At 39.5% G+C, this 72,089-nt stretch overlaps 1 long non-coding RNA gene across 1 annotated transcript; it reads right to left on the minus strand.

Annotated features, from left to right (window-relative positions):
• Nucleotides 1-19,608: 19,608 nt before the first annotated feature.
• LOC114047649 lies at nucleotides 19,609-56,339 on the minus strand. The gene is made up of 4 exons (XR_003569641.1): nucleotides 56,103-56,339; nucleotides 40,913-41,031; nucleotides 31,200-31,365; nucleotides 19,609-19,806 (listed from the first exon to the last, which is right to left on the minus strand). It is a non-coding gene; the product is annotated as an uncharacterized LOC114047649 (long non-coding RNA).
• Between the last annotated feature and the right edge of the window lie 15,750 nt (nucleotides 56,340-72,089).

Genomic DNA, 72,089 nt, shown 5'->3' on the forward strand with positions numbered 1-72,089 from the left:
CAGCAAAGATCCTGGAGATCAGATAATGAAATAGACTTCCTTCCAAGTGTCAGTAAGGTGGGGGACTACTGAGACAGAATATTACATCCATTGTCAGATACAGTCACTGTCATTTGTTTTTTGTTAAATTGTTTTTATGTATGTTAATGGAGGATTTAATCTGAAAGGGGGTTAAATTACTGATTTAAAAATAAAAGGCATCAACAAAATGCATACTAAACATAATTTTAAAGAAAAATAAGCCATTGCATTTCTGATAAAAAAAATATGAATGCATTAAGTGGTGTTTTGAACATTCTTTGCTGATATTTTTTTCTCATGCCTTTCATTTCCCAAAAAAAAAAAAAAAAATTCCTCCCAGAGCTATCCCTTGTAACAAAGAACAAAAAAGGAGGGGAAAGAAGTTCAGCAAAACCAACCAACACATTAACTGTATCTGACTGTAAAGTTAAATAAAAATGACAAGCATTCATTAAGTGCTTACCACGTGCCAGGCACCATACTAAGCTCTAGAGATAAAAACCCAAGCAAAAAGAAAAATTTCCCCTGCCTTCAAGAAGGTTACATTTTATTGGGAGAAAACAAAGTGCAAAAAAAAAAGGGGGGGATGGGGGACCGGAGCTAAAAAGGGACAAACAGAGATGAAGATTGACCTGTATGGGATCATGGTGGTAAAGTCTAGAGAATAAAGAATGACTGGTTTAGGTGCTTCCTCAAAATGGAGGTTCTAAGAGGACCTTACCAATGGGAGAAAGGGGCTGGAAGGGCAGCAGCTGAAAGTAGTTGAAGCATAGTGGAGAGAGAAAGTATAATAATTTACATAATGTTCCAAACTCATATTCCCTACCCCTGCAAATAAGGAAAACACACTTTCTCCTTTCTTCTTCAGGGTCAAACTTTATCATTTACAATTCTCTTGAGAACTATTTTCCACCTTATTTTTTGATCCCTCATCCATTAAGGGAATGATTCCTGATCTTATATGTTATTAATTATTTATATCTTAGATATTAGGTCTTTATCAGAAATATTTTCTCTGAAGATTTTCTATCCAATGAACAGTTTCCTAAAGTGGCATTTTCAAGGTCCATTTCAAGGATACGCTAGCTATATGACCTTGACTAAGTCACTTGACTTCTCAGTGTCCCAGGAAACCCTAGAGCTAAGACAATTAATTGCAGAACAGTTGACCATCTCTGTATAAGTAAAGGGAGTTCATTTACCAGGGAGTTCCCTACACCCCTGGAATCACACAGCTTTGACAAAAAAAAAATTAGTTCCAAGAAGGTGTTGATGTGGTTTTTTAAAACTGTCTTTAAAAGATAGTTCCTAAAATGTTCATTCTTCCAAAGCGCTACTTCCCAGCAATGTCAAAGCAGGGCAGAATTCCTTATTGTCTCTCCTGGCAGCTCTAACCAGAGTATCAGATCTTGGAGTGAAGGTTCTATGTCCAAGGAACCCTTGATCTTTGGGGCCAGTGGCTGCTAAGCTGGGAACAAGTTCACTGCGCATGAGTTAGATCTCACCACTGAGATCACTGAATAAGGCATTGGGCTGCAACATGAAGGATTAGTTATTTCATTGAGTAGATCATTATTTGAGGATCCCAAATGATTTGAGATGAAAAGGTGAGAAAGGAGGAGGAATGTTATAGGAATTGCAGTAAGATTACAGATTTGGAGTTGAAAGGTACTGAAGAGGTCATCTTGTCTGGCCTGCTCATGTTATAATTAGGAAACTGAAGCCCAGAGTAACAAGTATTTAACTTGCCCAAGGCAACACAGGTAGCAAGTAATGGAGAGGTACAGAAGAAAGAAAGAGACAGAGATAGAAATAGCAGAAAAGTACTTGGCCCTATTATCTCAGAGCTTCTTGCAGACTCTATTCTTTCCTTGGAAAACCATAAAAATGGCAGGTTCTCTGCAGGAGGTATTTTAAAACTTTGTCCTGTTGATAAAACGCTGGAATTGAACTGAAAGGCCAAATTTCCTTTTTCTTATCATGGATATTCCAAGAGGACAAACCTAGAAATACTGTTCTGACTTGAAAGTCTGGCTTTTGCCCCACACTCTACACTCTCACACACCTGAGCAAACCTCAGAGAGGTTAAGTGGGGGTAGAAAAATCATACCCAACATGCACTTTCCAAGAGGCCATGTCCAAAAGGACAAGGGATAGTCAGCAATGGTTTCCTCAGAAGGGTAATAAACAGTCTAAAAATGGGAGTTAAAGGGAGTTTCAAAGCAGATTCTTGTGGGGTCAAGTGATATGTTCCTTGGAAATTTATTTTCCATACACAGAAATTTAACAGAACCCTTCTGCAGAAAACATACTTCTGCATTCTTTTCCTACACACACACACACACACACACACACACACACACACACACACACACACACCATTTTCCAGATTCAAACTTGTAACAGAACTGATAGCTACATACATGACTACACTTGACAGATTATGGTCCTTTCTCACTTGAACAACAAGTATTTATTAAACTATTACTGGGTGCTAGACTGTGTCACAGACAAGTGGAAAACCAGTGTTCTCACTTCTTTTCTAAAAGAAATTAGAAGACACCTAAAGAAAATTGGACTATAGCCTTGGCGTGATTTCAACTAAGAGATTTTTGTTCTCATCACATAACAACACAGAGACAAAAAGTTTGTCATGGTCTAGTGGTTTACTCCACCTCCCAAATCTAAGGGCTACCATATGCACAGTGCACCTGACTCTAAGCCCATCTGGACTTTTGTGAAGAAGCCCCTCCTCCCAATAATATTCCAGTAGAAGAAAGTGGAATATTGTCCTTTGGGCTCATTACTGTTATGGCAGTGCAATCAGGAACTGGCAGAATGCATCATCACACAGAAGAGGTCAGGGAACCTGCTTCCAGAAGAGTTATGACGATATTTGATAGAAGTGCCTTTGGAGCATACATTGACATCCTATAACTGGTTCTGGCTGGCCAACCGTAGAGTGAATAGGAGGCTTTTTGATTGGTTTCAGAGACATTCAAAAGGGCAGTAGTGCATACTACTAATAACTATGTATAGCCTTTGACCCAGAAATACCACTATTAGGTCTATTTCCCAAGGTGATCAGGGAAAAGGAAAAGAGCCTATAAGTTCTAAAATATTTAAGGCAGCTTTCCTTGTGATGGCAAAGAACTGGAAATTGAGGAAATGTCCATCATTTGCAGAATGGCTAAACAAGTAGTGGTCTATAACTGTAATGGAATATGATTGTGTTGTAAGAAATAATTAGCAGATTGATATTAGAAAAACATGGAAAGACTTGCATAAAATAATGGAGTGAAATGAGCACAATCAAGAGAATGTTGAATACAGTAACAACAATATTGTTTAAAGAATAACTATGAATGACTAACTATTCTAAGTATTCAAATATTCCAATCAACTACAAAAGATCTATAAAGGAAGATGCTGTCTATCTCCAGAGAAAGAACTAATAAATAGAAGTATGCATAATGTGATTTTACTGACATACATACACACACTTGTGTGTGTTCATATATATATATATATATATATATATATATATATGTATCTGTGTCAAATAACGACCTTCTCTAGTTCAGAGTGGGGAAGGAAGGAGGGTGACAGCTTGGAACTTAAAGTGTAACAAAAAATTAATTTAATTTTCAAAAAAGAAAGAATGGGCATTAGTCAGCCTCTGCTCTCTCTGGTTGTACCACTTTTCTTGGTTTAACTCCTTTGCTAATGATGATTCCTAGTAAGAAATAATGCTCTAAAAGGAATTTGGGCCCTTTCTCTGTCTGAGGCCAGGAGGTGACCCCTTGAGAATGACACTCAGTTCTGTACCTCAGCATTTGTTCTTTAGTTTTAGGTGGAGATTAATATGGAGGCCATGATCTTCTCACTTCTGAAAGGTCAAAGAAGTGAACAATCTAAGAGTCAAGAGTCAAATCCACTCTGGGTTTTGTGGTCAGCCCAATATTGATTCCTCAAGGATTGAGGAATAAGGATCATCCATTAGTACCCAACCCAGTGGTAACTGAGACTAGAACTCCTCCAACATTCAAGTGACATTTGGACATGAACTTGATGGGAGCAATGCTTTGCAGAAATTGTGTTAAGTCTAAACCTACTCTCCTCAAAGACTGAGGTGATATAGGAAAGAGTGTGCATCCTCAATGTTGGATGGGATAAATGTTTATATGTCTGCTCTAGCTATAACTTTGAAGTAAATAGCCTTTTGTAAAAGGTAATTGATGTTAAGTAGATAAATGGAACTGGGGGTGTTAGTCACTGGCTGCTAAAAGGAGGGTGGAAACATATATGGAATGAGAGTTTGTGCCAATGGCTGTATAGAGGAGATACCTTGTATTAAAATTGTATCTTGTTCTGGTTCCCCTGACCACTCCCTCTCCTCCTGAATCAGTATGGTAAGCATGTTTAAGTAACTATATAAAGTACCAGTAGAAGGAAGTAAGATTGCAAAAGAAGTCATGTACAAACCATCCCAAAGATCAAAGGGGCATAATTTACAAATTGTATTACATATTAACCAAAAATCACATCCTGAGACTATGTGCTGAATTGGGGAAGCCATCCAGGCTTTTCTTTCTAGACCTTTTGGTCCTGTGATAAGTAAATCTCTGCTAAGTTCCAGGCATCCATAGTAAGACCAGCAGTACAACAAATGGTGCCAATAACTTTGAGATAACATGGACATATTAACTTTAAAGTTTTACTGACAACTTAGAGGTGATTTGAATATGTTAACAACCCTAATAGTTTATAGGCACAGATAATAGTTTATTCCCTCAAAAAAACCTATAAAAATGAGATCCCAAACTCCTGAGTCCCCTCCCCCAGCACTCTTTCATCTCCTAAGGGTGCACGCTGCTTGAGTGCTCTCAGTTCAAAACTTGAGTCAATGATTCATCCCCTTCCCATCCTCCTCTCCATACTACTTGCCTTCCTTCACCACACCACCCCCCATTCTTATACCAGCTACCTCCATCACCCTTCCCCCTTTTTAACCACTTATCCATACTTTCTGTGCTGTTTCCCTCTGTGACCTCTGTGCCATTTAAAAGTGTAATTGCAGCCTCATTTCCCACTGTCATCATGGTTTTTCCTGGTGAGTACCCAAAGAACTGGCCATGCCTGCCCCATTTCATAATTTGATACATTAACTAGCAATTTACACCTCAACCCCCTCAAGAGATCAAGCTCCAGTTAGAACCCTTTTAAGCAGAAGATGTAACCAGCCCATTCTGAAAGAATGAAGTCAGAGAGTCCTCATTATAGTAGCCAAGGGGTTAATTTATATGTAGTAACAATAATTTAAAGTTAATATGTCCATGTTATCTCAAAGTTATTGGCACCATTTGGTGTCCTACTGGTCATACTATGGATCTCTGGAACTTATCAGAGATTTACGTATCACAGGACCAAAAGGTCCAGAGAGAAAAGTCCAATAAAGGGTTCTAGGTCATAGTACCAACAAGGTGGAAGACTGGTTATTTTCTTCAATCCCCATTGCCCTAGAGAGAGAAAGGGAGAGAGAAGGAGAAGAAAGAGAGAAAAAAAAAATTATGCACCAGCAGTAATAGAAATTATGCACTAGCAGCTATCCTTAAATAGCCTATCTTGTATATTAGACCTTTATCAGAAATATTTAATACAAAGATTTCCCCCACAAGTGAGTTTCCTGAATGAATAGGACAAGAAATCAAGAAGCCTGACAAGGCAATAATAACCTTATAAATTAATACTGAGGAACACTAATCCTTAAGATGCTCACTATATATGCTCTCCCCCACCAGCCTCTCCACTACAATGGGGAACAGAAACCTACCCACATAAGGATTCCCCTTTTCTATCAGAGATGTTGCTGGTATAATTCAACCTTTACTCATCCTTTATCCTCTGCAACAAGAGCCTGGCCATGTGAGGGGTAGGGAACATTAGGCTTCCTTCTGCTTGAGGTGGCCATAGGTTGAGGAATGGCTGCAGAGACTGCCTAGAATATTCACTCTTCTCTCCTCCAACTCTGAATAAATCAGCAGAAGACAATTCAGCCCAGCAAGAGAAGGAAAGAATGAAAGGTAGGGAAGGAAACCAGGCAGAGGCCCAGTGTAAGTAGTTTCACAGGTCCTAAAAGAAAGAAAATGGAAAAACAGCTGATATTAACCATGTGCTCCAAGAATCTACTTATTTCAGGGACCAAGGCCAGTGAAAATCAAATTTCCCAATGAAAGAGAAGACTAAAGCACCTTTCCAATTCGACTCCTAGGGTACCCAGCATCAAAGAGGGGAGGAGTCAGAAAATGAACAACAGCTGAATATAAGTTTTAAAAAGGGCTAAAACCTCCAAAGATTTAAAGACAAAGAGAATTCAGTTAAAGAAGTAGAGCAGAAGCAAATAAAACTGTGGATAGTAAGCTAAAATTAAAAGGAAATATGCCTAAAGGGCTATACCCTTTGACTCAGCAATACCATTAATAGGTCTGTATCACAAAGAGAGCAAAGTTCTATATGTACAAAAATATTTATAGCAACTCTTTTTGTGGTGACAAATAATTGGAAATTGAAGGGATGCTCATAAATCAAGGAATGACTGGACAAGCTGTGGTATATGATTGTGATGGAATATTAACATTCTATAAGAAATAATAAATAAGATGGTTTCAGAAAAACCTAGAAACACTTATATAAACTGATACAAAGTGAGGTGAACAGAGCCAGGAGATTATTGTACACAATAATAGCAATATTGTGTGATGGTCAACTGTGAATGACTTAGCTATTTTCAGCAAAACGATGCAAGATAATTCCAAAAGACTTATGTTGGAAAATGCTATCTACCTCCATTGTTTTAAGGCAATTGGGGTTAAGTGACTTGCACAGGGTCACACAGCTAGTAAGTGTCAAGTGTTTGGTCTGAAGCTGGATTTGAACTTAGGTCCTCCTGACTTTAGGGCCAGGGCTCTATCCACTGTGCCACCTAGCTGCCCCGCCATCTACCTCCAGTAAAAGAATAGATGGAGTCTGAATGCAGATCAAAGCATACTTTTTTACTTTTTTTTTCTTGTTGTCTTGTGGGGGGGGGGTCTATGTTCTCTTTTGCAACATGGGTTATATGGAAATATGTTTTGGATGACTGCACATATATAATCTATATCAAAGTGCTTGCCTTCTCAAGTAAGGGGTTGGGGAGGGAGGTAATATGGAATTTAAAAATTATTTTAAAATGAATATTAAAAATTGTTTTTACAAGTAAATAAAAATAAAATAAAAACATTCTTAAAAATAAAATTAGAAGGGAGTATGAGTACTGAAACCTCAAAGAGATCATAAAGCTCTTTAAACAAATATTATAAGATAAAAGAAATTAAACCAATACTTGATGAAATATAGAATCCCATGAGAGTATGATACAACAGTATATTTCAGAATGGTACAAAGTAATGATTTTACCTCAAGAGAAGCAAAAGAACACAAGTAAAGGTAAAAGAGAACAAATATCACAATTATAACTCATACAGAAGAAATAATTCACAGAGAAGTAAGACTGGAGAACATGATATCAAGTTTCTCCAAAGAATCAAAAGAAAAAACAAAATATATGGAATATAAACATACTAAAATGAAGGCCTATCTGGAAGAAGAAAAGGAAAAGTCTTCATGCAAGCAAAAAAAATCTGGACACAAATGAAAGATATTAATCTGAAATACAGGATGTACTGAAACAACTTAAGTTTCATAGATTTCCCAGATATATGCGTCAATGAGATTTCAGCTAAGCTGAAAGGTTGAGAGGGGATAGAAAACAGAGATATTTAAACATAAAGGAGAAAGTCTTCATATAAAAAAATAAACATTGAGGCTCAATTGTATATGAAGAAGCTGGCAAAGTCTATGGACTTGCCTCTAGTACACAAACTACATTCCTACTTTTACCTTTGCCCACTTACCTGCATAGGACCCCAATAGAAATATGAGAAGTATAACAAATTGAATTTGGGCTAACCACTATAAACTAAGGTAAAGTCTCTAACTGAAGGAGCTGGCATTGAAGCAGAAAGGAGAGCCTAGACCTCTCTCATCTCCTGCCTGGAGGTGACTCCAAGGCTCTGAGGGAGTCAGAGGAGAGGCTTCTGCCAATCCTGGGCAACAGTTGTTGCCTTCCTTGAAAGAGGATAGATATATTCAAACTGTGATGCTCCAGATAAAGAGAGTGCAGACCATCCAAATGAGCCAATAGCTAAAGGTGGCAAAAGACTGCCAAAGGCCATCAAAGATGACCACAAATGCCTATGAAATCCAGGAGAATGACCCACACAGCACAGAGGCTAAACCCTGAGAAGAAGCTAATGGCTCAGTGATCTGCCAAACCCAGTGCACAAGGGTGAACATGGATTGCCCGGCATGTCTCACAGTAACAGCCCAATAGCAGAGTGGTCTGCCTGGCTTCCTTGCTAACTACTGTTTTTGCTATGCCTTTTTAGCCAGTGCCTTTGCTAAAGAACCAACTGAGTCTACCTACTGATTGGGAAAGGGAGATCACACCAATGGGAACCTGTTAGTTACTATTAGATGTATAACTACTGGCAGGCTTCACCTTTGACCCCTGAGAGTAGTAGTAGCTTCCCATGGAAACCCAACCTACCAGTTGCAGCTGGGGAAGCAAGCCCAAAGCAGTTATACATCTTGGAAAAGGCAAAATATAAGAGCAATTTTTAAAATGGGAGAAGGTGTTAGGCAGCAAGTGGCTGAGACCCAAGATGGGCCTTTATAATTTGAGAAAAAGATTTGTTAGATGTAGTCTATTTCTAGGATTATCTACTTTTAATTTTGTCTACTGATTGTCTACTGTTAATTTTTAAACCATTTTTTAATGGTTTAAACCATTTTAAACCAATCTAAAGAAATTAAGATTAGGTTTAAAAAAAAAAAGGAATTCATGGAGCAAAGACATAGACAAGACCTGCTGGATGTCAGCAGTATAAGAACCATCTCTTGGAATGCCACAGGGATGCTCAAACAGAGACAGTTCAGTCAGGATGACCCAGTGGCAAATTAAGGCACCCAACATGCAAGCAGAGGGAGACCGTTATCAGAACAGTAGAGAAATGTTCTCTCTAAAGCTTGGACTGGGTGTTCGATTCAATAAAATTGAACAAGCATTTATCAAGTGCCTACGATATACAAGGCACTGTTCAAGGTACTGAGTGTACAAAATTCAAAACAAGACTATGACAGCATAAGCAATGATGTCATAGGAGGGTGAACAATAACAGAGGACACACTGGACAAATGGATAACATTTGGGGTGCATAGAGCAAATGGTGGAGTCAGGGAGAGAAGCCTGCAAGCATAATGGGAGGGAGGAGGAACATGCCTTAGTGAAGGTGAAGTTCTGTGGCACAGTGTGTCACATTAGCTGTGTAGCACTGGACAAGACAGCTTCTTTCAGCCTCAGTTTTCTCATCTGTAAAATGGAGATAGTGACAGCACCTATCTCATAGGATTGTAGTGAGAATCAAATGAGATAACATACATAGAAGCACTTTGCAAAACTTAGAGCAAGGGTGGGGAACCTGTGGCCTTGAGGCCACATGTGGCCCTCTAGGTCCTCAAGTGAAGCTCTTTGACTGAATTCAAGCTTCATAAAACAAATCCTCTTAATAAAAGGATTTGTTCTATAAAACTTGGACTTAGTCAAAAGGCCACACCCAAGGACCTAGAAGGTTGCAGAGTGTTATATAAATACTATTTTCATTATCATCATTATTTCTGATGGAAACTGAAATTTTACATACAATATATCCTGCATGCTTGTTCCCTCATGGCTTCTGAACAGAGTTATGTGGGACCATAAAATACTTAAATGTAAATTTCCCCTGCATTTCCCTGGCATCATGACAGATGGGGGATCAGGAACAATTATTGTGCCCACAGTATGTATTTCTCTGACTCACCTGTAGGGAAAAGGGTTGTCTCTTTCTCCTGTCCTCATCTGGGACTATTCAGGCAAGAGTCAAGGAAAATGGTCGTTCAACTTCTGCTTGGTTCTGAGACTTCTGAGCTGCCAAGTGGCTGAAGCGGAAAGCACCTTTCCAACCAGACTCCATGGGAAAAAGGAAAGTTGGGTAAGAGGGGAGCACAGAAAGAGAAGAAAGGGTGGAGAATAAGGTTTATTATATGACTTATTATATGACTCCTACTGTCAGGAACCTGGATCAGGAAAATACTTTCCATTCATGATTTTGGGCAGGACCAAATAACAAAGCATTTGTCCATCCTGCTTCAGGGGAAGTAAGAAGCTGTCTTGCCAGCTAAAAGGCAGAGGAACAAATGTGATCTCCTCTTTGTGTAGTCTTTATGCTCCAGTAACAGGCAGAGTGTGCTCACGACAGATGGATGAATGTGGACCAAGCTCTGTGGTCAGGAAGAACAAGAATCGGTTCAATTCTTGCGGCACAGAAAGGCATTCCTAGAAGTCACCATCTGGCTGCCTTGGCATCTTCTGGACATAACAGAGTGCACAAGCAGAAATACTTTGCTTGGACTCAGCATGCAGAGCTTTCAGACAAGGACATCTAGTTCTAGACTTATTATTAGATGGATAGTTGTAAGGCAGGCACTTCAACTCACTGTTTGGGGATCAGCAGCAGTACAGTGGCCATTAGGATAAATAACAAATTCCTAAAATAATTAGAAAATACTGTGCCATCTCAAATTTCTAAATATAGTAGAAACTCGTTGTGATGTTGGGGTCATGGATCAAGGATGGCATCTGTTTTATCGATAATGTTACAGGGAAAGAGAAGCACATAGAGTAAGCGAAGACTTGCTTGGGATGTCAATGGGTAGGGAGAGGAGGATAGCAGTCCTATTTGAGGAGCTGTCATGTGGAAGAGGGACTGGATTTGTCCTGTTTAGCACCAGGGGGAAGAAATAGGAGCAAACAGTGGAGGTTGCAGAAAGAAATTTCAGCTCAATATAAGGATGAACTTCCCAGAAATTAGGGCTAAAGTGCACTAGGCTTCCTGGTAGTGAGATCCCTCTCACTAAGTTCTTAAGTCTTCAAGCAGAAGCTGGATGTGCACTTGCCAAGGGTATTTATTGTAAAGGGTATTTTATTAGGTATGAGTTGAATTAGATCAGTGGCTCCCGCCATTTTTGTTTTTTCAACAGCAAAATGTGTTGTGAACTCACAGGGTAATTTAACATTCTAAGTATAATATTTTGCAATTATTTACTACTTAAGACACCATTAAATGTTTTTTAGTGCGAATCCTTGGACCATCATCACAAAACTCCCAAGGGATTCAAGAACCACCAAATGTGAACTTCTGAACCAAATATTGCCAGAGGTCCCTTCTGATTCAGATTCTGAGGCATGATTTGACCTGTGAAATATCAGGATCTGGAAGTATTTTAGCTGGTAGTTTTGCCACTAGTTTTAGAAGGGACACATATCTGAGTAGAAAAGTTGACTCGGGGTGATATGAATTTAAAACCAGGTTAGTAACATCTATTCTGATGTCCTGAGGATTACAAGTTCTGAGAACTCTCAGCAGGAGTGACCTTGAATGAGCCATAAGAAGGAAGCCAGAGCTGAAGCTTAAATCAGTGAGGACACTGACCTGCCACGTGTCCAGGACACAGAGACCAGAAAGGAATCTTTCAGCCTCAGTGAGAAGGGGTCATGAGGCCCAATCCTCACAAAGGTGCTTTGGAATTTAGGTTGGGACCATCATGTGTACTGGCATCCAACTCCAACTCTTACAAAGTCACTGGCCTGATTTTAATGTACGATAATTAACACACTTGTCATCATTGAAAAGATGTTCTTCAACTTGTCATGTTTTAGACTTGTACAATGTCCCTATTCATTCAATAAGCATATATAGGGTTCCTACTATGTGCAGAGCAAAGTGTTATGCTAAGATATTTTGGGAAGAGAGAAGTCTACCTATCAGAGCCCTGGGGTTCCAGCCATACTGACTAGTTTAAGCTATAATCTATTTCCAATCAGAGTGGAAAGACATTAACTGCTAAAATAATAGGCTTTGGAAAATTTCATTTTTCCTAATATATCTGTGTCATGAGCCAGCAATGTCTTTTGCTATTTCAGCTGGTTCAAAACCCAAGCTAAAAGATAAAGTTCAGAAACCATATTTCTCTGGGATAATGGCATTGCTCTATGAATGAATGAATGAAGCATTTATTAAGTGATTACTATGTGTAAAACACTGTGCTAAGTACTGAGAATACAAATAGAAAACTAAGCTAGCCTTTCTTATAGAATCTATAAATGCAGAGAATACTGCAATTTCATCACACTATAGAAGAGAGTTTTCTTCCCTAATATGGCTATGAACTGTACCCATTCCAGCAAATTACTGTCTCTTTAAGCTGAACACTTTTTTTTCTTTATAAAGTTTTACAAAACTCAGAGGCTACGTTCCTTCCCATGCCTGGAATGTTCTCCTTTCTCACCTTCACCTCTGAGAAGCTCTTGCTTCTTTCAAGGCTCAGCTCATGTGCCACCTTCCATAGGAAGCTTTTTATGATGCTCCTACTTTCATCTTGTGTACAATTCCCTGTGTACATGCTATCTGTCCCTGCTTGAGTATAAATTCCTTGAGAATGTAGACTACTTTTTGTTTTGTCTTTGTATCTCCCATTCTAATCCCATTGCCTTTCATGCCTTCTCACCTCTAAACTGAATTATTGCAATAGACTTCTAACTGTTCTCCGTGCCTTATGTCTCTGCACTTCAATCCATCATCCCCTCAATGGCCAACATATGTTTTCTAAAGTGTACGTCACCCCTCTCCAATCCCAACGAGTTCCAGTGATTGTCTACTACCTGTAGGATCAAATAGAAAGTTTTCTTTTTGGCTTTTAAAGCCCTTCAGAACCTGACCCCTTCCTGCCTTGCCAGCTTTCCTTCCTCCCCTCCATGTCCTCTACAATCTTTGTAGGTCACCCATCTCTGTACCTTGCCATTGACTGTTGCCCATGTTTGGACTGCTCTGGTCCTCATCTCCAACTTTGGGTTTCTCTGGTTTCCTCCAAGACTCAGTCCAAGTGCCCCCTTCTGTGTGAGATCTCTCCAGCTGCTACTGTCTTCCGTTTGCTCTGTATATACCCTGTACATACCTAGTTACTTTATATGTTATATCCCCCATTGAACTATAAGCTCTTTGAGGGCAGAGGCTATTTTTGCCTTTCTTTGTATCCCCAGTACTTTACAACTAGTAAGTACTTAATGAATGTTTGGTCACTGACTTGACTTAGCAGGTACTTAATAATACATGCTTGTTGGGTTCTATTAGATCCCAAACCATGTTGGGGATCTAAGTTTGAAAAGCTGACCCAGTTCTTACTTGGGAGTTTTCTCTTGTTATTTTTATTTTTGTTTTTGTTTTAATATAATGGAACTTACATTATTTACCCTGTAGATTGTGGTTCTATATTCCTTTCCTAACAGGACCTTAAGTACCTGGGAAGCAGTAGGAGCACAATAAGACTGATGTTGCCAGAGAGTGGGAGAATGGGCACAAGCAATACCGAGGGCGAGGAACGGGGAAGAATAGGAACGATTGTATCTTCATTTACAAATGCTGAAAAACATCCATACATACACACATTTGGAGCACACCTGGGCTCCTCCACATGCACACAACCCATGGCCACCCACACCCCTATTATTCTCAGAACTGGCCCCACCTTGGTCTGTCTCAGAAGATCATGAAGAAACTGGGTACTGGGAAGGACTCCCAAAAAGAGGTTTGAAAGAAGGCAAGCAGGAAGGAAGGGAAGACGAGCTAGAGAGAAGACAGAAGTGGGACCTATTTCATTACTTGCGGATTCTCAGGAGTTTGGGCACTTAGAAATAAGTGACCAGAAAACCCAAGTGAGGGAACATTGTGAGGGGAGGAGTCTGAATGCAAGACAGCATGGAAGGAGAATTGAGCTGGAGTCTCAGGACGATAGTTTTAGAACTCGGAGGGCCCTCAGAGAATGAATTCTTAACTTGAGGGCTGTGGGCTTTCAGAGGGTCCATGAACTTGGATGGTTTCAAAATAGCATCTTTATTTTTACTGACCTCTCACTGGACTTTGGCATTTCCTTCAACTGTTTAAAAAGATTATTCTGAGGAGGGTTCCATAGACTTCACCAGGTTGCCAGAGGGGTCCAGGATACACAAAAAGGGTTCACATCCCCTGCTTTAAAGGATATCTGGTCCAACTCCCTCATTTTACATGATGAGGAAACTGAAACCCGAAGAGGTGAAGCCCGTGACCTTGCCCAAAGTCAATATGGATACTATGGGACAGAGATAGGATTTGAACCCAGGCCTGCAGACCCCAAATCTAATGCTCTATTCTCTGTACTTCATTGCTTCTCAGTTCATACCCAGGCTTTGACACTTGTTACATGTCTCCCTGGGCCTCAGTTTCCTCATCTATCAAATGAAAGGGTTGAAATAGATTGTCTGTAAGGTCCCTTACATTTCTAGAGGCCATTGCAAGAAATGGGGCACAATGTTATTTTGATATGTGTAATATATTTATGGAAGGAAACAAGCATTTATTAAGTGCCTACTATGTGCCAGGCACTGTATTAAGCACTTTACAGATGGAATCTCATTTGACACTCACAACAACTGGGAAGCAAGTGATGTTATTAGCCTCATTTTACAGTAGAAGAAACTAAGGCAGATATTTAGTAACTTGCCCAGGGTCACACAGCTAGTAAGTATCTTAGGGCAGATTTGAACAAGGGTCTTCCTGACATCCTGTCTCTCTGTGCTAACTGGGTCCCTCATAGTCAGCTTCCATATTTCTTTATGTTTAGAGGAGGAACCAGCAACATGAGGCATACCCACAGCCTGCCTGTCTTCTTGGAAACACAGGCTAATTTTCACTGGACATACAAGCTGGAAAGTTAAGCCCCGTAAAAGCTGGCACCAGCATTCCCCTTTCCCAGAACAACCAAAGAAGACCCGGAACTGTGGCATGCCACTCTTGAAAGATTGCCAACTCTGGTATGGGCTATGTCAAAATGCTTTACTGTAACAGATCTGCATCCTGTCATTTATTATGCAAATGAAGCATGGCATAGTGTGTAGAGTGCGGGACTCAGGGTCAGGAAGACCTAGGCTCAAATCCTGCCTCTGACTCTCACTGTATGACCATTGATAATTCATGTAACCTCTATAGGCCTCAATTTCCTTATCTGTAAAATGGGGATGATAATAAAACCTGTAATACATCACAGGGTTGTTGTGAGGCTCAATTGAGGTAATGTAGGAAGTGCTATATAAATATTGGCTATTATTATGTGCAAAGTATCAGCCTCCCATTCATGTGTCCATTTCCATAAATACATATACATCATTACCCCCAAAGGGTAGGAACACTGTAGTCTGGCAAAATTGTAGGAGAAAGGTCATTCTAAGGTCAGCAAATGCCCCATGGTTACTCAGAGGGATTTTGCCAGGACTCCTGTACCTTCCTCTTGGGAAAAGAACCTGGAGCAACCTGAATATCAATATTCAAGTACTAATAATACTGGCTAGCATTTATGTAACTTTAAGATATTTATATGTTATTTATGTAGGTTTTATATAAGTATTTATATATTTGTGTAAGTATTTTTATATATAATATAATGTATATAAATATAACCTGTAACAAATATAAAATACCATAAAAATGTTATTTATATAACTTTAAGGTTTGCACAAAGTACTCCACATGTATTATCTCATTTGGTCCTCTCAACAACCCTATGATGTAGATACAATCATTATCTCCATCTTACAGATGAGAAAACTGAGGCTGAGAGAGGTTTAGAGATTTGCCCAGGATCACACAGCTAGCAAATGTCAGAGGCAAGATTAGAACTCAGGTCTCCCTGGCTCCAAGCCCATCACTGCATCACCTAGCTTGTGTCTTAGCAACCTCCCTGGCAACAGAGAGCAGTCTCCTAGCATTCTCTCCAGACCTGATCCAAGAGGGCAGCATCACAGACCTTAGAATCTCCAAGTTGGAAGGAACCTTAGAAGTCATTTCATCCAACCTGTCCCCTGAAAATAATCCCCACTATAATATACGTGACAAGTGGTCATCCACCCTTGAAGACCTTGAAGAACACTCATGATGAGGAGCACAGTGTCTCTTATGCAGGTGTATTCCAGCACTGGATGGCTCTTATTGATGGCAAGCTTCTCCCTACATCAAACCCTAGCCTGTCTCTCCATAGAATAGATTCTTATTCAGACAGATGACCTTTGAGGTCTCTTCTCATTCTGAGATCCCTGTAGTTTATCCACATTATTCCTTGTTCTGCCCTCCAGGGCCAAGAAGAACAAGTCTAAAACCTTTTCTATATGATGGTCCTTCAGATGCTTGAAGACAGCCATCATGTCCTCCCTGAATCTATTCTCTGTCCTCACCCTCCCTCCCACTCTCCTCAGTGTCGGGGGTTCCCTGGTAAAGAAACTCACTCTACCAATGTAGACCAGCAACTGTTCTGCAATTAATAGTCTCAGAGAGTTGGCTGGGGCACTCAGAGATTAAGTGACTTGGCCAGTGTTACCCCGCTAGTCTGTGTCAAAGATGGAGCTTGAACACAGGTCATCCTGATTGTGGTGCCAAGATTTTACCTGCTATACCAGGCTGTCTCTAAGATAAGAGTCTTCTATTTTTCCGACAGAAATATCCCCCAATTCTTTCAACTAGTCCTCGTAGGGTATATTCTCCAGTCCCCTCACCATCGTATTTGTCCTCTAGATATACTGGAACTATGAAATTCAAAACACATGGTCCCCCAACACCCAAGTTGAGCCTTGATCACAACACTTCTGATGTCATCCAGCAGGAGCCATTGCTCCCCCCGCCCCATACACACACACCTATTCTAGACACTATGACTTTTCTTAATCCTGCATTACCTTTCTAATGTCAGTCACATCATACTGCTGGCTCATGTTGAGCTTATAAAACACTAAGACCCCAAGTTCTTCTTCTAAGTCATTATTATCTAGTCATACGTCCCCCTATCCTGTACTTGTGCATTTGATTTTAAAAAAACAAAACAAAACATTCCTTCCTTTCTGTAATGCAGCTAGTCATTACAACAGCACCTCAAAGGCCTTTATAGCTAATCTTTGCTCTTCCTGGTCTCTCTCTTAGTTAATGGAATCCGAGGCCTGGATTCCATCTCTTCCTCTGGGTATTTGAGCAACCACTCCCACACGTGTAGAATTCATTCCCACCTTACCTTTACCTCTTAGAATTCTGAGCTTCCTTCAAGGCTCAACTTGAGTGTTACTTCCTACAGAGAACCTTCCCTGATTCCCCTCCTTGCCTCACAGTGGTTATTATTCTTCAAAGTGCCCCTTCAAATAGCCTACATTATGCCTCTGGTTGTCAATTCCTTCCCCCTTTCCCAAACATCTTGAGGGCAGTGACTTTTTCATTTTGCCCTTAAATCCCTAACATCTAGCAGAGTACCTTGCATGTAGTAGTTCCTAACAAGTCCTAACAATTCATTAATCTGAATTCTGTCATTGGGAATGCTGCCAAATTGAGGCGTTGAAGATTAAGCTCCAGTGGGGGCTTAATGCCAGATCCTTTTTTTCCCCCACTCTCACCTAGCATTTTGAATTAGAGGCAGCCTGATTACACAGGCTTTCTCCCCCGCCTAAGGGAGAAAGAGCCAGATATAAACAGTAACAGCTAAAGACTGATCATTGAAGAGATGTCATCAAACCAAAGAAATTTTACTTACCACTGTATACATCCTTATCAAGCTCCCTGAAGATTGGTTCTTTCAGAGGTTCTTAAAGTCTGCTGGTTCTAGATTGGTTTCTAGATTAGCCAGTTTCCTTGTCTTCCTGAGTGTAAAACATAAGCCCTTGTATTTAGGAGCCCTCCAAGTCAGTCTGCAGAATGAATGGCCCTTGATTGTACCCCAAAAGGAATCCTCATGCCCCAGATTATGATGAATGGAATTTAGGTGACACTGTCACTGACCTCAATGTAGCCTTTGTTTTTAACATTAATAAATCATTACTAGGTAATTTCTCTGTGAAAGCAAGCTTAAGAATAGCCTTGATGGCATTCCAAATTTCCTCTCTAAGGCTTTTGCCTCTGTTTAAGATATCACTCTGGTCTTATGCTCAGCAGGAAGATGGAAAGTGAAGAATGCTGAGAAATCATTCTATTTTGTACTCTTCCTAAAGAATGGTCTGGCTAATTACAGGGTGCAAGGAAGACAACCCATCCTATGTGGTCACATCAGGTTTTTTTTTCTTTCCTGTTTTCCTAAATTTGGCAATAAAGTGTGATGGAGGATACAATTAAAGAGAGAGAGAGAGAAAGAGAAAGAGTGAGAGTGAAAGAAAAGAGAAAGAGAAAGAGGAGAGAGAAGTGAAGAGAAGAGAAGAGAAGAGAAGAGAAGAGAAGAGAAGAGAAGAGATACAGTGGCAGAAATATGTATTTTTGGCTGGCTCTCCATCAGATAAGGGAAAAGGCTCTTTCATTCACTCAGGGAATGCAAAAGTACATTTTGTTGCTGAGGTAACAATTTCTCCCTCCTGGGGAGTGAAAGGAGAGTTAGCCTCTGTGCTGTCTCTATCACAGGCTAATGTATTTCACCATGTACCTTTCTCCCAAATGGGTACACGTGAAACAGCAGGCAGGGTTCCTGTGCCACCTGATAAGTCCTGAGGTGCTTCTGCGAGGGAAATCCCAGGCCAGCTTTCTACTTCCCTGTCTTAGGCAACTTGAGGGTGGGGAGGGGGAAGGGGAGGAGGCAGGCAGAGGCAAAGATTTTACTGGTTTGGTTACAGAGGAGTTGCTGCTGATCTGCCTTGGTGGAGAGAGTGATTCTCCCCACACTGGTGAAATCACATGCCTGCAATACTCCTTTCCTACAAAGTAAGAAGCTTAGTTCAGGCTAAGGCAAACTACAAACCAAGAGGACAGAAAACAAGGCCATTGTTTTGTGTCCTCCATTCTCCCTTCCCTCTCCAAGGGCAGTAATTACTTATCCCCTCATTAAGCAAAGAGGTTGGAACTTTGCCTGGGATCTCTTTAATCTCTCTCAAGTCTCATTGTGTTATGATCAGATGCTATCAAGTATGGGGCTGAGGGGCACGTGTGACTGTTACTTCTGGTCCCCCTGGGCAGCCTCCTGAGAAACAGACATTCAAGAAATGTTTATGGAGCACACTCTATGTGGGTGAAGGCACTATGTTAGGCACAGTGGGGAATATAACACTGAAGGCACTAGGGCCTCTCCTCTGAAAGACCCTATGGGTTAGTCGGAGAGATGAGACGTCTATATAAATTCAATCCAGTCCAATAACTATTTGCTCACCACCTACTCTAGGTTCCTGGGATGCAAAGGTGAAAATGTCGTCGCCTTGCTTCCAAGGACATTGTGTTTGTAGCAAATGTAAATTGATTAGGGAGTGGGAAGGGGAGAGAAGGATAAAACTTGGAACTCAAAACTTTAAAAAAATGTCAAAAATTGTTTTAACATGTAAGGAATAAAATATATATTTTTAAAATGTAAATCAAATTAGCAGTCTGGGTTGCATTAACAGAACTCAACAATGATTTCTTCATTTCCAAATCACTGGCCTGTTCTTGGTCCTCATGCTTCTTGATCCCTCTCTAAAGCATTTGACACTGCTGACCATTCCTTCCTCCTGGATACTCTTCGTTCCTTGGGTTTTCCTGACACTGCTTTCTTTGCAGTAGATTACTATTGCTTCTAGGATTTAAAAACAAAAACAAAACATTGTTTAGCTTTTAAAGTTCTATTTAACCTGGTTCCAATCTATTCTTCCATCCCCATTGGCCATTATTCCAACTCCCTCATTCTGCCTTCCGACCCAACTGGCCTCTTTGTTCCTCACATACTCCATCTTCTATCCTCCTCTCCATGCATATTGTTTTGAGGATAAAATGCAAAAGCTTCTGTTTGGCATTTAACATCCTTCACAATCTGGCCTAGGCTGCCTTTCTAGGCTTATAGAACATCACTGTCTTTCACATGCTCTCTGTTCCAGCCAAACCAGCCTATCTGCTGTTCCAGGTACTTGACATTCCATTTCTTGTTCAGTTCCGTTGTACAGGCTATTCCACATACCTGGGGAAGGGAACAAACTTTTATTATGTGCTTACTATATGTCCGACACTATGCTAAACATTTTACAAATATTATCTAATTTGATCCTTATAGAGTTTCTAGCTTTCTTCAAAGGTCAATTCAAGTGCCACCCCCAAAGAGAATCCTATCCCAATCTCCTCAATTGTTAGTGACATCCCCCAGAAATTACTTTTTATATACTTTGCTTATATTTTGTGCTTATATATTTATACACATACACATATGTATGATTGCATATCTATAGCTATATCTATCTATCTATCTATCTATCTATCTATCTATCTATTTGTGTGAAGTTTTCCAACACAATGTAAGTCATTTGAGAATTACTTTTTAACTCTGTATCTCAAGTGCCTGGCACAGTTCATGGTATATGGTGGGCACAGGATAAATGCCTATTGAATGAATGATGAATGAATGAATGGGCAACACTCCCATCTATTTGGTTGTCAGTCCACCAGAACCACTCCCCTTCTCCCTTCTCATTCCATGCTGGATGATTTGTTATCCTGGAACATGGTTCATTCCATCTTGACTCAGCCCCCACATACTTGGTTGGGTGGCCAACTCCAACTCATATTGATATCTCAAATGGTTTTGAAAAGTAGGTAGACATATATGGACAAGAATTTGGGAAAGCTCTTTTTGAGTTTGATGATGCAACAAAATAATTCAAAGACATTCTAACCATCATCAATGAATGAATGTGATCTCCCACAGTATTTGGCAGACCATAAAAACATTCAGGACCTGCACACAACAGTAAATGCTACAGCCAATGCCAAGATAGTAAGGACCATTGGAAAAAAGGGGACACTCTCTAAGAATGCTCCTAAGGAAAGGCATCATTACAAGCATGACAGAAGCTGCTTGAGAAAACTACTCAATACCTGTGAAAAGACATTGGAAAATGACGTCAATCTCTGTCTGATAGAACCAATAGAAAACTTGAAAACCTCATTGACCACTTAAAGGCAAAGAAAGAGACACACATGGAATGGAATTTGGGAAATAGATAGATAGATAGATAGATAGATAGATAGATAGATAGATAGATAGATAGATAGATAGATAAATGAATGAAATAAAATCAGAAATCCTTGATACCCTTAATCAGCAATTAAAATTGAAAACCCAAAGGTTAAAGTGGCACAAGAAGTTAAAGCATCACAAAGAACAAAATAAATGATACAACATCAATCAAAAACATTATAGATGTTTTAGAAGCATAGAAATTAGGGGAGAAAGAGAACCCCTGAAGGAGGATTTGGAAATTTCTGATTATCTGTATGGCTGAAAGAATTCCAGTACGATATAAACATGAATTGTATCAAATATGAAAATAAAAGCTTGAATGCAGTTGGCATAATAGACTATAAAATGATCACATCCAGGGAGGTGACTGAAAATCTAGTTTCTCTGCAAAACTGGAAAGTGGTAGGTCTTGATAAAATCCATATTTATTGACTCAAACCCTTCCCAATGATACATGAATTAATAATAAAACATTTTACCAGCTTCCTCTGTGAGGAAAGCCTGATCTCACCTTTCTTAACAGATCTCATAAATTTATTGCCAGAAGGTGAGAATACCAGTGACCCCCTCCTAATATATGTTAATTTTATATGTAGGGGTGTGCTGATAAATGTTTAACAATTGACACTCTAAAAAATAACATGTATACACAATACAATTTTAAGTTTAATCTTTATTATAAACATTTTCTTCATCATTTTCTTAAGTCTACAAAACCAACAAAACAATAAATCAAGCCTTGATTTCTAGCATTTGCTGATTTCCAAGATATAAATGCTTATACTGAAAATTTAACAAATGGCTTTCCAGAGCCCTGTACAAGTTGGTCCCAGCACATTACTGATCAAATGTTGATATGCTCTGGAAACTTTTCATAACTTGCATTGCTAGCTAGGGCAGCTAGGTGCACCAGGAATCAGGAAACCCTAAGTATTGATCTGTCTTCAGGTGCTCACTAATTGTGTGACCTTTGGCAAGTTACCTGACCTGTCTGCCTCTATTACCTCATCTATGAAAAGAGGATAATAATAGCACCTACCTTCCATGGTTGTTGTAAGGATAAAATAAGTTAAGATTTGTAAAGCACTTTGCAAACATTAGGATTATATAAGTGCTAGCTATTATCATTATTATTATTAGACCTATAAACACTTAAAAGCACATTAAATCAGCTATTTTATCTCATGCAAACTTTCTCCAATAATATTTAAATAGTGTAAAATTCTTAATTTGCACCAAGAAGAGAGAATGAAGGCTTGGAGTTTGAATCCAGAGGCCAAATTGAACCAATGGATGAAGGAAAGAGTTGCAAGTACCTTGTTCTTCTATAGGGAAGATTCCCTGAACTAAGGTTATGAAGGAGAAAGCCCAGTGCTGCACATGTTAGGGCTGTGACTGGCATCCTAAAGTCAAAGCTTAATGGAAAGAATGTATTTTGGGCAATTAATTCTAATGCAATTCTAGTCTTAAGGTATACTTTTGAAATGGATTTGGAAAATACTCAAACAAAAACTAACACAATATTAAAGAGACACATGGCTTACTCTGAGGCAGCAGTAGAAAAATTAACACTTTCTTCTCAGAAAGGAGGAAGAACATTGAGAGATATTCTCAGTGCACAGAATAAAGAAGTTAAAGTTGATATGAAAACTTTTGGAATAAACAGATTTCAGTTCATAAGGTAAAATCTGATAAAAAGCATACACCACTAGATTTATTAAATGTGCCAAAAAGTCTTTATTTCTGACTAGAACTTATGAAATGACATCATCATCATTAGTAGTAGTAGTAGTAGTAGTAGTAGTAGTAGTAGTATAGTAGTGATGCTGTTATTATTGTTGCCATTATACTCAGTACAAGAATCTTCAATCTCATCAGTTTGAGAGTTCCTTCCAATAATACAGATCACAATCTATCTATGCTTGTCCATCCTGTGCAACTTGACAATAATAACAATTATTATTATAGCTAACATTTATGGAATACATTAAGATTTGCAAAGCATGTCACACCCATTCTGTCATTTGATCCAAAAGTGTAATCAAAAGATGTTCCATGAACAACATCCACATGAACTCATCCAATAATTTATCAACAAAGGCATGTTGAACAAATGGCTGAGTCATGTCAGTCTATTCAGAGAAGCCAAAGGGTGTTGATGATTCAGGAGCAGATCATTGCCATAAGAAATTATAGAAAGGTTACCTTTATGGAGCCTGGACTTATTGATTGATGAGCCTTGCACTCAAGTACTGGAAATTGTACAACATATCACTGTAACTTACAAAAAGTTTAGCCTCTACTGGATACCTAGAAGGACACAATTGTGTAGCTAGAATTATACCCCATAAGCTCACTATCCTTTATATACTAACAAATGGCAAGATCTCCTACTACCAACAAAACACCCCAAAACTCCTTAAAAAAAAAGTTTAAGAATGGAATTTTGTTTTTTGAACCACAGCCCAATGTATAGATGTTTAGTCAAGAATGAACATTGGTTAAATATATATATATATATATATATGTATACACACACACACATATACATATATATGTATGTATGTATGTATTTTACTTGTGTCTTGTACATCTGATCAAAAATACTTTAAACTGAAAAGGGAAGGAGAGAAAGAAATCTGCCTACAATGTATCTTCCAATATAAATTTCCAAATATTATAGAGTAGCAAGTACAACACAGAAAGAAATATGAATATGTATGTCAGAAGCCATTTAATAAAAAGATGGCTTTATTCACATATGAAATGCATTGATTTGGTGTGGGATCTGGTCCACACCTCTCTAAGAGAAACTATGATTTCTACCTTGGTAGGGAGTAGGATAAGGGCAGTGCCTAGATGTTTACTTCTTCTCTTTTCTCTCTCCAAGATGGATACTAAGCTAGAATTATATCTATCTTCCACACTTCAAACATTGGTAATCTTTGGGTACAATACTTTGAAGTACAAGATAAATACCATTTATCTTACTTAGAGCTTACTATCACCAGCTAAGCTCTCTCTTACCAGTTTCTAGTTACACAAGACTATCATGAATAGCTAACACATCTCTTTATCAAAGTAATCAGTAAAAATAAATTAGGAGCATTATATAGATTAGAGTAGACCAAAGAATACACAAAAGTAAATGAACATTTTAACTTGGGAGCAAGATAAAAATGCCTCAGCTCAATCAAGAAGAAAAATATCACCAAGGATGAGTTCCCCTTAGCATTCTTTCAGGTCACAAACACTTGAAGTCAAGGGACAAGTTGGGGGCTTTCTATCCACATGCCTGAAACTACAGAGAGATCTGCTGACATTCAAAAGTCTGCACTTCTCTCCCCTGACCACCTCTTCTAAAATCCTCTAACCATCATCTGAAGACAGCCCTTCTCTATGTGTGAAGGTATACATCACGGCTCAGTGTTCTCTTAGCCAATCAGAAGTCATGTCCATAGAGATGAAAATGGCCCAATCCAAACAGGTGGATGTGTTATGAAAGAATAACAGTTGAAATAACCTGTCATTCACAAGAAATAATGTCCAAGAAGAAAAGCATCAATAAAACCCACGTCCTTTGATTTCTAGGTAACAAACATACCCTCAAAGTATAGGTAATAAACAAGGTAAACTAGAGATCCTAACAAAAGGAGGCAAATTTGGCACAGGAGAGATTGTTAAGATTTGGTAGAGTGAGATTTGTAGATGAAATAGGGTTATAGAACAGTAGATTTCATTTAAAAAAAACAGAGTAGATTAAAATAAGAAGCATAGTAAACATTATATATATTAAGAAGATATACTCATTTGAGGAAATCCCAGAACCTGAGGCAAGGTGGGAAACAGGGAAGAGAGCATTTGAGTGAGGATCACTGGAGGGATTTTATTATAGTTCACTTGGACAGAAGTAAGTTATAGATGGAGTTTTAAGCAGCATCGCAAGTCTGAAACAGAGGTATGCTGTAGTACTCATGGGGGACTTAACTATTCAGACATCTGGAGTTTTCTCTCCTAAAAGTTGAGCAATTTTTGACTGGCTTTGAAGATAACGTCAGTCTTCAAAAAGTAGAGGAAGTGATGAGAGGAAACTGAAATTCTGCAACCTGATTCTAACCAAGAAAGAAGAACCAGATGCTGAAGTAGAAATGAAGGTGACTTCAATGGAACTGATCACTCCATATTGAAATTTGTGAGGGAGAAGAGGGAAACTAAATGTTTCTGAGAGGCATCATCTTAAACTTTGGTAAAGATTTCAAAGACAACATAAAGAAGGACAATAATAACAATAGCAGCTACCATTTTTGTAATGCTTTAAGGTTTGCAAAATATTATATGTGTGTATGTATATATATGTATACATACACGTATATACATATATATCTATAGAAAGAGGCATATGAATAAATCTATATATATATCTGTTATATATAGACATATGTGTCTACATGTGTCTATTTATTGAGAGAAATGATTATTAATAACCAATATGTTGAGGAGATTCAGAGTTCTCTCCTTCTTCCAAAGTCCTGATTTTAAGTTCAGTCCTTGAAGGACATTACTGATCATGAGAATGAATTAACTCACCTCCCAGTCAGACTCCACCCAACCTTACAAGGAATTTAATCTAAAGTGAAGAAGCCAGTTGTGTTCTATTCAGGCTTGGGTGGGGACAGATCCTTTTGTCTAGATAGCCCAAGGCTGTGTTTGGTCTGTGTCTACAGATAATTTCTCTGTCCAGGATGACAGGAAGTCACCCTCAGTCCCTCATTGAACACCTACTCCTCAGAAGGGTATATAAATGGTGAGCCCTGCTGCCATGATTGTCTTTTGTCTAAGAGAGATGGCCAAATGACTATCCTTTTATCAATAACCTTCTGACCTTATTAATAAAATGATTAAGTTACCCAGACACCATGTCTCTCAAACCTTTTTAATCATGTGTGTGTGTGTGTGTGTGTGTGTGTGTGTGTGTGTGTGTGTGTGTAACCTTTACAACAACCTTGTGAGATAGGTGCTATTATTATTCCCATTTTATAGGTGAGGAAACTGAGCCATAGAGAGGTTAAGTGACTTTCTCAGAGTCACACAAATGGTTAAATATCTGAGGCAAGATTTGAATTCAGGTCTTCCTGACTCCAAGTCTAGCATTTGGTACTATCATGCCACATCCCTGTTATGAAATAGAAAAGGAGAAATTGATTGCAGTGGGTACCTAGAGAACTCAACAATCAATTCATATTAATTAAAGATGAGAGTAAGGGTAGGTGATGGAGGATGATTATGAAGCATAGTGTGAATCCTAAAGCAAAAGCGCTGCACAGGCGTCCTAATACTGACTGACAAAATGGAGGACATTTTGTTCTTCATTACGCTGTGAGTGTGGGTGGGTGTCTGTCTGTCTGTCTCTGTCTCTGCCTCTCTGTGTCTTTCTTTTCTCTCTGTGTGTCTGTCTCTTCCATTTCTCTCTGTCTTCCTCTCTTTTTCTCTCCCTTCCTTTCTCTCTTTCTCTTTCTCTGTCTCTGTCTCTGCCTCTGTCCCTTCTTCTGTCTTTCTGTCACTCTGTTTTTCTCTTTCTTTCTCTGTTTCTCCCATCCTTCTCTCTCCCTCAACGTCCCTTCGGCAGGCATTACATAACAGCTCCTTCCTGCAGAGAACACCTATACAAGTGGATCTGACAGTTTGACAATGGGCAAGCAGGGGCCACTGTGAGAAAATGGAGTCATTCATGAGCTCTCTGAGAGGCGGCTCTGTTAGAAACTTGGCTCTTTGGTAAATGGAGCACAGGGCGGACAAAGAAAGAAACTTTACACTTTAGCAATTTTCCCACAGTGACAGGCTCACAGCAAAATAATCTTGGGTTGGGCTGGACGAGAAAATGCGGTACTATACATGGTCTTGCCTTTCCTTAGGTTGTTGTCCCACTGCCAAAGCCACAGAATAATCTCTCTGGGTGGTGGGAGTGGGGGTGGGGACTGGAGGCAAGGCTACCCTGGTTCTGGGAATAGAGAGGTAGAAGCCAATCCATGGGCATGGGGACTTCCTCTTCTTCACTTCCCACCCCTTCTTTGTGCTTTTCTTGTTTGAACCCATCCAAATTGTACCTTGGAGTTTGTCCTGGGAAATGAGGAGAAAAGAGCATTGAAAGGATTGTTATGTTTTCTTCTTTGTTTTCTATAAAAAGAACAATGTTAATAGCTTTGAAATGATGACCATGAAATTCCAAGGTGAGATTTGGGGGAAGCCTCCTTTAAAAAGCTAAAAAGTCATCTGTTCCAAGTTGGCTATCTTTGGAAGCAAGACCTGAAAATACCTGTGAAGAATTCTCCATGGTTAGTTCCAGTTGCTATTGCATGGGCATATGCATCTTAGTTCAGGAATGCTACTGCCCTGATCCAAGAACAGAAGGCCATAAATAGAAAAGGTTTAAATAAAAAGACATTTAAATTGGACTGCAAGAGCGTTGCCCTGTAATGTTAATTTCTGGCATTCAGGTCAAATTTTAATATTTAAAAAAAAAAATACTCCATTTTTTTTTTTAAATCTCCAAAGTTCAGAGAGTAGTACACTTGTTTTTGAAATGATGTCAGATAAAACAAAATTTTACAACCAAAGAATGCAGACAGCCTTGTGAAGTCTATTCTGAAAGCATTTGACCCTTTATGTCATTCCTATTACCCATTTCAGTCTTCATTTTAGGTGATAATCCAACTCCTGACATGGAGACTGGCTACCATGATGTAGCCTCTATTATTGGAAAAAAAAAAAAACCAAAAAAAAACCTCTTTTACAACTTATGTGTACATCTGTACATCTTCTATTGAAATGTGTTTCAAAATGATCAGAAAGAAAAAGCATCTGGTCTCTTTAGGAAAGAAACTGATTTTGAAGTGAGCTGAAAAATTAGAATCACTAAAGAAACTTTATATATATATACATATACATATATGTATACACATATATACATATATGTGTATATGTATATGTCACAGGTCATATATTTAGAGTTTAGTTGATCAGTAATACTGTGCTATGAAAGACAGGCAAGTAGGGGAAAAGCTCAGAAGTGACTAGAATCAGGCAGAGGAAGAACAAGAGAAAGAATCCTGAATGGAGGGGGAGGGGGTGCACATAATGGGATATGTTTATAAAGAGGTCATAATCTCTCTTCTAGTTTAAATCAAATTGCAGAGAAGTTTAATGTTTGCTGTTACTCAGAAGTTTACATTTTCAAGGCCAGGTCTTGAGGCTTATTACCTCCTCCTAAATATTATGCCTAAAATCTGGGCAGCTGCCATGGGATAAATGGTGGTGGTTTAAGGTATGATTATATGAATCAATCATTCGGACTTTCTTAAGGTATGAATAGCAGAGTTAAATTCTATTAATATAGAACTTTAACACACTAATGAAATAGATATCACTTGTCTTAAATTTCTAATTAATAAAGAATATACTATGTAACAGAGCATGATTTAAAGAAATAGAAACACTTAGGTACAATTAAGTGGCTTTGCCCAATAAACTACGACTGTTATTTAGAACATCTCAATCTAACCCTAACAATTCCTTATTCTATAGGAAAAAATGCAGTTCTGCCTGGCATATTAGGTGGCAGGATATATTACACAACTCAGAATGGCATGAGTATGTGTAAGAATAGATATGGAATAGGGCACCAAGCAATTAGACTATATGCTAGTATTGAAAGTTTCATTATGTCCCTGCTCTACTCCAGTGCTAATTCATTGTACTTACTGAGTATCTGCCTGTTTATTTATCAGTTACTTTGGATTTTCCTCCCACTGCTGAGTTCCAATTCTATTGATGATTACTAATGCTTACTAAATCTCTGTTTACTTGGTTAATTACCTTGGACTATTTCTACTAGCCTGAGCTGTTGCATCTGCTGCTTTACCCATTTCTGTCTCCCCTTCCTGGTTCCAGTTATTTATGGTCTTCGGATTTTCACAGAAAGTTGTTAACTATTTATTTGCAACTTTTAAGAGAGAAGGAATTAATATGCTACCATAGTACTTCTAATTAGCTTAGGCATACTTTCTCTGTCTAAAAAGTGCCTTCATAAGGAATGAATGAGTGAAGAAAAAAAAATAAAGAATTTATTAAGTGTTTGTTATGGGCCAGGCACTGTGATAAGCACTGAGAATAAAAATACAAAAAAGTAAGATAGTCCTTGCCCTCAAGGAACTTACAGTCTAAGAGAGAAAGAAAACATATGGAGGAGAATGATTTACTTTTCCTTTGACATTTGGGCTCAGAGCAGAGATTGGGCTGGTCAAGGAAAGGAATATTGATCTTCAGTGTTATGAATGATTCATAGGATGGTCAATTAATTGACGTGTCCTTTCCAGAAGCAATGGCAATACTGATTTAATTTCTGTGCCGATAGCAAAATGTAGAAAGGTAAGAGGAAGGGGAAGGAGCTCTTGTGCTCCTTCTTCACTCATCCTCCACACTTCCAAATCTCTCTATGCGTATTCTCTTATTCTTTGTTTCAGTGTCAGAGGAGGGGGGTGACCTTCTTCCTTGCCAAGGCTAACTCTGTCACTTACACCTTTATTGCCTTATTCTCCCCTCTGTTCTGTAAGAGTTTGGCCCATTGATCATTATCTTTCTCTTCTATCCACCTAATCATCTTCAATATTCCCCTGTTTACTGGAGTCCTCCTTGATGCTTACAAGGTTCTCCCATTCAAAAAACCAACATAATTTTTTTCCCCATAAACTTGCCATGCTCTCAAGGTGGTGCAGTGGATGGACTATCCGACTTAGAGTCAGGAAGACATGATTTCACTTTGGGCAAGTCACTTAACCTCTCTCAGGTAGTTTTTTTCATGTGTAAAATGGGGACAATACTAACATCTACCTCATAGGATAGTTGTGAGGATCAAATGAGATAATTTATGTAAAGCACTATGGGGATACTAATAGCACCTCCTTCATTTGGTTTTTGTGAGGATCAAATAAGGTCTTAGATATAAAGTACTATTAAACCTTGAAGGACTAGACAAATGCTAACTAGTATCATTATTGCTATTATTATCATTATCCTATATTTCCTTTCTTTGTCACTGCTAAATTTATAGAATAGGTAGTCTACTGTCATTGCTACGCTTTTTCTATCACCTACTTATTGCTGAACCACTTGAAATTTTATTTCCAACCCCCAGTCTATTAAATCTGTTCTCTTAAAGGTCACAAATGATGTGTTTTTTTTTCTCTACCATTTTATTATGAACCTAACAAACATCAACAAATATAAACATCTCAGTGAATAAGGAACAGAAAATAAGAGCAGCACATGAAATTAGTCAAAAGCACACACTAAATTCAATACATCAACAATAAAACTGCCCTGCTTCTCCATGTCCTCTGTGATATATATCTCTCTGCTCTCTTCCTTTTACCCTTCCATTGTTTCACTGATGCTCCTTTCTTTCTTCTTCCTCTCTCTCTCTCTGTCTCTCTCTTTCTTTCTCTCTCTTTTTCTCTCTTTGTGTTACTATCGTTGGCCACCACTTCTTCCAACGATCCATCTCACAAAACCCTTCCTTGTAAAAATAATAATGATAATAATAAGTGTAGTCAAGCAACAAAAAGTCACACATTGCCTATGTCTGAAAAAGTATGTCTCATTCTGCACCTCTAGTCCATCACCTGTCTGACAAGAGATTGGAAGCACGTTTCGTCTTCATTCTTCTGGAGTCATGACGAGTTATTCACTGATCAAAGTTCTTCATTCTTTCAAACTCGTTTTTCTTTATATTATTGTAGTCATTTTATAAATTGTTCTCCTGGTTTTGCTCACTTACTCTGGATCACTTCATACAGGTCTTCTCTGAATCTGTCCTTTTAGTTATTTCTTATGTTATACTAATATCCTGTGACATGAAAATACCTTAATTCATCCAATCATTCCCCAAATTCATTAGAGCCTACCTTTTTTTTTCCAGTTTCTGTGTGTCTCTTTGTGTCTGTGTCTGTGTCTGTATCTGTGTCTGTGTCTGTGTCTGTGTGTAAGAGTGTCAAGTCCCATCTTTGGAGCAGGCACAGCATATACCCTGCCCATTGCCAGTCCACACGCAAGAGTTTAGGGAACCTCCTCCTGAAAGACATGATAATATGTAACATTAGGGCTCTACTCCTTGACTTGGAGTATGCATAAACATTGTTACTGGTTCCCATCCACTAGCCACATGTTGAAGAGATGAAGTTTTGATTGCCTGCTGAAATGGAGACACTGACCAGCCAAATAGAGGCATTTCCTCTTTTCTGCTGGCTGTGTTCAAATGAGGATGCAAGGACTTTTGCAAAATCCTTGATGGGGAGAGGGAAGCCTAAAGCTAGAACCCTGAGGAGGCAGATGTACCCTTGTTTTAGGGAAATGTGACTCATCTGTGAAAGTCAGATTTGGAATAAGGATACTCAGCTTAAAAGGACTACATTTGCTTCAACAAAAAGTGCTGCTGTAAATATTTTTGTATCTAAGAGTCACGAATGACTGCCCAGTAGCTAACTTTGATTGCTTTTTCTCAGGCTTCATATTCTTTTATCTTTTTTTGTCATCTTTGATAGCTATTTATTACTCTCTCATTCTGAATATTTCCTTCTCCTTTGACTTCTGTCAAATTGTTCTCCGCTCATTAATCCTCATTTTTTCTTAGTCTCATTTGCTGACTCGTACCACTTCCTTAGCCCTCTTCTCTTCCTCCTTGGTGATCTCATCCACTCCCATGTTTCGGGATTCATCACTATACATAGGACTCCCAAATCTGTATGTCCAGTCCAATCTCTGCTCTGAGCCCAAATGTCAAAGGAAAAGCGAATCACAGAATTTCATAGCTACAAAGGAGGGACTTGAGGAGCCAGTCCATTCAACCCCCACCAAGAAACCTCCATTATAATATCCCTGAAAAGTGGTCATTTGACCTCTATGGGAAGATCTCCATTGAGGAGGAAGAATACATGCTATCTCATGCCATCCCATGCCAACCCCCACCATTTTGGCATGACCCTAATAGATCTCCTGACATCAAACCTAAATCTCCCTCACACCACTTCCCTTATTTTTTTCTGAGCACAACAAAATTAATCTCACTTCCATAAGGTAGCCCTTTAAATTCTTGAAAATAGCTATTACTCCCCGCCCCATCCCCTACCTGGAGTCTTCTCTTGCTCAAACTGTTTTCAACTGTCTACTCGACGTCTCCACTCGGATACCCTGCTGACACCACAGGCTCAAAATATTCAAATCTGACCTCATAATTGTCCCCAAAACCTTTTCCTCCTTCCAACTTCCCTGTTTTGTTGTTGTTGTTGTTGTTTGTTTGCTCTTGCTTTTTTTGGTGAGGCAATCGGGGTTAAGTGACTTGCCCAGGGTCACACAGCTAGTAAGTGTCAAGTGTCTAAGAACTCAGGTCCTCCTGACTCCAAGGCTGGAGCTCTAACCACTGTGCAACCTAGCTGCGCCCCGCCCCACCCCCCAGTTTTTGTTGATGGGGATACCATCCTCCTAGTCAGCCACTCTCTCGAACCTTGGGATCATTTGGTTTTACTCTTCACTATCCTTTACATCATCTCCAAATTCAATCAGTTGCCCTATCAATAGTATCTCCTATGTCCAGTGATGTGATGGAACTAGCTCATACTAGCTTTCAAGAACCAATTGTTAAATTTTTCAGTGTGAGCTTTTACATCTAGGAAATCAAGCTGTGTGACCCTGGGCAAGTCATTTAACCCTGATTGCCTCCAAAAAAGAAAAGGAAGAAAGAAAAGAAATTGGCAAATGCTACAAATCAGGGCTTGATTTATTGTTTCATTGATTGTCTAGACTTAAGAAAATGTTGGAGAAAATTGTCAATAATGCAGATTAAACTTAAAGGTGTGTCTTGTGTACATTTTCCCCTCAGAGATCCAGTTGTTAAACATTTACTAGCACCTCCCTCCATAGCCATACACTCACATTGCCTTTTCCTTGTAACATTTTACTAGCCTTTTTTCTGTCACAATTCCTTTACTAACACAGCTTCCTTTGTCTGGAATCTCCCCTTCCCCTCGTCACCTGTTAGGTTTCTATGCATCCTCTAAAGCTTCATCCAAATGCTACCCCCTTCACAAATGTTTCCCTAATGCCCCCCAGTAAGTCAGACCTCACATAGCATTTTACTTTGTACTCTCTAGAGTCCTTACCATGAAGCATAGTATATTACAATCATCATGAGGGCATGGACATTTGCTGCTATCACAGTATTGACAGTCCTGCCCCTCCCCCACTCAGATGTTCCTAGTATTATAATGAGGAACCTCAGGATACTTTTCATATCCTGTTTCCAATCACCAGCAGGGAATGATGGGAGTTGGAAAGAAAAACGGAAAGGGGTGCAAGCTTTATTTTGTTCTGTTTTTTCCATCCTATTGGGAAGTACTAGCAGTGTAAGAAACATACTCCCTGAGCCCTAAGGCAGGAAAGAGGTGAATGGAAGGAAGTCATCCTAAGTCAGGACTTCCGATTGGAAGGAAAAAGTCATAAGATCTTGAAAGATGCCTGAGGAGCCCTTCTGTAGCGTGTCAAGCAATTGGGGCTTTAGGAGGGCTGTAAATGCATGACTTTTCCTGAAAGTTTCTCATAGAAAGTAGTGGTGGCTGTAGAAGTCAATGGATAATAGGTTTAGAAATAAACTGCACCAGGAGAAGAGAGACAGGGCTCCCAAGCCAAACAGAGAAGTTTTGTGCCCCAACAGTAGATTGACAGGACTTCCTAAGCTAAGTAGAGAAATTTCTGGTTTGAGCTGGGAATTGTGGAAATCCAGAATAGAAAAGAAATGAGACGAAGAACTGGTATTAAGAATCAGGTAGTCTGTGTAGGTCCAGGAGCCCCAAGTTCCTTTCTCCTATGTTTGGGGCCTAGGGATGGGAAGAAAGGGTGCTATGATTCTGGGATGACTACATGATCCTCTGTCTGAGGAAGACAGAGTACATATCAAAGCTGAATTGACTCCCTAGAAGGTCTGAATCTTTTCACCATTGTAAAGCCCCATCTGGGGTAGTACTTTGAGCCAGAAGGACTCTATAGTTCCCTGTAAAAATAAGAGAACCACCACAAAAGCAGTTACTTTACCGTCTATCAGTGTCAGATTCTTTCTATTTCAGGGGGAGGGGAAGGGTAGGGAGAAGCACTGTAAGTCTGGAGCACTGTATAGGTTACTACATAAGGTAGAAGTTTCCTGCAGATGGAAAGGGAACTGTCTTCAATAATTAGTCTTCTAATTGTTTCTGCTTCTAATAAGTCAGTCTTCTAATTGTTTCTGCTGGGTTTAATGAAATGAGTCCTATATCAGAGACTTTATTAGCCTCAGTGCTTGCTGATAGGCCTAGAAGCAAAATGGGCCTAATTTTGATATTCCCAGAGGAAGGAAACCCTGAGTATTGTTTTTGAGAACCCTTTGAGATAAAACATCATCTTTATGAGAACAGAGCTATATTTCTATGGGGATCTAGGCCACAGATTACATAGTTGTCTGTGTTTCTGTCTTGTTCCCCCTCAAGACTGCAACTGTCATGAGGTCAGGCACTGTATATTATCTAAACTTAGATCTCCCCTAGTGTCTGGCATAGTGCTCCGAACTCAGTAGGTGCAAACTAAATATTTATTGAATGAATGAGTCAAAATGAGCAAGGAGTACTCAAAGAGCTAATTAGGAATCATACAGTAATGTAATTCCTTTTATCTGATAAATTGTAAGCAGATATTATCTTCTCCTTAAAAGCTGACCCCCCCCCAAAAAAAAAATCTCTGTACTGGATTTTCATGTTCAACTGCCCTTAGGTCCCAAAATGCTAGATTCACACATACACCCTAGATTAAGCAATGATTGGTGAGGGTTGAAATTTAGAGGAGACAATAACAACCTAGCATATGTAAATATTTTTATTTCTTTAAATCTTGGTCAAACTTATCACTGTTAAGATTATTAAGTAACAATTAGCTAACACTCATATTTGTTCTTTGGTCATTTATTTTAATACAAAAGATATAATGAACTATAACTGGGTTATATAACTTTTGACTGAATCATCCATGCATAAGAATACTGTACAGCTCCCCTTGGAATTCCCTCCATTGGCCCTAACCCAGAACCACTCCCCACGTACCTTATGATATCCAACAGCCCAACCTTTCAAAACCAAACACGTAAAAGTGATGGGAAGTGTCACCTCAGAAGCTCCCTTCCTAATTAATCACTAGCTAGACTTTTTGCTATGCTTTTGGAGACAATGTTCTGGCAAAGCTGCTCTTCCCACTCACCCCCATCCCCTTTTCCCAACACATTAAGCAATATAGATGCTAAGGACAACTGGATATAGAGAGAGGAGATTTGGATTCAAATCCTGACTCTTTAACTTACTAGCCATGTAAACATGGGATAAAAGTCACATCTCCTCTCTAGGCTCCAGTCTTGTCATCTACACAATGAGGAGCTTGGATTAGAATGTCCATGTTCTATACAGTCCCTTCCAGCTCCAAATCTATGGCATCTTATGAAATTGTAACATTGAAATTGGCAGCTATTTCCTGCTGGGAAGAGTTTTGCTCTCCATGGAATGTTATATTTGGGTCAATACCAATGGGCTCTGAGATTTTAAGTCAGGCATCTTTTCAGTGGGCTCCCTGTTACCATTATCCTCGCATCTTCTTCAGATGGAAAAAATATGCTACAAAGAGGTCTGGTCCCTTATCCTTGTTTACATAGATGGAGAACCTGAGGTCCAAAATTAATCCCCTATTCCAAGTTATGCAGCCAGGCAGTCATACACACAGTCAGAAACTTCACCCAACTTAAGATAACAAATTACGATAACAAGTGCTTCTTATGTTCAAGACATCATGCTAGTAGGTACTGGGGGTAAAAAGAGAAAGAAAATGAAAAAACTTCTACCGTCAAGTAGCTTACCTTCTACTGGGGAGATGCATCATGTAAACATACATGTAAACATACAAGGCAAACTGAGGAGGCAGAGAGCAAGAATAACTGGGGACACCAAGGAAGATTCCACTTAGTGGCACCTAAGCTGAGCTGGCCAGGACCTAGAGACACTGAGAGGGTGAGAGCACAGTACAGAGTGTCCCAGAAGTCTAATTGCACTAAGACTTCTGGAAAACCTTGTATTGGCCAAGAACTGGGGATAAGAGTATAGGATAGTCTGTGCAAAAGCTGAGAGATGGAATATCAAGGCTAAGGAATACCTAGTATGTCTATGGCTGGGAGATAGATTGAACAAAATGACATAATATGAACTGTTTGGAAAGAGAAGTAGGAGTCAGGTGCAAAGCTTTAAGTGTCCGACTGAGGAGACTATATTTTGTCACAGAGCCACTGAATAATAATAATAACAATAATAATACTCAACATTTACTATGTGCCTGGAACTGTGCTAAGCATTTTTTTTTTTACAAATATTATCTCTTTGATCCTCACAACAACCCTCATAGATGCTATGATTATTCCCATTTTACAGGTGAGGAGACTGAGGCAAACAGCAGTTAAGTGACTTGCCCAGATTTGGACTCAAGTCTTCTGACCCTAGGCCCAGTGCTCTATCCACTGTACCAGTGACAAGGCAAAGCTTGGGGAGACTTACCTGAACTTATGAAAAGTTAATTAGTAGAATCAGAAAAATAATATACACAATAACTATGACAGTATAAATGAGATCAAAGACAACAACAAAAACGGAAATTAATGACTTCTTCTAGGAATTTACCTATGACAGATCTAGAATGCTTGAGTTTGGGGCTCTTTCTTTACCATATAGATTCTGTTTCTTTTATAGATAACAATAACGGTAGATTGTACACTGGTTTAAACATTACCTATAAAATAAGCACATGAAATGAGCTTTTTTATAGAGAGATCCCTCTATCTCAGTTTTTCCCTCTAGTGTCTGATAATGGAAGTAGAGGGTGCAAATGGGCAGCTAGATAACCCAGGATTTACTGAACTCAGTCACTTCATGTTTCCCTGACAACAGAAAAGAGTAACCCTTCTAATCACAGACTTGGATTATAATGAAAGTATGAGAAGTGATATTTTCCCCTTGGAATAATGGCAAGGAATTGGGGTTTCCCAACATGATAGAACATGTAATGGCCTTAGGTTATGTATGTGTGCCCATTTCCTCAGAATGACTCTTGATATATGGTCTCTCTTCTCACCACAGTCCATGCCAGGTTGTCCCAATCATCTCATTCCTCAGACTAATCCTGAGAGTTCTATTGATTGAGTCTTTAGATCATTCTTCTCAGTTACCAAGGTCTTTGGCCAGGTGTATGGTTAATTGCAAAGGTGTTCAAGGAGTCTCCTCCTTCATTCTTGAGATTCCAAGTCACTCCAATGAATGTGAATTTCTTTCCCATAGAGGATACATTTGAGTCAGCTGAAGAGATACAATGGCAGGCTTAGCAAGCATCAGAAGGAACCCACAGTTATCCAGAATGCAGCATGGAGTAATGATGGGAGCCCTGAACACTGAGACAGGAAACCTGGGTTCATCTAATCCTAACTTTTCAACAAAGTGGCTATGAGATCCTGTACAAGTCACTCTACCTTTTTAGGGCTAAGTTTTCTCATATATAAAATGAGAAATTTGTTGTTCACTTGTTTCAATCATGTCTGACTTTTCATGACCCCAGTTGAGGTTTTCTTGGCAAAGATACTGGACTGGTTTGCCATTTCCTTCTCCAGCACATTTTAAAAATGAGGAACTGAGACAAACAGGGTTAAGTGACTTTCCCAGGGTCACACAGCTAGTAAATGACTGAGCCTGGATTTGAACTTCCTGATTCCAGGCCCAGCACTCTACTGCACCATCTAGTTGCCCCAATAAAAGAGAGAGCTTAGAGTAAATTAATCCTAAGGTCTCTTCCTTTAATACTCTTTCTATAAGGAAGGAACTTTGGTTGCCAGACACCATAGCCAGCCCTATTCTACCAATAGTTTACCTCTAGGGATTAAAAAAAAGTTTTTTAAATTATTTTTTAGCCCTAGCATCTAAGCAAAGTGAATTATTCACTCAGAAGGATTAAAAGCACACCCAAACAGCACCCACCCCAAAGTTTACAAAAGGAATCTATGTGGTTGGGCAGAGTCATACTGTATATAATACTCCTAAGTTACTTGGAGTAATACCAATGTAAATTCCCTAGTGTTGACCCACATTCAACTTCTGTAAGAGGAGAGAAAAGGGGAGAGAAGGAAAAGCCAAACCAAATAAAAACCGGCCAGTGAACTCCAGAGAACGTGTTCTTACCTACTCATGGGGCATTGTACCCCAGGTGGGAAAGCCACCAGGGAAAGAGCTGTTTCAATGGTCCCAAAGGAGTTTTAAAATGGAACTCCCTATTCCGCTCCTGGTCTGAGCAGGGTGGCATCTTATGTAAGATTCTGGCAGGGAAAGGGCTCAGGCGGAAGCGGGTTTCCAACACCGTCTAATCATCTTTGATTTCTCTGTTTGTTCAGCCGCCTTCATGTGGCTGGGGAAGGAGAGGAGGAGGGAGGAGGAAGAAGGAGGGGAGATTCCGACACACTGAAGTCTTCTGTTTCTCTCGGCAGAATAAACAGCCCATAAAATAATCCCCAAAGCGAATGAACTGCCACAGTAACTGCCAAAAAGATTGCCGTCGTTTGTGTTGGGGAGTGAGGGGGGTGATTCCTGAGGATGCATGGAGAGCAGACTGAAGAGACCATTGGGTGACCTGCAGCTGGATCCACGCGGAGGACACCTGAATAGGCTACAGCGTTGTAGTGGTCTTTGCTGCAAGGGCTATGAAAACCACTCTAGAAACTAACAGTTAGAGCTGTCATTTAGATATTATCTATTATCATGGGGTTCATTGAGACTTGGAGTCAGGAAGACGTGAGTTCAAATCTTAGCTCTGACATCAACTAGCTGCATACTTCTGGGCTAGTCACTTAACCTTTCCCATCCTCAATTTTTTTATCTGTAAAATGAGAATAATAATAGCACCTACCTCACAGGGTTGTTGTGAGGATCAAATACGCTACATTTGCAAACCCTTTGCAAACCTTAAAGTTGCTATATGAATGCTGGCTATTATTATCTCTTTAGATCTGACGATCAACCCTATGAGAAAGGTGTTGCTGTCTTTGTTTTACAGATGAGAAAACCGGGCTAGAGAAATGAAGTGACTTTAACTAAGTTCGCTCCTGGGATAACAATCCCATCTTTCTGCAATCCAAATGATGCCTTGTCTCCAGCATGACAGGCAGACTGTGAAACTCTCACTTGCCAGCTGTGGCCCCACAACTCTTCCACCCATGTCTGGAACTCCAAGGTTCTGTTTTTCTTTTGATATCACTGTGGCAGGTGAATTAGTTTGTTGGACCTCACTGTCCCAGGGCAGGGTGCTGATTCCCTTGATATTGTCCCTGTTGGAGTGGACTGTTTACACAGCAGTCTGTCTCCTGGCTGAGGACAGCCTCCAGGCCCTCTCCCATGCCAGGGGGCAAGGCTGACACATGTGCTGGTTTTCTTCCACCCACATGTTGCCCCAAATTTATCTAGTCCCTCCTAATTTACAAGCTTATTCATGGCCTCATCTGGATCATACCCATCTTTATCTCTCCTTCAATACCTAGCTTCATGATAAACACTTAATAAATGCTTGTTGAATTTAATTGATACTGGATGTACAGGTTGTCCAAAAATTTGAGCCTTAAATCCGTCTTCAACAATTCAAGTAAAATACCACTTAAATCACCATAGAAACATAGATTCAGAGCTGAAATGGACCTCAAGAGTCAACTAGATCAACCCTCTCACTTGATAGATGAAGAGACTAAAGCCTAGGAGGCTTAAGTGCCTGGGATCACAAATAGTAAATGCCAGGATTCAAACTCAGGTCCTCTGAATCTAAATCTGAAATCTAAATCTTTTCACCATAGCATGTTTTTCTTTCAGTGTTAACATCCATGTGCTAGTATTGCAAGAGATACCAAGATAAATAAAACACATCTTTGTCCTCAAGGAAAAAGCAGAGAAGCTGTGTGCACAAATAAATATAAGATGAATTAGTATGAGTGCCTAGAGTGCTTTGAGATCAGAGAAAATGAGGTCACTTCTATTTGTTTGCTCACTATACTCAGCCTTATCACCCAACATATCCATGCTTTTGACTTTAAGACCCTAGAATGGTACTTGTGGAATGATAAAAGACCTAAGGGATGGTCTCAGTTCCATTGGGCTTATTTTCCATGGAGGATTTATGGAATTTATGAGCGTCACACATGATGAAAAGTGGTTGTATTGCAATCAATGCGAGGAGTACCTATATCATTATTGCAAGTAACTTGCAAATCCATACCCTGTCACATTGCTTCCAGTTCCAGGAGTATAAATAATTGCGTACAGAAATCCCTCTATCTTTTTTTGCTCCAGGAAGCCAGGAAGAGCTCGGTGAAAATCCTGAATCTGATACATACTCTTTTGTGCCCCTGGGCAAGGTGGTTTAATCACTGGATGCTTTCTCTGGACCAGTGGTGTCAAATGCAAATAGAAACAGATCCCTAATGTAGCACCTTGACTTAGAAAGCCACAAATTAACATTATCTGTGTTGTATTACATTTTTACTTACCTTGTTAAACATTCCCCAATTACACATTAATCTGGTTCCCCGAGTTTTGTGGGCTGTTAGTTCGACTTCTCTGCTCTAGGCCACTCTCTAGGACTATAAATTGCAGAAGCAGTGCCCACCTGCATTGAGAAGAGAGAGTTTCGTCAGCCAGGAGTTCCCCGAGCAATCTCAGGTCTAGTTCCTGTCTCTAAATCTCCTCTACTCATCCACCATGTGCTTTGTATTGGTGTTATGGTTACAGTACTTCAACTGACTACTGTTGGGTTAGATTGGTAACATCAAACCTAACTTTTCGAAGGTTCAAGTTGGATGTCAGCTAGTCATACAGACCTTACATTACCCAATAGATCTCTTTCCCTTTAGATTTTTTTTTTAAGGCTGATTTTCTCCATCTCAGAGCAGCTAAGTGTCACAGTGGATAGAATGCTGGGTCTGGAATCTGGAAGACTCATTTTCCTGAATTCAAATCTGGTCTCAGACACCAGCTGTGTGATTGGGCAAGTCACTTAACCCTGTTTGCCTCAGTTCCCTCATCTATAAACTGATCTGGAGAAAGAATGGTAAACTACTCCAGTATTTTTGCCATGAAAACCCCAAATGGGGTCATGAAGAGTCAGACATGACTGAAACGACTGAACAACATGAAATTCTCAATCTCACCCAGGCTAGATGTGTACTTGTTGGCCCAAAACCACTGCCTATAGATACGAAAGTTTGAACCTGCTCCATTTTTCCAACCTGGGTTGGTTTGGTGGCCCCCTGCTCCCCAGGGCATACCATATTGATGCCAGATTTAATACAGACAGCTGATTGTGTTTAGTCCTACTGCAGCTCAAAATGCCCAAATTCAACTGATCCATGGGTTAGCCTCCCAGATAGTAATGATTATAAGTATGCATGCCACCATAATCAACTCTTCTTTCAGATTTTAATTCCACTGGCCAAGGAGAAGATCTGAAGCTTTTTAAAAAGACCAGTATTTTAACAAATGTTTATTCTTAAATATCTGTCTGCATGGAATAGAAGGAAGTCAAAGAAATCTTCATGGAAGTAAGGGAAGGGTGATGAAAGCCACAGAGCCAAAACATATCAGAGTTACAAGTGGTTGTAAAGATCATTTAGTCTGACCCCTGTGATGATGTTATAGTTGAGGAAACAAGGGAAAGATTAGTATCTTGTCCAGAATCACTAATGCTAATAATAACAATAATTCAGTTCATCTTTGGGTGTTAAAAAATTGAAGAACTCAGTATTACATATCATTTTATGATAGGGCACAGAGGTAAAATGTTATTAAATTCTGCATCGTTTCTGACCCTGAAGTACCATTACTAGGCTTAAGATTGAGAGAGAGAGAGAGAGAGAGAGAGAGAGAAAGTGAATGAGAGAGAGAGAGAAAGTCAGTGAGTGTGTGTGTGTGTGTGTGTGTGTGTGTGTGTGTGTGTGAGAGAGAGAGAGAGAGAGAGAGAGAGAGAGAGAGAGAGAGAGTGAGGTCCCATGTGTACAAAAATGCTTATAACAGCTTTTTTTTTTCATGGCAAATAACTGGAAGCTAAAGGGGTGTCAATCAATTGGAGAATAGCTAGACAAGTTCTGGTGTATAAATGTGATGGAATACTATTGTTCTGTAAGAAATGATGAAGGGGGTGGTTTCAGAGAAACCTGGGAAGATTTGTATGAACTGATGCAGTGAAGTGAACAGGACCAGGAGAACAATTTACTTTAAATGCCCATATTATAAATTTAATAATTCTAGTATGCTTGTTTTTCCAGTTTGCTCACAAAAAATGTTGATCTATCATATGCCTAAAGGGCACATTAGTTTAAACATGTTAGTTTAAATGTGTGTGTATATACACATGTTAGTTTAAATTATAGCTTAAATATGTATATTTTAGTTACATTATACATTAGTATAAATATGTACATATGTATATAAGCTAGCATTTATATAGTGTTTTAGAAATATCTCATTTTCATCCTCATGATCCTGGGAGGTAAGTGCTATTATTATCCCCCTTTTATGGATGAGGAAATTGAGACACGAGGTATAGTGACTTGTCCAAGGTCACACAGCTAGTAATGTCTGAGACAGGGTTTAAACTGAGGTCTTGCTGACTTCAGGTCCAGGGTGCTAACTAGCTGCTTGTCCAGGTAACAAAAAGTACTTCTCCAGGACGTAAGAACCTAGGCAGGTGATTCAGCATGGATTGGTAGTTGATGGAAAGGAGTATAAGACACCCCCAACACTTATCTCCATTGCTAAGAAGTAGAAAACTTCCCCACAGGTCCCTGTTCAAATGGAATTAGCCACAAAACTGTTCTCTAATTAGAATTCATTCACCTTTGCCAACTCTAATAAATGTGCGCCAGCAGGGAGGGTTTAGTAGACAACACAAGCAGGTGTGAGAATGGAGTAATAAAAATTACTCATACGTATATAATGCTTTCCTCACCACCACCCCGAGGATGAAAATAATGTGATCCTTATTTTACAGATAAGGGAAACTGAGGCATAAGATAGACTAAGTGACTTGGATCCAATTCTAAAATCCAGTGATCCTTAGGGACCATTTCCTTTGATACCACCCCCCCGACCAAACTCCATTTTAACAATAAAACTGAGTTCCAGAGAGGTGACAACAACTTCCCTAAGAGCCTACAGGTAGGAAGAGGAAAAACCGGAATTTAAAGCCAGGTCTTCTAGCTCCAGGAGTGATGCTTTTTCCACTAGATTATACTGCAATGATATCATCTGAGTGCTGAGACTGTAGGTGCTTTGTCCTGGGCCTCTTCTGGTTCTTCTTGCTCAGTGACATGTGTCTGGACACTGAGCTTGCGTTGGGGTGGTCAGCTCACTTTCCCCTAACTGAATAACTGGCATGCCTTGGAGCAAGCTCATGTTTGCTAACTTATAATGAAGAATATCAGTGTGTCAATAATAATAGCTAACTTTTATATAGCGCTTGCTGTGATCCAAGCCCTGTGCTAAGCACTTTACAGTTATTATCTATTTACCATAGAGAATTAGATCTATCCAAAGACCTCTAATCAAGTCAAGAGGTATTTATTAAGAACCTACTAAATATCCAGCATGATATTAGGTTCTTTGTTGTTGCTGTTATTCAGTTGTGTCTGACTCTTTGTGACCCCATTTGGGGTTTTCTTGGCCAAAGAGACTGCAGTAGTTTGCCATTTCCTTCTCTAGCTCATTTTACAGATGAGGAAACTGAGACAAAAAAAGGTTAAGTGACTTGACCAGGGTTACACAGCTAGTAAGAGTCTGAGACCAGATTTGAACTCAGAAAGATGATGACTCCAAGCCCAGACCTCCATCCACTGTACCACCTAACCAGGTATACAAAAGAAATAGGAAATAATTAAATTAGGGAGACAAAACTAACATTCATGAAATGTCTTGATAATAGCACAAGGAAGTAGAGAATCAAGTACAAGACTATGTTAATAAGATCTTGTGTTTCTGTATCATCTGGAAGCTTATAAAGTAATTCTTTGCTATAGTGCTATGAGATAGGTAAAGTAAGTATCATCTGTACTGTATGGATGAGGAAGCTGTGGTTAGAGATGTTAACAGACTTGTTCACACTTGCATAACTAGTATCAGAAGTAGGACTTGAACTCAGGTCTCTTGGCTCCAAGTCCACCATGCTTTCCACTAAACCACTCTGCTTTTCAACCATAACTACTACTACTACTACTACTGTTTATATGTTATTTATTATATTGATATGATGTTATTAGATATAATAATAATCATTATATTATTAATAAAATATATCATATATTATGCTAAGTGGCTAGATAGCTAAGTGGCTCAGTGGATAAAGCATTGGGCCTTGAGTCAGGAAGACCTAAGTTCAAATTTGGCTTCAGATATTTTCTAGCTATTTGATCTTGGGCAAATCACTTATCCTCTGTTTGCTTTAATTCACTGGAGAAGGAAATGGTGACCCACTCCAGTGTCTTTGCTGAGGAAAACCCGAAGGGGTCACAAAGAGTTAGACGTGACTGAACAACAAAATGTAATATATTTATATTATGTTATATTATATTATATTATATTATGTTATGTTATGTTATGTTATGTTATGTTATGTTATGTTATGTTATGTTATGTTACGTTATGTTATGTTACATTATGTTACCTTACGTTACCTCATGTTACGTTTCATTTTATATTATATTATTATGTTAAAATATGTTATATTATATTATATGCTACTATTCCTATTACTACTAGGTAGAGGTTTAAGAAAGGATATCCCTTTTCTAGAGGATTGGTATATGACAACCCTTATTTAAAAGTGGCTAGCCATGCTCCTTGGACTCATTCCCGCTTGTCAATATCCTTCTTAAAATGAAATGTAATTGGGGCAGCTAGGTGGCACAGTGAATAGAGCTCTGACCTTGGAGTCCGGAGAACCTGAGTTCAAATGTGACTTCAGACACTGGACACTAGCTGTGTGACCCTGGGCAAGTCACTTAACCTCAATTGCCTCACCCCCCCCAAAAAAAATAAAATCCAATGTCATCCCATAGTTACTGCTTTATAAAATGCTTGTTGATTGATTGATTGACTGATTGATCAGAGGTGAACTCAGTGAACACTATATCTGGTCTGACCAAAGCAAGTATGTCTTGACTGGCCTATGTTATTTTTACCCCAAAGCAATCACTCCCAGCTTAATCCCGACTCAATTCACCTAAGAACGACATTCTGGGGATCCCTCCTGTGGCCTGGTTTTGACAAAAGCTCCCTTAGGATAAATTCATCCAAAGGAAGATGCCTTAGGCTAATATGCACTGGCCACTAGTCTGAGCTTAAATATGCACTGGAATAAATTCTTCAGAATAATCAGAATGCTGCTTTCATCACTACTTCATGTACATGGCCCTAAAGGTGAATAGGACCCAAACCAAGAATTTGAAGGCAACAGCTCCTTTAATAAAAATGCCTTGTGTTGTATTTGAAGATCAAGACTGTTTGTAAACTGCCTCTCTCTCTCTCTCTCTCTCTCTCTCCCTCCTTCCCAAACTAACTTTAAATGAACCATTTCAAGTGACCCATCATTTGGTCACAGTACAAACACATATACCCTTGCCTTGCGTCAGCAACATGGGTAGCACAACAAATGTAGATGTCCCATTTGAGACAGTGAGGTGGTTCAGTGGATAGAACATTGGACTGGGAGTCAGGAAGACCTCAATTCAAATCATATCTCGGTGTATTACTAAGTGGGTGACCCTGACCAAGTCATTTAGTCTCAGTTTCCTCATCTGTAAAACGGGGATAATAGTGGCACTTACCTCCCAAGGTTGCTGTGGGGACAAAATGAGATAAATTCATGACATACTTTGCAAAGCTTACAGTGCTATAAAAATGTTAGCTTTCTGTGCCAGATTTTCAAGCTTAAAACAGGTATGAACTCATAAATAAAACATTTCAAAATGGCAGTCTGTTTTCTAGTCCTGTCCACATAATATCTTTTATGGGATGATGTCCAAGGCATGAATAACTATAGTCACTATATTTCTCCTCCTGGCCTGAATAGGAGTTAACAGAAAGGTTAATAGTAGGATTCTAGATTTTCTTCTTTTTCTTTAACACCCTTCTCAAGATACATTCTTAGCAAGAAGCTGACCCCAAACAACCTTGGGCAGAGCCATGAAGGAGAAAAGGGGGAGGGTGTGTAAGTCTATTTTCCCAGTTCAATACAAAAGCTAGAGAAAACAAACTACTCCCTATTCCATACTCCCACAAATGAAAGGAGGAGAAAAACAATTCAAAGACAAATAAAATACTTTGTGTATACTGGAACCTCTCTATAAAAGCTTCTTAGTCCATGCTGTGAGATTGTTATATCCTAAAGTCCTCTGGTAGTTCAATAAGCAAATCTCCTTGGCGGGCATCCACCCCAAGAATCTCTTTACCAGGGGTTATTAACTTGGGTTCTGTGGATAGATTTAATATAGTCTGAGAACTTGGATGGGGAAAAATACATCATTATTTAAATATAACTAGTTTCCTTTATATTCCTATGTGTTTTATTTTATGCAGTTAAAAGCATTATTCTGAGAAGGGGCCCATAGGCCTCACCAGACTGCCAAAGGGGTCCATGATAAAACAAGGTTAAGAACCTCTGTTTTATACCAAGGATTGTGATGAAAAGTTTTATAATGAAGTAACAGGATATTTGATTACCATTTATGCTTTTAAGTCCAATTATTGGAATTCTCTCACTTATTCCTTCCCAAGAACAATATAGGACCATAGGATTTAGAGCTAGGAAAAACCTTGGTCTAAGTCTCTCATTTTACATAAGAGGAAACTGAGGCCCAGAGAGAAGCAATGACATATGCAAGGTCATGCAGGTAGTAGCTAACAGTATCAAGATTCTGACCTAAGTCTTTTGAATCCAAATTGATAAGCTGACTAGTGTCCAGAAGGGGGTAAGCGGGATGATAAAGGGTCTTGAGATCATGCTATATACATGAAAATTGGTGGAAGGAACTGGGGGCATTTAGCCTGGAAAAGAGATTGACTTGGGGAAAGCATGATAGTTCTCTTCAAGACATAAGAGTTCCTTGTTAGGTACAAGTTGGATGAGACGGTCTCTAGGGTTCCTTCCAACATGGATGGTTCTATGATCCCATGAAATAATCCAAGACTTTTTTCTCTCATACACAGGCATCCCACAATGAATATTCTGATTAAGAAATCTAGGTGGAGAAGAGGGAGGCAGGGGAAGAAGAGTGAAAACAGGAAAGGAATTCTCCCCCCCTAAAAGGTGGGGCACTTAGAGAATAGAAATGAGGGCACTTCAAAGCTAGTCCCTCAGACAAAAGAGAATTTGGCTTGTTCTGGAATGAGGTCCAGGTTTTATCAAGAATATGTTCCTCTCGTAATGTGACCAGATCAAACCAGCCCCTTTCCACTTCCCATAGAGTGATACTAATCAATGTACTCTTTCCAAGGGGCCCCATTCTACAAAGGGCACAAATAAAACAAGGCATACTGGTCCAAGTCTGAATGGCAAGGTTCCAAAGGAAGCATGCCAACTCACGCAGCTAGGTGATAGAGAGTAGTTGGGGAAAAGGCACACTAAACTAGAGATCAGGAGGTGTGAATTCTAACTCTAGACCTGCCATTAATTAAATGCATGACCTTGGAAAAGTGTCTTCACATCTGAGAAATTCATTCTAATTCTGTCATTACAGGAGGCTAACACTAATGGTAAGGAGCTCCCTAGGTCACACAGGCCTTGCAACTATTCTAACTAAGAAGTACAACAATATCTCTCAACATTAATAGCATGACCAGTAAAACAGTCTGACTCACCAGCATCACATGTGCCTAGACTGTATTACTAATGGGTACATGGAACCCTTAAGCCAGGGTTCCACAAGGCCATAAGTTGAATGGGATTCATAGGGTCGATTGAACCTCCCTTCCCTACCACACCCTCTCCCTCTCTACTAGGGAATGAAGTGGGAAGTCAAGGAGAGATTTCCTTGAAGAAGAATCAGGCCAGAATCAATATCAGAGATCTGCTAATGTGGGGGAGTTGGTACAGGGGACTGATAAATTCAGAGATTTATAGGAGATGGTGTTTTTTGAGTACAGTGACCCATTGGAAACCTTCCATAGCTCCTACAGGAGACCATCAACACTTCTTAACCATGGATGGTCACTTCTCTAGAAAGGAACTGTTCAATGCAAGTTGTCTGTCTTGTCACTGAGGAAATCAAAAGATGATCTAGGAAGGTTCTTAGTGGAAGTCCTGAGGCTAGAGATCAAAGAATGGTTTCAACTGGATTGTGAAACCAAGAAGGTCTGAAACCTAGCCTGAAAACTTCTTGGGAGCTGTTCACATTGCAGTCCTTAAGGGTGACCACCTCACCCAAAGGGTCATATTCTCAGCTTCCACTGCAGGGTGGTATTCTGGGTACCTGAATTTCAGAACCAGTTATTAACGAAGAGTGTTCTGTGTGGCTGCCCCACTCTAGCTAGGGTAGGAGTGGAGAGGGAGGGAGTTTCCTGAAATTCAAAAAGACTGTACTCCCCCTTCCAGCCCTAACTCAGAAGTCCAACAAGGACTGGATTTGTACCAAATCCATCATGCTACAAAAACCTTCTCTGTTTTGTTTTTTTTTTTGGGGGGGGGGTGTTTTCTTTCATAACATGACTTACATGGAAATGTATTTTGCATGACTAGACATGTATAACCTATGTCAAATGACTTGTCTTCTCAATGGGGAGAGGAGGGGAGGAGAAAATTTGGACCTCAAAATTTGAAAAAAAGAATGTTAAAGTAGTTTTTACATGCAATTGGGAAAAAATAAAATATGAAAATAACAAAATTTTCCCTGTTTGGGGGAGCAAGAAAAGGGCAGTGGAGAAATCCCAGGACAGGCAGAGGTCAGACACATAGGATAACAAGTCCACATCAAGAACCAAGCAAACAAGTCAATGAGAAAGAAGCTAGAAGCAGGACTTGGTATCTGAAGCATCTATAGGGTAAGGAAATCCAAGGAAAAAGATCATGGCAGGAGAGGTCCAGAGTACAAGGGCTCAGTACTGGCTCTGCTCGGTGCTAACTTGAAACAAAGGCTCAGGTTAGATGGATAGAAAGCATTCAATTTGTCACCCTCAAGAGCTTCATCCAGCAAATGTGGATTTCAAGCCCAGATCTTGCTGAGTCTGGGCCTATCCCTCCAGACTTACACAAACTCCCTATACTGAGGCTTTCATTCTCATTAACTTCTGTGGAATCTGTGGGACAGTAAACAATATCTCTTTGGTGTTCAGAGATGTTCCTAATCTGCCCTATGTCCCACCTTTCTAGTCTTCTTACACCTTATGTAACCCCATGTACTCTTCAATCCAGTGACCATGGCCTCCTTGAATAAGATATCACCATCTCTTTTTCACTGACTCATCCACCATGCCCAAAATGCCCTCCCTACTCCTCTCCATCTCCTGGCTCCCCTGGCTTCCATATTCCATAGGAAGCCTTTCCCAATCTCGCTTAATTCTAGTGCCTTCCCGCTGTTGATTATTTCCTATTGTCATGTCTATAGCTTGTTTATACTAGTTGTTTGCATGTTGTTTCTCCCATTAGACTGTGAGTCCCTTGAGAGCAGGGACTGCATTTGCCCTTTCTTTGTATCATGAGCACTTGGCACAGTTCCTGGCACACAGTAGATGCTACATAAATGTTTATTGACTAATAAAGAACTGTATAACCTTTTCAGGGAGAGGAAAATTGAGCTGATTCAAATCTACTCCATCCTTAGCTATAGGATATAGCTAATGCAGCTCTACTCCTCCCTTTTCCCCCCAACATACCTTGGAGTTTGCCCTTTCTCTATCAGCGAGGGTGTTTATTTGACTGATCCCTCTTCCACATGTCTTGTCCAGTTAGGAGGGGTGAGGAGTGGGAATTCTAGATGCCAACCATCTAATAGATGAGCCTACATCCTGGTCCCACAAGGGGAGGGACTATTCCATATCTGTCTCTGCATCCCCAGCCTCTTGCGCAGGGCCCAGCATATAGTAGTAGCTTCATAAATGCTAGTTGGTTGACTGGTTGCCAGTCATCATCTCAAAATTCATCCTCTGCCCATTAGCCCTGCATTATTTGGAAGGTCCTTTTAGATATGTAAGATATTGAAATGAGGGTTTAGTTTTTTTTTTCCAAATGCCTTGATTTTTGTGCATAGCATAAGGCACAAGCACTTATACATTAAATAATTAGCACAGGATTAGTATAGGAGCAGCAAACTGCACATCTGGCCTTCAAAGTCCTGGTATTACACAAACACCTGTGGATCTTTCCCCTCGTCTTTCTACTTCCAAAAACAGGATCTTCAGCATTCCCTCCCAGTCTTTCACACTGGCAGCTGCCTATCCTGAGGTCCTCTTCCATGGCAAACACAATCTGCAGACGTGTTTTTTTGGTGGCCATTAATAATGCCATTCCTGTTACGATCATGCAGATTCGTCTTGTTGATTGCGCTGTCAAAGGCCCGTTTTGTCCTTGGCAGGCCTGGAAGGTTCCAGAGGCTCCTTCACACCAGGACTACGTGTGGGAACACAACTATTTGGTTTGGGGCTGAGTTGGAGGAGGGGGAAGGAGGGGTTACCATGTCAGAGAGCTGAGCGCAGGGACCTGGAGGTCATTCTGAAACATGCTCATGTTGAACTTACTGTTCCTCCCACCCCTTAAACTTCCTCTGGTTTGATTGGATTTCCACGTGAATGAGTGAAGAGAAGGAAGTGTTTCTGAGTTATACAGGACTTTCATTTCTTCCCTTCTTTGAAAATTGGATGAGAAACTTCAACTCTTTCAACCTTTCTCACTCACCAATGAAACAGATTGCTGCTAATGGGAGGTTTGGGCACTGCCAACTTAAAATTTAGAGTGGCTCATCTGTGTTCTAATGAAGTGCCCTGAATAGAAGAGCTGGGAAGAAACAAACACCCATTCACAATATCCTGTTCTTGGCCAATTATCCCCTATCCTCCAGATAACCCTTATGTCTTCTAAAGTCAGTGTGACTTGGGCCAGTATCAGGTGATCTACTGAATTATATAAACACTGTTACCCCCATAACCCTTTCCCCACCACTCCCACCTTCAAAGAATGTCAGGTGAGCAGTACAAGGTGAAATGTTGACTGGATTGTTTTTACCCAATTACCACATGGTATAACTTGATAGATGGGTAGAAAAGAAGCAAAAATGACTGTGATGGGTCTACAGAATGAGCCCAAGAGCTCTCCTGTGCCCCTTTCTGGCTGCCAAGGCAGGAGTGGATGAGATCCGAGGAAGGGCAAGATGATTTGCTTGATGAGAGTAAGTGTCATTAGCTGAGGTGAAGTGGGATTAGGAGTTACCTGGATTACACATAGAAGCAAAGCTGATGACTAGATATTTTTCCCCTAAACTGTGAGGCAACTGAACACTAGTAGATTTATGGAGGAAAGCCATCAATGCTCAAAGAAGATGAGGTTAAAAAATTAGGAGGCATAGAGAGTATGGGGGTTGTCTGACACATCCAGGCAGGAAATAATGCCAGCCTGGATAAGAGCTGTGACTAGACGAAGAGCCGTTAGGGACAAGAAGGTACAAATGTGAGAAATTACATAGAAGAAGACTTTTAAGACTTGTTAAAAATTCTCTGGCAGCTGGTTGTGTAGCAGATAGATCACTGGGCCTGGCGTCAAAAAGGCCTGAGTTCAAATTCCTTTTATTTGCCTCAGTTTTCTCATCGGTAAAATGAGCTGGAGAAGAAAATGGCAAACCACTCCAGTGGTTTAGGGTCACAGAGCGTCAGATACAACTGAAATGACTGAACAACAAACAGGTCTGCCTGCCTCAAGTCTTTCCGCATTCTAATCCATCTTTCATTCAAGCTCAGTTATGACCATTTCCCTATCCTACTCAGTAAACTCCAGTAGCTCCATATTATCTCTAAGATCAAATACAAAATCCTCTGTTTGGCCTTCAAAAACCACTCCCCTCCCCTTTCCAATCATCTTACACCTTACAGCTTCCTTTGATCCAATGACCTCTTTGTTATTCCATTAACAAGACACTCCAACTTTCAGATCTGGGCATTTTCTCTGGTGGTCCCTCATGCCTGGAGTGCTCTCTCTCCTCCTCCCCACCTCTTATCTTTCCTAACTTCCTTCAAGTCCCAACTTGAATCCCTCCTTCTACAGGAAGCCTTTCCCAATCCCTCTTAATTCTAGTGCCTTCTCTCTTTTAATTATTTCCTATTTTCCTTCCTATAGTTGTTTGTATGTTGTCACCCCCATGAGGTTGTGAGCTCCTTGAGGGCAGGGACTGTCTTTTGTGTCTTTTCGTATCCCCAGTTGTTAGCACAGTGCCTGGCACATTTTTTTTTTATTACTATTGTGAATGTTTTATTCTTTTTTTTAAATTAATTTATTTTGATTTATCAACAATCACTTCCATATGCTTTTGAGTTTATTTTCCTCCCCCTTCCTCCCCACCACTAACCCCAAGATGGTACACAATCTGATATAGGCTATACATATACATTCCTGTTAAAAATATTTTCACATTAGTGATGTTGTAAGCAAGAATTAGAACCAATAGGAGGAACCGCCAGAAAGAGGAAACAAAACTCAACAGAAGAAAAACAAATAGCAAATAGTATGCTTCGATCTGCATTCAAACTCCATAATTCTTTCTTTGGGTGTGGATAGCATTTTCCATCACGAGACCTTTGGAAATATCTTAGATCCTTGTATTGCTGGGAAGGGTTAAGTTTATCAATATTAGTCATCTCACAACATGACTGTTATTGTGTACAACGTTCTCTGCTCATTTCACTCAGCATCAGACCACACAAGTCTTTTCAGGTTTTTCTGAAGTCAGCCTGTTCATCATTTCTTACGGCACAATAGTATTCCATTACATTCGTATGCCACAACTTGCTCAGCCATTCCCCAGTTGATGGGCATCCTCTCCATTTCCAATTCTTTGGTGCCTGGCACATTGTAAGTGCTTAATAAATGCTTATTGACAGACTAACTGGCAAGAAGAAATAGTCCTTGCCTTCAAGAAGCTTGCATTCAATTGAGGGACAGGGATACAACATGCAGGGATCTTTAAGTAAATATAGTTTGAATACTTAAGTCTCTAACTAAATACAAGGTAATTTGAAGAGGAATGAGGCACTATAACTATAGGGATGGAGAGGGGGCCAGCATGACAGAGCCAAGGGCTAAATAACTAGATATTTATAAATATTCAAATACAGTTCCTGGATAATCTTTACATATTACTCATTCTACCTAACAAATCACTTTTGCTTTGAGGTATCCACAATGACTCTTTGGAAATAGCCTTGAAATCACCAGGCAAGATGGTTTATAGTCAGTTTTTTCTTTGAAGTATCAAAGGACCCTTTGATGACCCTTCCTCTCCATTCACAGTGATTATCCTAGCACAGTTGCTTATAAACTCCCCCTTGGATTGCAGCAGTGTACCTCCTAGCTGGCCTCTGTGACTCTTGGGTCCCCCTCTTCCAGTCCCACCTACAAATGCATCTTCCTAAAACATAGATATCAATTTTCCACTGCACTGCTCAGAAGCTGTCTTTAACATTCTATTTCCTACCACATCGAGGCTGAACTCTTCTTTCTAGCTTCCAAGGCCCTCCAAAACTTGAGTTCAAATCCAGCCCCACACACTAGCTGTGTGACCCTAGGTAAGTCACTTAACCTCCATCTGCCTCAGCATCATCTGTAAAATAGGGACAAAAACACCTACCTCCCAGGTTTATTGTGAGAATCAAATGAGATAATATTTGTAAAACACTTCAGAAACCTTAAAGCACTAGCTATTATTATTTTTATCTTACCTACTTCAACTTTATTTCCTACTCCCAAAGGCAAGTTTGTATCCTCCATTCTCCTCAATTCTGTTTCTTCACTGTTCTATAATCATTCAGAGAAGTAACTAGGGCAGAGAAACTGTAGCTTTGCTTTGGGTGCTGAAATTTATAGGGTGCTAATTACAATAATTAACCTTTCAAGAATATGAAACAAGAGAGAGTTATACTTACTTATCAAAAATAATTAGCTGAAATAGGAAACTACGAGATGGTGGGCTTCGCCCTCCTTGTGTCCTTACGCTAATTGAGTTTCCTTTCGGCCCACACCCCTCCTCATCTTCTGCCCCCCCCATCCCACTAACCGGGTGGGCAGTCTCCCTGGCATACTGTGTCTTAGGGTCTTCTGTGGTGGCTCAGGGTTTTTATCACTACCCAACTTAATTATTTCTTTAAAAAATTATTTGATGGTTCTTTCCATGAAGCTTTTCCCCAGATAGCAAAACTGTAGCCACAGCTGTGCAAACATTCTTTGTTCCTTCCCAACTCTATGTACATTTCTCCATTTTCCTGTTTGAAAGCTGGAGTTTTGAAATGTATGATGGCATCCCCACAAATCTTCTAGGGTTCTTCATGTAATATTTGGGGTTTCTTTTCCCTTGACATCAAGAAGGTTTGTTTTTTTTTTCTTTTTCCTCAAAATTATTAGAGAGCTTGGTTCTGTCTCCACACTTTTTGGAAGTGTTTTATCAAAAAGCTTGTTCTGTATGTGAACATCATCAAATTAACAAGTGAAGCTAGGGAAGCTGGGTGATGTGGCGGATAGTGCACTGTCAAGAAGACCTTAGTTCAAATCCTGCTATCTATCAGTTACCTTATCTGTGAAATGGGGATAATGATATTGGCCACTTCCCAGGGTTGTTGTGAGGATCAAATGAGTTAACTTCAAATGAGGCAGCTAGGTGACACATTGGTTAGTGTGAGTTTGAGTTCAAATCTGGTTTCAGATACTTACTAGCTGTGTGATCCAGGACAGGTCACTTAACCTCCATTTGCCTCAGCTTCTGCAGTTGTAAAATGGGGAAAAGAAAAACACCTTTTTCCCAGGGTTGTCATAAGGATCAAATGAAGCAGCTAAATGGCATATTGGACAGAGTATTGGGCCTGTAGTCAGGAATATTTGAGTTTAGGTCTGGCCTCAGACACTTATTAGCTGTGTGACCCTGGGCAGGTCCCTTAACCTCTGTTTATCTCAATTTCTTCAACTGTAAAATGAGGAAAATAAAAGCACCCACCTCCCAGGATTGTCATAAGAATCAAATGAGATAGTATTTGTAAAGTACTTGGCACAATACCTGGCACAAAGTAGATGCTTAAATGCTTATTCCTTGCCTCCTCCTTCCCCATAAGTAAAGCACTTTCCAAACCTTAAAAGCATTATTTAAATTGTAACTATTGTTATATCATGAAAAAAATGTGTGTTGAATACATTTAATGAAAAGCATAGGTCCTACCTTCAAGGTGATTACAATCTAGATGAATGATAAAATAAGAACACGTAAGATGAGAAACTATAATGAAGAATACAAAAGGATAGATAAATATAGAAGTGCGTAATGTCGGTTACAAATGCTGAAGTAGTTTAGAAAAGAGGAAGATCAGTGGGAGAAGGGCTGTGATACTTGAATTCAGCTTTGTCAGGTTTAAGAACTAGAGCTGAGCCTTCAGAGATGTGTAGGACTTGCATAGGTGAGGGTCAGTGGGGCAAACAAGGACTCATGGAGGAGGAGGAGGTCAACATACCTGTGTCATAGTCACAGTCAAAGATCTAGATGGGAAGTTAAAGGCCCTCTAGTCCAGCCCTCTCATTTCACAGATGAGGAAATGGTGTCCCGGAGGTGAAACAATTTGCTCAAAGTCACCCAGCTAGTAAGCCTCAGAGTTGGGTCTCAAGCTCAGGTCCCATGGCTCCAAACTCAATACTTTTCCCACTACATTTGGGAAAGTCACTTTCCCCTCTCTGGGTCTCCATTGTTTCCTCTGCAAAATGGTGGAACTGCCAAGGAGGAGAAATGAGAATGAACCTCCCTTCCTTCTTTGCAGAACTGGGTGACTCCAGCTGGGGGATATTGCACATAATGTCAGACTTTGTTGCCATGTTCATTAGTTTTGCTGAGCTCTCTTTCTTTCCCCCATTTTCTCTCTTTTTTTTTTTATTGTAAGAGATATAACCCTCTCCGAGTGGAGAAGCAAAAATATGTAGGGAAGTAAAGGTAATATATAAGCAAAAGATGCCAATGAAAAACTTAAAAATAAAGTGAATGGGTTACTGCTTGACTTTGAGGACCCTTCAGATCTAAAATCTTGGGATCTTATGATTATATGATCTCTAAGGAATTCCCATTCTAAATCTTGTAATGCTATGGAGTTTATTGATGGGATTAGAGTAATCAACAACAAAAAGCATGCAAGTACTGCCAGGAATAAGTGAGGAATAGTTATGTGGGTCATAGAAATCATGGATTCCCTGAGGGCATAAATCATACCATACATTTCTACTGTATTCTCAATACCATCTGGCAGAGTGTTGGGCATAGGGTAGGTCCTCAATAAATGGCTTGGTGAATTCAGGCTACTGAGACTCCATTCATCCCAGATGGAATTTAGAAGCCCTGAAAAGAACCCCGAGGATAGCACAGGATTTAGTATTTATTTTTTAAAACAAAATACTTGGCATCCTCAAAATATTTTTGGTGCTTGTGGGATCACTACAGTATCTCTTCTTGTCAATATTATGAAAATCCTTGCACTAAGTAGAGATTTTTGGAGTATCTGGGAAAATGACTTTTAATCAGTCCACATTAGAATGTTGAAGTCTTGATACTAGGTCTTGGGCTGAGGCCCAGATTCTTCTCCTGTCGCTGCTCAAAGAGGAGCTGCTTCCTACATAGGCAATGGTGGCCCTCAGAGAGAAGGTCAGACTTCCAGCCCTGCCTTAAAGGAATGTTCTAGAATAGCCATCCAGGTCTTATCATACTGTCCAGGTGGTATCTAGGATGCCAGGTTTCACTCATCTTTATGTTGAATTTCCATTAAGTTCTGTTGATTGTAGTTTGTATTTATACAGCAGTTTGGGACCTGGAAATACTAAGATTTTGATGCTGTTGTTTTTAAACTCTGCTTACTACTGATTCAGTGGAGTATGGTGGTGAAGAGTCAAGTCCCTTGCCTCAGATGCGTCCGAGCTAGTGATATTTATTGGAGAGGCCAGACTTCTCTGAACCTCAATTTTTTCATCTGTAAAGTGGGAGAAATCACATCTATAGAGCAGATATTGCTCACTCCTATAGTCCCTGCTACAGGGGAAGCTTGGTGGGTTGCTTGAGTTCAATAGTTCTGAGCTACAGTAGGGCTAAAGTTAAAAGTGTTCACAGTAAGTCCAGAACCAATGTGGTGAGTCCTGGGGAGTGGAGGACCACCAGGTTGGCTAAAGAGGGCAAAGTAGCCCAGGCCAGAAAAACAGGTGTGATAAAGTTTCAGTGGCAATTAGCATTGGGGTAGAACCTATGAGAGGCAGTTTCATTTCCAGCTAGAAGGAGAGAGAGAGAGAGAGAGAGAGAGAGAGAGAGAGAGAGAGAGAGAGGGAGAGAGAGGGAGGGGGGGAAGGAAGGAGGGAAGGAAGGAAGGGAAGGAGGAAAGAATGGAGGGAGGGAGGAAGGAAGGGAGGGAGGGAGGAAGGAAGGGAATGAAAGAAAAGAAAATTAACAAAATTAAAAATGAACTGGGTGAAATCACAACAAACAAAAGAAATAAAAAGAATTATTACAATCTACTATATGCTAGTTATATACCAGGAAAATGAAGAATTTAAAAGAAATAGAGAATTTTCTGCAGAAAATATTTTTTAAAGATAGCAGAAAAGAAAGACAAAGGAGAAGAGAAAGAGAGAGAATGAGGAAGGAAGAAAAGAGAAGAGAAAATATTTATGACACTTACTTTATACAATTGTAAGTCTCAAATGAAATAATGTGTGTAAACCACTAAATAAATGCTAAATAAATAAATTAATAGAAAACTTCTTGACTAAAGAGAAAACCAAATTAACAAAATTAAAAAGAAGTCATAACAAACAGAAGAAATAAAAAGACTTATTACAACCTACTACATGCCAATTATATACCAGAAAAACTGAGAATTTAAAAGAAATTGAGAATTGGCTACAAAAATATTTTTAAAAAATAACAGAACTCCAAACAGAGATCTTAATCCATTTTCAGAAAAGGAAATAGAACTAACTAGGAAGGAGAGACTCAGAGGAGAAGATGAAAACAAAAACAAAAAACTCCTTGATCTAGGTAGATTTGCGGGACAATTCTATCAAACTTTTAAAGAACAACAAATACCTATTCTACACAAATTATTCTCAAAAATTGAGAAAGAAAGCATCCTACCATACTCCTCTGATGAGACAAATGTAGGTCAAGCAATTAAACCAGGATAGGATAAATCAAAGAAAGAGAACTGTCAACCAATATCATTGATGAACACTGATCTAAAAATTTTAAATACAATCTTGGCAAAAAGGCTATAGCAATAACTCACAAATCACTCGCTATGATCAATTTGCATGTTAAATAGGGATACCAGGATGGTTCAACAACAGGAAAATAATTCACATAATTATAATGAAAAGAGAAATATACAGTACCACATGATTATGTTAATAAATACAGAAAGAGTATTTGACCAATTACAATACTTAAAAAAATACTTTTATGTATAAGAATAAACAGACCTTTTTTAATATTTAAAATATATCTAAAACTAAAAGGTAGCATTACATGCTACTATGAGAAAGCACTAAAAATTTACCCATTAAATATAAGAGGTAAGCCAGGATGTCCCCTTTCCTGGCTATAATTTGAAACAATTCTAGAAATGTTAGCAACAACAATAAGTTGAGAGACAGAAAATAGTGGAATAAAGATACGAAACTAAAAGAAAAAACAATCTCCATTTACTGACAAGATGATGATTTACTTGAAACACACACGCACACACACGCATACAACTAGAGAATCCATGTAGAAACAAAATGAGATAATTAATAGTTTCAGTAAATTAGTGGAATACAAAATCTCCACCCCCACCCCCAATTCAAGAATGTCTCTATATAGGAATACAAAATGCAGGATGAAATAATGATATGAAAAGTCTCCTTCAAAATAACTGTAAAGTGCATTAAATATCTGAGAGTCAATCTATAAAGGTGTGCTTCAAGCCTATAAAGATATAATTACAAATTATATTTAAATAAAGAAAACTTAAATAAGTAGAGGGCTATTCAGTGCTCGTGTCTGTGCCATGCCAATGGAATAAAAACTGTGCTACTACCTAAATTAATTTACAGATGTAATTATGTGTCAATTCAACTACTAAAGGGATATTTTATAGAGCTGGACAAAAATAAAATAACAAAATTCATTTGGAGGAACAAATGATCTGGGATCTCAAGTGAAATAATGAGAAAAAAAATAGGATTAAAGAGGTAATAGCACTTCAAAGCCTAAAATTACAATAAAACTATTTGGTACTGCTAAGAAATGAAAAAGCAGATCATTGGAACAGACTAGATAAGAATAAAAAATAATTGACCTCAATAACACAGGATTTGATAAATCCAAAAATTTACATCACTTGGATAAGAACTCCCGCTCTAACAAGAATTTGAAGGAAAATAGGAAAGCAATTACATGTAGATCAGCATCCTATACAATATACCACAACAATCTCAAAGTGCATAGGTATGCTGAATACTAAAGGTCAGACAAAAAAAAAATTAGAAGAGAAACATTAAGCTCTTTTCATAGCCATGGTGAGAGGAATGAATTCTCAAACAAATAAAGGACAGAGGCAATCAAAAGATTAAAATAGATATTTTTGCCTATATTAAATTGAAAAACCTTTTCATAAATGAAATTAACACAACTAGAATAAGAAGGGAAGTTGACAGTTCTGAAAAAAAAATCTTTACATCAAATATCTCTGGTAAGACAGAGCTAATATCTAAGATATTTAGGAAGAAACACAAATATATAAGATTAAAAGTCATTTTCCAAAGGATAAGTGGTCAAATAATATGAATAAAAAGTTCTTTAAAAAATTGTAAACAATTTTACAAATCACTAACATAAGTAAAATACAAATCAAAACAGCTCTGAGACTTTTACCTCACGTCTAGGAAATTGGCAAAGATGACAGAAGATGAGAATAGTCAATGTTGGAGAGGTTGTGAACAGACAAGTACATTGATGTATTGTTAGTGGAACTATGAAATGATACTACCATTCTGGAAAGCAATTTGGAATTATGCTAAGAAAATGAAGAAAATCTATATATGCTTTGACCCAGAGATCCCGTTGCTAGGTATGTACTTCAAGTAGGTCAAAAATAAAAAGTCCCATATACACCAAATTTTTATATCAGCACTTTTTGTAGTAGCGAAGAACTAAAACCAAAGATAACCATCAACTGAAAATATGGCTGAACAAATGGTGGTGTATTCATTTAATAATAATAATAGCTAATATTTATTTTTGTTGTTGTTCAGTCTTTTTAGTCATGTCTTACTCTTCGTGACTCCTTTTGTGGTTTTCTTGGCAAAGATACTGGAATGTTTGCCATTTCCTTCTCCAGCTCATTTTATAGATGAGGAAACTGAGGCAAATAAGGTTGTCATTGTTCAGGGTCACACAGTAAGTGTCTGAGGCCAGATTTGAACTCAGGAAGATGAAGTTTTGATTCCAAGCCCAGCACGTTGTCACCACACTACCTAGCTGCCCTTACATTTATGTAGCTCTGACTATATAACAGGCACTATGCTAAGCACTTTAGAATTATTGTGTCATTTGATCTTCACAGTAACCTTATGAAGTAGGTGCTATTATTATCCCCATTTTATAAATGAAGAAACTGAGGCAAACAGAAGTTAAATGACTTGCCCAGGATCACACAGCTAGTATGTCTTTGAGGCTGAATTTGAAAACTCGGGTTTTCCTGTCTTCGGACCCAGAACTCTGTGTACCTTGCTAGTGATAAAGGAAAGCATGCGAAGACTTACCTCCAATACATACAACGATTATGACAATGAAAATGAGAACAAAAACAACAACAAAATGGAATGCTAATAAATTGTAATTATCAACTTTGGTCCCAAAGAAGAGGCTGTGATAGAATATTATTGTGCTATAAGAAATGATGAGCAGAATGCTTTCAGAAAAACCTGGGAAGACACATGAACTGGTACAAAGTGAAGTGAACAGAACCAGAACAGTAAGCAATATCATACAATGATCAGCTGTGAATGACTTAGCTATTCTTATCAATACAATGATCCAAGACTATTCTGAAGGACTCATGATGGAAAATGTTATCTACCTCAACAGAAAGAACTGGTAGAGTCTGAATGTAGATTGAAGCATAATTTTTTTCACTTTATTTTTCTTGCTTTTTATTTTGCAATACAGCTAATATGGAAGTATGTCTTGTATGATTTTACGTATAATTGATATTACATTTCTTGCCTTCTTAGTGAGTGGGGGAGAGGTTGGAAGGAGAGAATTAGAACTCAAAAAAAATGTAATGAATGTTAAAAAATAAATAATATATTTTTAAAAGCTTTTTTAAAAAAAAAAGAAAGAAAAAATAGAGGTAGCAGTTTGCTATTGTAAAGTCTATTCCAAAATTCTTTTTCTCTAAGTTACAGGATAAGATGAGCAAGAAAATGAACAGTTTCTTATTTCTTTCTTATCTCTTAGCAGACAACATTGGAACAAAGGCAGTCTTGGAAGGCACCATCCAGTTCTCCTTCATAGTGACTCACACTTGGCCCTCATCAGAGTCTCTGGGCCTTGGGGTAGTTGTGAAGATTTAAAAGTTAAGGCTTTAATGAAGGTACTGTTTGAGTCTAGAGCATGATTACTCATCTAATTTAAACCCTATCCCATTTGAGAATCAAAATGCGAAAGGTGAATTCAATGCCAATGGGTGGATTTGATGGCATGAGAATCAAAACAAGATTTCCTCATCTGTTGTGTCCCTCCCTCCACTCACTATGACAAGGTGGTTGGTCAGTTATATGGACACTATCTCCTTGAAACAGGGAAAGGAACAATAGAGGTGCCTTGGAGGACAGCAAGCATGACCAACAAATAAGCATAGTCTGTGAAGGAGGAGGTTACAAACAGCTCTATTCATATTAACATTAGCATATCAACACCTACTTTCTCTAAACAGAAGGAAAGGCAAAAGTATACAATAACATGAATGAGTTGGGGTTGGGAAAGGAAGACACAGATGGGGAGAGAATTCAGTCAGAAGGAAGACTTGTACTCTCTTGGCTAGTCAATCAACAAGCATTCATTAAATGCTTACTGGGATATGCCAGGCACTGTGCTAAGTACTGAGGATACAAATACCAAAGGTAGGAAGGAAGAAAGGAAGGAAGGAAGGAAGGAAAGAAGGAAGGAAGGAAGGAAGGAAGGAAGGAAAGAAGGAAGGAAGGAAGGAAGGAAGGAAGGAAGGAAGGAAGGAAGAGAAAGGAAGGAAGAAAAAGAGAGAAAGAGAAAGAAAGAGAGAGAAAGAAAGGAAGGAAGAAAAAGAAAGAGAAAGAAAGAAAACAAAACAAAAGAAACAATCTCTGTTCTCAAGGACATTATGGGCAGGAGATGGGAAAGGACATGCAACAAGTATGTGCATAAGAATGTAGAGAATAAATATAAAGAAGATGAAAACAAATTAATTAAAAAGTAATTTAAGAGAGAGAGCACTAGTTTCAAGTAGAATGTAATGCCTGAGCAATGTCTTGAAGGAAAAAAGGGATTGGATTCTATGAAGGAGAGATGAATAGGGAGTGCATTCTAGGTATGGGGGAAGGTGAGTGCAAAGGCACAGCCAGAAGAGGAGTGTCATGTATGAGGAATAGGGAGAAGGCTAGTTTGCATGGGAAGAGTTCAGGAAGAGGAGCAGTGTCCAATGATGATGGGAAGATGGGTTGAGGCTGGCTTGTGAAAGGCTTTAAAAGCTAAGCAGAGGCGTTTATATTTGAACCTAAAGGCAATAAGGAGACATCAGAGTAGGAGAATGGCATGGTAGACCTACATTAAGGAAAACATTTTGGCAGCTGTGTGGAGAATAGACTGGAGAAGGGAGAAGCTTAAGACATAAAGACCAATTAAGAAGCTGTTAGAATGATCCAGGTGAGAGATGATGAGATCCTGAACTAAAATGGTGGATGTTTGAGTAAAGATAAATCAGATGTGAGAGATGCTACAGAGACAGAAACAATAAGATATAGCATTGATTGGATATGTGGGGTGAGTAAGAGTGGGCACTTAAGAAATAATCAATCAATTATTAAACATCTCTGTGCCAGGTTCTAGGGGTACATGCACAAAGAATAAAGCTGTTTCTTACAATGAGCTTACACTCTAATGGGAGAAATAAGTATATGTATAAATATTTACAGCATAAATATAAAATTAATAAATACAAAGTAATTTAGGAGGGAGGGCAGCTAGGTAGTATAGTGGAAAGAATGCCAGGTCTAGAGTCAGAAAGTCTCAGACGCTTATTAGCTGTGTGACCCTGGGCAAGTCACTCAAACCTATTTGCCTCAGTTTCCTCATCTGCTGTTGCAATAATTTAGGCAAAAAGTGATGGGGGCCTAAAATAAGGTAACTCTGTGATTGGAAAGAAAGGATTGGATGAGAGATATTGTAAATCAGTGGTGTCAAACTCAATCCCTGCAGTGGATTTTGACTTACAAAACCACAAATTAACATTATCTATATTATAATGCATTTTTGTTTGTTTTGTTAAAAACTTTCCAATTACTTTAATCCAGCTCCTCAGCACTGGGGAGTTTTGTAGTCCAAGTGGCTGCAGGATGTGGGTTGGGCACCTGTCTAAATGTAAAGGGTGGTACTGAGGTTGAGAACCTAAAAAACTAATCAAATGGGAATTCCTGCTATACAAATAGCATAGGTTTGGGGAAAAGCTAGTAAGTTCTGTTTTGGACATGCGTACTTTTAGATGTCTCAGAGATATTCCAGTTTTAAATCTCCATTAGGCAGTTGGTGACAAAGGCCTGAAGTTTAGCAGAGAAGTTATATAGAGAGATCTTTGAGTGATCTACATAGAGATGCTAATTAAATCCTTGGAAGCTGATGAGGTTACTAAGAGAAAGATTGTGGAAAGAAAAGAAGAGGATCTAGAACAGAATGTTAGGGAACACCCATAGTTAGGGAGTATGATGTAGATGACGAGCCAGCAAAAGAGATTGAGAAGTAGAGATCAGATGGGTAGGAAATAACTCTCTTCATTTCAGAGAATCACACGCCTTGATTTGGCCCTGCCACTAACAAACCAGAGGACCTGAAATAAATCACTTGACCTTTTGGAGTTAATTTTCTCTCAAAAAATAAATAAACAAACAAACAAACAAATAAATAAATAAATGCATGAATGAATGAATGAATGAATAAAGGGTTGAGGTAAACATCTTTGTGCTGAAAAGAAAAGTGATTCTTGATTCACCCTTTAAATACCCTGGTCAAGTGAGGATGTATCTGTGTGTCTGTGTGTGTGTGTTATATTACTACTGTCTTCATGATGGGAGAGAATGCTGGACCTGGAATCAGTGAGACTCAGTTCGATCCTACCTCTGACACTTACTAACTGTGTGGCCAAGTATAAATCACTTTACCTCTCTGAGATTCTATTTCCCCCTCTATAAAATAAGGATAATACCACTTGGAGTAGCTATCTCACAGTGTTGTTATGAAGTTCAAATTAGATAATATATGTAAAATAAACTTTAAAGATCTATATGCCTACTATTATTGATATCATTGTTATTGTTATTAGACAACGATGGCAATTTCTAATGTAGATGCAATTTAGAAGATGAATGAGCAAGAGTCTTCTCCAATGCCTTGCTTTGGTTGCAGCTGAAGCCACTGTCTGCTGAGCGTGCTGTTAGCTGCTCTGTCTCCTTGTATTGTCCAAATATACAGCTGGATCCCAATTAGTACCAAAAATGAATCTCCATGAAGTGGTCCCATTATTCAAATCCATACTGCATATTTTCATTGGGCTAGAACTAGTAGCCATGTTTTACATAATTATCACTTTGAATAGTGGAAATTCAATTATATGTGGCCACTGTTTGTACCAACCATGACTTAGCTATATAATGGCGACACAACCATAGAAAACCTACAAACAAATTCAACCAACAAACCAGTTTGCTATGTTTTTATAATGCTAAACAAATGGTCTAATTAAATGGATCACCAATTAAGTTTAGCCTCTGATCTCCCTTCTCCCTCTAAAGTTCTGCCTTTTCTCTTCACCCTGACTACTTTAGAGTATCATAGGAGCATAGATTTAGAGCTTGAAGAGGCCTTTAGATAGCTGGAAACAAAAAGAAGTCATTCCACTCCCTATTTCTTCAGGAAATACTAATTTTTCATCTTGGATCTCACAGTGAACAAGTTCTCATTCTCTTTGCTTCTGTCTCTGCCAACCCCACCCCCAAATAAGGCTCGAAGAATTTTAGAGCTGCAAGGACTCTTAGAGATCATTTACTCATAGAATCACAGAGTCGTAGGAAGTTAGGGCCAATAGGAACCTCACCTAATCCAACCCCCTCATTTCTATAAGTGAGAAAACTAAGGCCCAGAAATTTTAAGTGATTTGTTAAAAGATACAGAGTGTGGTAGTCATATAGTGATGACTTGAATTCAAGTCTCCTTACCCCCAATCTACTGTTCTTCCCATGCCACAATGCTTCCTTCAGTCTCTTCAGCTTTGTTTTGGACTTTTGTTTTGTTTTTGGTAGGAAAAATAAGCCCAGACAAATTAGGTGACTCACTCAAGGTCATACAGTTTTGTTAGTGGCAAGTCAGTATAGGTGGTTCTAAAAGGAAGAGAATTTGGCAGAGAGGAAGGAATACAAGTCCCCTTTTACCTGAACATCTTCCTCTCTCCCTCCCTTCCTCCTTCTTTCTTCTTTCCTTCTTCCTTCTTTCCTTCCTTCCTCTTCCTTCTTTCCTCCCTTCCTCCCTTCCCTCTTTATTTCCTTCTTTCTTTTTCTCCTTCCCTCCCTTCAATGCTTCTTTCCTTCTGTACTTCCTCCCTACCTTCCTCTTCCTTCCTCTTTTCCTTTTATGAGTGAAGGTTATACCCCATCCTGATTAGCATAATCACCGAAGGTCCAGACATCTTGACCCAATCAAAAGTAAGCTGATTACAAACAAATCCTTAATCAATTTGAAAGGATCACAGGGGCTTTGGGTTGGTAGATGAAAACAGATGACACCATGAAGTAAATATCTTGTGGTTGACTGAAAGAATGGAACAAGCCAGTCCAGAATTGCACATACCAGTAGCAAGTGGTATGGGAATCCAGTGGGAAAGGACTCCTAAAAGGGAATTGCCCTGGGGCAGCAGAATGAGAGGGCTTTTTCTCTCTCCTCCTTTCTCAAAGACCAGGTGATGACCTTGTGAACTTCAAAACATCAGAAGATATGGAATGTTATTAAGAATGTCTGATGGAGCCTGTAGCATTGTCTGTGTCTTCATTGGGAGCTGAGAAGCAGCAAGATAACCCAGACACTCTCATGCCAATCAATAGTGGACTCTATAAGGGCACAAGGTCATCACCTTGTGGATGGGAGAAGAGGAGAGAGAGAGAGGGAGAGAGAGAGAGAGAGAGAGAGAGAGAAAGAGAGAGAACTCTCATCCTCCCCCCTCATCCCCCCAAATTCTCTCTTAGGAGTCCTTCCCCATTGGATTTCCATACCACTCCACTGACTTCCTACTGTAGTATGCAGTTCTGAACTGGTTTGCTTTGTTATTCTTAGGCTAGAGGTATGCTTGATTTCTTAAGCCAATCACAATTTACTGAATGGTATTTGCTTTCATCTAATGACCTGGAGAGATCAATAGAACGCTACTATAAGAAGACTTCAATGAAGACTTGTAAAGTAAGTAAAGGAAATACAAAAGAACCAAGAGTTGACCTTTTGGCCACATGTGTTCTATGTGTTTGAGTTCATTCTTCCTAGGGACCTTGTGCATGTATAAAAGAAGGGCATATCCTTTGTTTACGGATATTGTTTCTATAACAATTTTCCTTGCTATGCCTACTTAGTAAAACCTTTTCCTAAGAGCTAATTGAGGCTATTAACTGATAGTCGATGCTAAATACACCACTGGGGGCTTTTGAACAATAAATTAGAAACCCAGCCCCTCAAAGTTACCCTCAGAACTCTAAGGGGAGTAATAAGTTACTCCCTGGGGTCTCCATCTGCCAACTCGAGTGGGACTAGAAGGACTGATCCCATAAGTGGTCCTCTCCTTCCTTCTTTCTTCCCTTCCTTCCTTCCTTTCTTTTTTTCTTTCTTCTCCACAAATGCCCAGTTCATGCCCTCCAGCCAAGCTACTGTACCCAGGGTCTGTGCAGTCTCCCTCCCTCCCTATAGCTGTTATGTTTTTGAAATGTGGCAAAAAAAATCCTGCAGCTAGAAACCTCTCAAACTAAAGCCAAGGTAGATGTTCTTTCCTCTCCCCTATACCCTACAGCTCATGCTTCAGAGTTCATTGTCTGTTTACTCAATGGAAAGAAAATAGACGTAAGAGTAGAGCATACATTCGCAAGATTTGTGGAGGAAATTAACAGTTTCCACCCATTGCCTCTGAGGCTCTAGCACCCCAGCCCAGCTTTACCCGATGAACATGTTCATTGTCCCTAAAAAGGGTGAGGGTGGCGGGTCCTCTCCCCCTTATCACTACCTACACATTAAGCAATGTATCAAACAGCCTGGGTGTTTTGTTAGCCAACAACTTTCTCACAGTTTAAAAATATAAAACAAAAAGTAAACATTTTGAGAAAATAAGAAAACTTCCAAACATCACCTGTCTCTCAAACCTAGCCTGGCAATGTCGATGAAAGCAGGGAGTGAGAGTGGCTAGCATACATGGTCATTTGACTTCTCCCTGGAAAAGTAGAAAAGGAGGAGGAAAGAGTCACCATTTCTTCTTTCCAGATAAGCTTTGCTCAACAATGTGAATTCATTCTGGCCCATAATTTAGCCAGGGAACATCTCCATTGTCCCCTCCTCTGTACCATCACTCTGTTCATAACAGCCTCTTCTCTGGCAACTCTGATGGCTGCTCACAAGGATTCCTGGAATCCTCCTTCTTCTTCCAACAAGCCCCCTCCACTTCAAGGCTGGGACAGGCCCAGGAACCTGAGGTGCTGGGAAACCCCTGAGCAAACAGACCAGTTCCTCTTACTCCAGGCTTAATCAGAGGGGAGAGACTCAAAGCTGGGATCCATTTATTTTACTGATGCTTTTTATATCAGTTATTTTCAAATCCAAACCCTCCCTCTATACCCTGTGAACCTTCTCTTATGAGACCAAAAAAGAAAAAAGAAAAGAAAAAACTACTAAACAAAACTAACCAATACAGTAATCACATTTGGCAGTTTATGCAGCATTTCCCCATATTCTTTCTCCCCACCCCTTGGAACTGAAAGAGGGAAAAACATTTCCTCTCTTCTGAGCAGCAATGAGGAGTTATAATTGCACAACATTCATTTCACGTCAGTTATTTCTATTTGTAGCATTATAGTCATGAATGTTCTCCTCCTGGATCCCTGCCTTGTTGTGGCAGAGGGGCTTGTATGGCTCAATGAAAGTATGAGCTATGCCGAGCAGATTTACCCAAGACAGACAGGTCATAGTGGAGAATTCTGACCAAAGGTGCTCCACTGGAGAAGGAAATAACAAACCACTCCAGTATCTTTGCCAAGATAACCCCACAGACAGGGACCTGGTGTGCTATGGTCCCCAAGGTCACAAAGAGTCAGACACAACTAAATGACTAAACAACAAGTCATGTATATTATTTTCCTTATTGATTCTGCATTGGTTCATACAAATCTTCCCATGTTTCTTTGAATTCTTCATAGTCTCCATTGTATATGGAGTAATCATGGAAACCCATCAATTCATATATCACAATTTATTCAGACATTTCATTTTATTTACACTTTTGTTTTGTTTTTGCTACCACAAAAAAAGTGTCTATTAATATTTTTTGGTAAACACAGGGCTTCTTCTCTTTTCTTTTTTTTTTGTGTCCTTTGACCTCCTTCTGACACTTCTTTCTCCCAATCCCTACAGTGCCCCACATTTTTAACTATGGGAAAAAAGGGGGCGATACTGCACTGTCCCAATCTGAAGGAGGCCCCATGGAATTCGAACACACAAAACAGTCACTGTGCAAACTTTGGTCTCTGCCCTTTCAGCCCACCTCTGCTCTTCAGCCCCCACCCCCCCCCCCCCCCCCGGCCCTACCCCCCCCCCCCCCCCCCCCGCCCCATTCCCCCTTCCTTTTCCAATGTGTTTTCAATCTGCTTAGGAACAGTACACACTCCCTTCTCCTCTAAAGCCTCATCTGCTTGCGCTCAGCTCTCTGGGCCTTTGGTTTCACCAGATGTGTAAGACAGTGGCTTGCACCGAGGCGATCAGATTTCAGGGAACAGTATGTTTTCCTCCCTCTGGCTTTGCTTGTTTTCTTCCGAGTGAGGAGGGCAAATTTGCAAGCTGTTCCCTCTCCCTCTTCTCTCTCTTGCCCCACTCCCTATACTCCTACAGACACAGTTTTGCAAAGAATTCTTACAAAGTACCCCCGTGAAAACTAAAATTTCCTTTGGAAGGCGAGAAGGAATCAGAGCCAGAGTCACTGTGCAAAGGGGACCCCGTGTTCCTTGTTTGTGAGCCAATGATACAAGAAGCAAGTGAAAAGTGAAGGAGGGGATTGGCATGAGTTAGGGTTTCTTTTGTTGTTGGTTTTTTTTTTTTTGGTCCATTGTGTATTTTTTCTTCTTTTTGCTCTGCTGAGCTGTCATTCTCTCCTACTCAGCCTGGCACAGCTTTCGTGAACTTCTGATCCTTCCAGTAAACACGCTGCTTTCCCAACCCTTCTCCTTCTTCCGCCCCTTCCACCTTTCCCTGCACTTTCCCCTTTTGCTCCCCCTCCTGCTCTCCTCTTCTCCCCCCTACCCCGTTCCCTTTCCCTTCTTCCCCTTCTCTTGCACATCCACCTCCTTCCCAATGTAACCAGCTGCTTCTTTGTCCTAGAGATCAGGGAATCGATGGGAAGCACCCTGAACTTGGAGATAGGGGTGGGGACCCGGGTTTAAACCCTGCCTCAGATATTTACTAGCTGTGAGATCTATGGCATAGGTCTATAAGCCTATTTCCTCATCTGTAAAAAACGCAAGTGGAAACAGCTCTGTAGAATTCATCTGTAATCTTTTCATCTCTAAAATGCAGGTAATTAATTGGATAGGTTTTAGAGACTCAGCAAGGATGACTGTGTCAGCAGGAAGCAACCATGCCACAGTCACTTTTATTGAAATTGTCAATTGCCCAAAGCCCAATTTCTTTCTGATTGAGCCTAATGATTTTGTTTTGCTCTGTTTTGGGATCATGAAGCTGCTACTAATAGAGCAACATAGAGGAACCAATTCTGGGATTTAAAGAGAATGGGGTGTTTGACCCCCCCCAATAATGTACCTAGACATATGGTTCTATATCAGGGTTTTCCTTTTTCTTGTTTCTCTACTTTATTCTTTTTGTTAATTATCTACTTGTTCTAATTTTTTCTCCCCTTCCTCCCCCTTCTCTAGTTGCTTGGGTTTGGACAAGTTGTTCATTCCTCCACAGAGAGCAACAATATGCATAAGAGAAGCATAATGTGCATTAACAGAATGATGAGAAAAGAATTCAGTAACTTCCCTAAATTCTAGAGACCCGGTAGTCAAGTCTCATAGGAACATATAAAGAAAAAGAACAAGTTTTTGCAAGGTTTCTAATTAGTTTTTTAAAATGTTTTACCTCTGCTTGGCATTGTCTAAACAAACAGCTAACCTTGGTTTTCTTTCTGGCGACTTCCTTTGCTGCTAGACTGATCCTGTCATTACTACTACAACCATACTGGTAGATGCTGTCTGTAGCCATCAACACTAGCAGACCTCCAGACCTTTGAAACTCACTTCTGATCCAGGAGTCCTCTTCACTTAAGACCACAAAAGAAGAAACATGAAGAGGAAACATAAACCCAGGCACAGGCTTGCCTAGTCAGAGCATGGGCTCTCAGCTGCCATGTGGCTGGGCGAAGGGTCAACCATCCCTCTCTGACCCAGCTCTCATGAGGCAGCTGCTCTCAGGAAGCAGTATTCAGGCTTCTGAGCCAAAAGGAAGGGCATAAGAGAGAAGCAATTCACCTCTTGTGTATCTCTAAGAGTTCTGGCTCAGCAGCTAATTACGGAACTGTCAGAAATGACCAGCCAGAAGCTGGTCCCTAGAGTTCCTACCGCATAACCACATAATAAGAATAAGAAAAAGAAAAAATATTTATATAGTGCTTACTGTGTGACAGGCACTGTGCTAAGTGCTTTACACCATTATCTCATTTAATCTTCACAATAACCTTAAAAAGTATTATCCCCATTTTACAGATGAGGAAAATGAGACAGAGGTTAAGTGACTTACCTAGGGATTCACAACTAATAAGTGTCTGAAGTTGGATTTGAATTGAGGTCTTCCTGACTCCAGGCTCAGCCTCTCTATTCACTCCACCACCTCCAAATCCACAGTCTCTCCAGCATGGCTGTGAAATGACCCACAGGTGGATTGTTTTGGCATCCCAAAT

The sequence above is a fragment of the Vombatus ursinus genome, unplaced genomic scaffold (genome assembly GCF_900497805.2).
Source record: "Vombatus ursinus unplaced genomic scaffold, bare-nosed wombat genome assembly UNPS02014789.1, whole genome shotgun sequence".
In the NCBI taxonomy this organism is placed as follows: Eukaryota; Metazoa; Chordata; class Mammalia; order Diprotodontia; family Vombatidae; genus Vombatus; species Vombatus ursinus.